Genomic DNA, 56,126 nt, shown 5'->3' with positions numbered 1-56,126 from the left:
GATTTTCAGTGGCTCAGCATTTCGAGAGCCAGTGGCACGCACAGAAAACCAGTTGAATAGGATTATCCGGTGAGTTCGTTCTTTTTTATTTTCTTTTATGTGCATTCTGTTTTCATTATTCTATAACTTTAATATTTTAGAGCCATGTAGCATTCACCCAACGAGGGTGATCGATTGTTTGCTTCCCGTGTGAAGCGATCAAGAGTTAGCCAGTTTTTTATGTTGTGTCGCGTCTTTTGTAGCAACACTGAACGATCACCTGACGTGGGTGATCAGTTGTTTGCTGCTCATATGAAGTGAACAATAATGCATCAGCTTGCATATTCGGTCGTGCCATATGCAGTTAAATATTCGGCGACTAGCTTCCGCGGTTCGATTGTAATAAATAGTAAGTGACCACCTGACGTGGGTGATCGATTGTTTGCTTTCCGAGTGAAGCGAATAATAGCGTGTTAGATTGCATATTTCGTCGCGTCGTTTGCAGTAAATATTAAGCGACCACCTGATGCGGGTGGTCGATTGTTTGTTTTCCGCGTAAAGCAAACAATAGCGCGGCAACCAGCATGGCACGAAGGTCATATTACTTATCAAAGTGAATCCAGACCCAACGATACCTTTCCTACTAACAAACACTCCTTCCTGCAGCCTTTGGTGGAGTCGCAGCGGTAAACGCGGTCCTTCACTTAACAAAGGTTGTTACTAATATTCCTTCCCTCTTCCAACCTGACTGCAAGAACGTGGCCGGCGCCGTTATTGTACCGTTAAAGAGAGTCTCTGAAGCGTGCACAGTGAGAATGTTGACCACTCCCAGTACATTATTCAGTTGATTCATTGTGCAACTGTCATTGGTTCGGGTCAATCACGGAATAGCAACCATAGATGTGTGCAGTCAGTCTAAGCTAAGCTAAGCTAAGCTACAAAATTTCAAAGCCATACGAAGTTAAAGATATCCGGTGCCATTTGGGGATGACTTAAGTTTATAAAAAAACATGTCAAAAAATGAATGATGTTTAGGACTAGCTACACACTCTCAATGTGCACAATTCGAGAGTACAATATTTTAAAGTCGGCGCCACGTCCTTACGGTCATCGGGAAAGAGAAGGAATGTTAGTTCGACAACCGTTGTTACTAGAAACCGTGGAATCCACAGCATTCCCACAGTTGTCTCGGGAAGGAGTATTTGTTAGTACACAGATAAAAATAATGAGGTTTACACGTCATGTAAACTTCATGTTAGTCATGTAAAGTTAGTGTTATGATGGTTTACATGATATATCATGTAAATTTGTGTTATATGTCATGTAAACTCTCAGAGTCATGCTGAATTACATGACATATAATGGAAGTTTACATGATATTTCATGAACTTTACATGATATGTCATGTAAACTTCTGCGATATCCCACGCTCCAATTATGTGCATCATATGTCACAGAATTTTACACTCTTTTTTCGATCTGTGTAGTGTAGGGCAAGATGTGGATCTTGGAGCCACCTATGGTAGGTGATATGATCCACTAGTTATATGAAAATACACGACACGGTCTTCATCCCGATTATGAATTATTTGGTCGCTATAGTAAGGGTAATGCACATACGTCAACGATCGTTCAATATTAAACGCGTCACCGCATTGATCGTTCACTTAACCGTGAAAACCGACTTTCCCACGAAAGCTATCGCGCGCTTTTGATTCCGCATTCAATATTTGCGTCCCCATCTCCATATCGAGAAAACCGACCGACTCACGAAAATAGTCGCGCATTTCTCTTAGCATTGAACTTAAAGTATACGGAGAATAAGCTTTCAAGCTTAGATAGATATTTTCGCCATGTGTTACCTGTAATCGACAGCCATTGAGGTAATTAAGCCAATTATTTTTACTTTGCTCCATGATTGTTGTGAACTGCAATTACTTTCTTCTATCATTTTTATCGGTTCAATATTAGGCCAGCACCAGAGCTTCAAGTCCAATTTGCAAACATTACCAGACTCCAGGAGTCCTCATAAAAACGCATTGGCGAAATTACCCCAATTTCTCCTAGTATGTAAAGAAAAAAACTCGGAATGATCTCACCCAGTTCGATGTCGTCGGATGACCGCAACCACTCCTTGAATCCTTCAATTTTCTGCAACACTGTTTGCTTCCAAGTGTGCATCCATTTTTATCACTTCACGGGGAAGGACAATGTGCACCTGCCCCAAACACGCGTCGCTTTTCAATTTTCCCTCGAACAATGCAACGCGACCGAGATTTTCATCGCAACTGCCCCAAACACGCGTCACTTCGTTGTTTTTCGCCGAACAATGCCACCCGATCGAGATCCCCATCGTAACCGCCCCAAACACGCGTCATTCTCCACTCCTTCCCTCGAACAACGCAATGCGACCAAAATTCCTATCGCAACCATCCCAAACAACCATCACTTCGCTTTTTCCTTCGAACAATGCCACCCGATCGCGATCCCCATCGCAACTGCCCCAAACACGCGTCATTTTTTACTTTTTCCCTCGAACAATGCCACCCGATCGAGATTCCCATCGCAACTGCCCCAAACACGCGTCATTTTTAACTCCTTCCTTCGAACAATGCAACGCGACCGAGATACCCATCGCAACTGCTCCAAACATGCGTCATTTTTCACTTCTTCTCTCGAACAATGCCACCCGATCGCGATCCCAATCGCAACTGCCCCAAACACGCGTTACTTCGTTTTTTCCGCTGAACAATGCCACTCGATCGTGATCCCCATCGCAACTGCCCCAAACACGCGTCATTTTTCGCCTTTTCCTTCGAACAATGCAACGCGACTGAGATCCCCATCGCAACTGCCCCAAACACGCGTCATTTTTCGCCTTTTCCTTCGAACAATGCAACGCGACCGAGATCCCCATCGCAACTGTCCCAAACACGCGTCGTTCCTCACCTCTTCCCTCGAACAATGCAACGCAACCGAGATCTCCATCGCAATTCCCTTTAAAAATCTCAGTAGTTTAAAAAAGATGCTCTTTCGTCTAAACGGTCGTCAAAAACGGTTACATAGTTGGATTGAAATGATGTCTTTGAAGATATTTGAGGATATTTGAAGGACTATTAGAAATACACTGAGAGTAATACTTATCGCGAATCTATGTTAGATGTCATTTAATAACAATTAATCAGTTTTTTCCAGTCCATTATTTTATTTACGTATGTTTTATCTCTCGCTTCGGCTCTAGCGATGGCTAGCTCGACTTTATTTGTGATAGAAGACGTAAATTTGTGTCAAACGGGCCGCTCCTTTTATGTGCATCCAAGTGAACTTAAATTTACATGATTTTTTCTAAGAGTGTAGATGTTCAATTATGAGATTGCACCATTTGTGTGCTTCAAATTTGCCCAAAAACCTATCAAAAAATATGTTCCCTAATATGTTTGCTGCTGTGTTCCTATTGTTGCGGTAGTGCTCCTAATTTTGCGGTATCCCATATGATTTCAATGGGATACCGCATCAATAGGAACAAATACCGCAACATTAGGAACACAATGTTCTTTCAGATAAAAACGAATAAAACGCTTATAACAACCTCAATGTGGCAATATTTCGTTTATTTTCCCGTAGATAAAGGTACATGTTATTATTTTCAATTCAATCCATGTAAAAAGTTTGTTTGGGGCGATAGAATTGTGGTTTAAACATGAACCCAGTGCTTAACTCCTCCATGATTGGATCAATTACCATATATTGCTACATATTACCTAAATTTTCTGTACGCCGTCTTGTCATTTCGATACATTATGATAGATTCCAAAATGACATCAACTTGAGATTAAATTCTTGGACCCTGTACAATAGATATCCATTTTTTATTCATCTATGATCATCGTGCCACGGTCGCCATGTTGTACCCTGGTTGGTCATCCTTAACTGGTCATGAAACCAATAGAATTAAAACTGACCCGTTGACAACTTTCTCGAACACATGGACTTAAAACTAAAATAAATATACCAATCAGTATAAGTAAGTCAAAATGTATTATTTTTAATATATATATCCTGAAAATATTGATTTGTTTGGCTTGTAACTTCAGGAGACCACTACGACAGCCACCGTCGGCTTTAACCCTTATGTGACCGGCAGGGTACCCGGGTACCCAGCACCCATTTAAAATACACGGTGTAGAAAAAAGCAAAAAGTTTGCCGGCCACATAACGGTTAAAAGAGGAGTCACGGAAAATGACCCTTCACAGCTGCAAAAGACACTCTCGATTAGACCTCACATCCCTAGGATGTGACCCTTGCCCTAGGACCCTAGGACGCTTACCCTTGCTTCTTTCGTGAATTAAGGAAAATACTTGAGTTGCCTTTTCCTGTGTATTTAGCTTTAGCGCACTATCTCTTCTATCTTTGCCGAGCTATCTACAATCAATCTAATCTACTCTTAAATAAAAAGAAAATCGGGTTAAGTACTGTTCCTTTGAATTCCACTAAGAATTTGCATCCTTTGACAGATACGTATTTCGACCTTAACTGTAAGGTCGTCTTCAGTGTTTTGTACTTGACTCGACTCGAGTCGAGTCGAGTACAAGACACTGAAGACGTCCTTACAGTTAAGGTCGAAATACGTATCTGTCAAAGGATGCAAATTCTTAGTGGAATTCAAAGGAACAGTGCTTAACCCGATTTTCTTTTTATTTACAGATATTCTCCTAACAAGCCCAGGTTAATCATCATCTACTCTTGCTGCCATCTTCTGTTGTTCCTCGGCTGAAATGAGACCTCTGCCGCCTAAATAAACCGGGAGTTCTTCGACATAAGAAAGACGGTACTCTGGTAGGGGTTCGTCCAGGTGTAGCGGATAGCCAGTAGACTTCGGCGGTAGCTCTTCAACGACAGAAGGTTACTCATTTTGGGGTTAGGATTTCCCTTGTCGAGATGAACTCGGATTTGGGGTAATCACGGTTTATAATAAATCCTTAGGTACAACCACGAGGTTGTGTGAGACAGAGAAGGGAGGGGGGGCGTTGGGTGCTGTTGGGGTTTGGGCTTTTGGGGTCCTTGAAATCCTTTTCACACACAATACTCACATTGGACATTAGGACTTCGGTGGTGTCGATTTCTTGCATGGGCAAATGACCGTTCCTACCTATTCCTGCCTAAGCGTCACGGTCGCCATGTTGGTCATCATCAACTCGAAAAATGCATTGGTCAATTGGCAATAAGCTTGGCGCAAATTTAACGAAAATATGAACCGAAAATATGTTGTTACTGATCAATTTTTAGAAAAACAATTGCATATGTATATTATTCCTCATTCTGATACCAACGCATCATATAAGGATGTCCCCCTTCAAAGATAAAGACACCAACGGCCAAGTGTGAAGGCTACTACTGCTGCACTATCGCAGGTCACTGTTGTAGTACCTATAAGTAGATAGATTCTGTTTGCAACGTAAATATCCAACCCACCGTCCAGCTTGTAGGTATTATAGGACTTTCTCCTTTTCTCACAACCACGTTAGACGCGACTCGAAACGGACGTGCTGTGCGACAGCTCTCAGTGACGGATATCGGGCGCCGTATCCGTCCACCGTGCAATAGCGATTTTATTTTTCGTTTCCAATTGACCACGTGAATATATTACTAGTTTTGGAATGATTTTAGGCAATTTTGAAAGCAAGATGCATTTTATAATAAGTTGTATGAATTTAGCAGAAGTGGTTGTTAAACACACATTTTAAGTACACAACTTCGTTATTACAAAGAGTGATTCAGAAGACAAACAGTTGACTCTATCCAAGTGCGTAGACTCCGAGCAAGGATAACAGAAAGTGAGAAAGGTAAACAAACCGTCCACCTACAGTTTGATGGATTTTCCTTTCGAAAAATATTTTGCAAAGGAAAGGGAAAAACCAGTGGAATTTACTTTCGTACGAACGTAAGGCAGGCACAACCAGCAGGCAGGCCGCAATTCGTGACGAGTGCAGAAGAAAAATATCTGTTGCTCTGGTGACCATACGAGTCACAACAGAAAATATGATTGGTGTGTATCGTGCGGTTCGGGGAGTTCGGAAAGGATAACGATTGAATGTGTATAGAAAAAGATAACAGTGCCGAGATAATAATGACCATTAGGACCATTGCTGCTGGCGCTGTTTTATTATTGATGCTCATCGCATGTCCACATGGGAGGTACAGCAGTGGACCAAATAAGCCATGCAGCACATTGTTGTTTCTAAATCTTTGACAATCCTTGTATGAATGTATTAAAAACGATTCCTGTGTATTTTTTATTGGTCAATGACCTGTCTGAGTATTTTGAAGTGATAAAATCAATCATCCCAAGTAACCACGGCGCTGAAGCCTTATTGCATGCAGATATACGGTGTATTTAGAGCAATCATTACTTTGCATGAACACTTAAGGTTGATTTAAATTATACCAGTATAATCGTAATTTGATTCTGTAATTGCCCATTTCCACTTTAAATCAACCTTATGTTTGCATGTAAAGTAATGATTGCTCTAAATACACCCTATATCAGCATGCAATAAGGCTTCAGCACCGTGGTTACTTGGGATATCATGATGAGTGTTTGCATTGGGATTAGAAGAAAAGTTATGTTTTTTTTTGTCTAACACTTTATGAGAAAAAAACTCGATAACAAAGTTTATTTCTAGAATCAACAAGAAGTTCTTCCAACTCAAGTATTTTCACACTTATTCATATTCAATTGATCGAAAAAAAAATGAAGAATGGCGTCCATGTCTCAGTCAAAATGTTCCGTGGTGATTTGCGGTTTATTCGGTACCCCACTGTATCAGAAGTTTTTCCGCCGATAGGTGGAAATCGATGTTTCACGTGCCCATGTCCCGGCCAAACATATCATCGTTCGTTATATGGATTAATGGCCATGCCGTGCACCAGCAGCTTGATCCCATAAATGGTCACAGGTCAGCGAAGCGATTTTCGCTGTAACTACTGCAGGAGGTCATGTGTGCTTAGTGAGAAATCGGTAATCAAAGAAGTGAACTACGACGCATACTGCGAAAGGAAGTGTTGCCTCAAACTTGAACTGTGTGCCTTACAACATAAGAAAATCGAAACCTTTAAACTGAGGCCATTTGTTTAAATATTTCATAAATTGTTAAATCGCGAGTGAAAACCAAATTGAACCTGCTGAAACTGGTCACGATGGTCAGTTGTGAAAATTCCCTTTAAACACGCGGAAAGACTAGCCAGCCAGTGTCAGGCTGAACCGCGTTATCCTAGTTCCTCTCAGGTGATCTCGCGTGACCGTCCAACCAACTAACCATAGTTCCCCCAAAGGGACAGTGTGGAAACCTATTACCGAGTTCGTTTAGCGCGGGAAATACCCGCGACACACAACACTGGATACGACTAGTTCACTACGGTTGTACCGGTGACGGTTGCTGCCCTTTCCATTAAGTAAATAGGGAATCGTGTTGTACCCGGTCATTATGGTGTTTGGTAATGTTGATAACCAAACGGACGGGGGATGGAGAGCACGGTCCTGGAAATGACCGTGACCCATTTCGAAGCGAGTGACATTTTCCTGGTTTTGTGAATAATGCATTGTGGTGGTTATTTCCCGAGGACTGTTAGGGATGTGGGGAAGCATAGATAAATTCATTCATTCATGATAACGATAATAAAATGTGGATACCCCAGTAGGTGAAAAAATCTAACGAATAACATATTCAGTTATTGGTACTTAAATTAATGAAGACCAAAAACTGCTATCGGTATGTTTGAGATAAGAAGTAGAGGATCAGAAATAATATCAAAATTTAATATAGAGAAGTGCTCAATAATAACTGGTTAAGACATTACAATATCAGACAAGACTTGCCAACTTTTTCCATTAAAAATTTAATAAAAATGCCAACTTCAGGAGTTGAACCTTCGACCATAGAATTCGCAGGCAACGATGGTTACCACTCAACTGTAGTCTAAACCTAAATAAAGTAGAGGAAAGTTGGGGTTGAGTGTTTGTTAGTGAACTTACTCAATGAAAATACAGTTACCGTTTTTTTGTTAATTCGGCGTAACTTTTTGAATGTGTAATATTTGTCACCATTTATGCGTTAATATTGTGATAGGTTATCAAGGTAAAAGCGTTTCACGGATTAATCTTGCAAGCGCACTAAAAAGATTCACTAAACAGCGAAAATAGCTGCATATGCCACTGTTTAATGAATCTCCTTACTGTAGTTAGAACTGCTTAATTCTGAGGAACTAACTTGTTTGCTAAATTAAGAACAGTTTATATCCCCTCCAAACCGACACAACAGAAAGATGTATAATCATAACCAAATTCAGATTATCCAAACAAAGTTCAGAAACCTTTGACCTGTCAGTATGAGTAATGAGCCTTTTCACACCACTGGATGGATGGGTACTCGTTAATGATAATGTGCTCATCAAATTTCATGGTGTTCATTTCTCATGCCTTTTTACCTTTTCTACTCAATGTTCAGTTTTGTGTATTCGATAACTTACATCACGGTTTCCCAACCGGTGGTCCGTGCCCTCCTGGAGGCCGTGAAGTCCGTCCTGGGAGGCCGCGGTGTCACCAAAAAAGTTGTTAAATTTTTATTCTATTTTGTACAAATTATACCAATTTTTAATGTTGTAACATTGTTTTGTGTTTGTTTTTTTATAACGGTAATCTGTAACACGTGAAAACGAGAGATGAGTACAAACCAGTGATTCCAAGGGTGGGCGAAAATTGGGTCGAAGAGGGACGAAAGTACAGCAAAAGCGACGTTTTTTCTGTAGTTTCAAGAGACATGTTCAGATGTTTATTTATTCATGAAGATTTTATTTTTTTTTTTCAGGATTAAAATAAAACTAACATCTCAGAATTCTACATGATTATACAGAATTTCAAAGTTGGTACATGTATGAGAACAGTTATTGTAAGTGTTTCTAAAGACTAAAAACATTTTGGAACTTTTGATTTCAATTTTTTTTGTGAATACTTAAGATTTATTTATTGAATTTGTAAAAGAAGGAGATTTTTTTTCAAACTTGATAAGAAAATGTTGTTTTATATTCATAAACCGGTTTTTTTAAATTATGGTAGTATTGGCTAGAATACTCCATTTTGATAAAATTCACCATCTTAAAAAGACAAAATCATGAATTATGTTGTAGTTCGTCAAACTGTCTTTGTAGATAGTTCATAATAATTACAATAAATACAAATTTCGCTTAAATTTAGCGAGACATTCGTTAAATTCCCTTCCATTTTTTTAGGGTTAAGGACTCACTACCAAACCCCCCACCAAATCACAATTTGAGGAACAAATTTTCAGTATAAAAAGCTTTTGAAAGACAATTCACACCGTCTTCAGCCAGAGGCTGCACAGACTGAACACATTACTTACACTGGACAACGGACAATACACAGAACACCCAGTGGCCCAGTGATGAATTTTTCGTTTGACGAAAAGTTTCCACCGACTGGAGCGGGAATCGAACCCACACTCCGAGGCTTACGATACGACTAGACGACTGCCGCCGCTAACCGCACGGCCACGAAGCCCACAAGAAGAAAACTTTTTTTTCGGCTGCGCCGCTATTTTTGAGTTACGACTCAAATTAAATTTACATGGCACCATTGTTTACGAAACGTGAGTGTCAAATAAAAAAAAGGATCAGTGATCGTCGAAAATTCATCCCTTTGTTAATTTGTGGCTACGCTACTGTACCCAAATAACTTGGTTTCATTTATTTAATTCATATTTTTCTAAAAAATATCAATGGGCTCCAGATGTTTCGATAATTCTTAAAGGAGATCGCCACCTCAAAAAGGTTGGGAATCCCTGCTCTAGAGATTCCGTCAACAATTCCCTTTGAGGATTCCGTCAGGAAATTTCTTAGGAGATTCCACTGGAAATTCCCTCTGGAGTTTCGGCCTGGAACTCTCTGGAGATTCCGTCAAGATTTTCTTACGGGAATTCCTCCGGGGATTAGTTCTTGACATTCCAGCGGGTATTTCCTCTGCGGATTCCACCCAAATTCGTCTAGGGATTCCGCCGGGAATTCTGAGTGGAGATTCTGCCAGAAATTCTCTTTCACAAGGAGTCCTTTTTGTAAATTCCGCCAGGAGTTCCTATTAGGGGTTCTAAAGATGCTCTCTTTGAACGAAATTTCTTATGGAGATTTTGCCGAAAGTTCCTTTTGGGGACTCCACCAGGAATTTCCGCCAAAAATTCCTTTGCAGATTTCGTAAAAAGTTCCTTTTGGGGATTCCTCCATCTGAAGATTCCTGTGGGTATTCCCTCTGGAGATTCCTCCATAAGTTCACCTTGGGATTCCTCCGTCAGTTCGTTTCGAGGATGCCCCAGAAGATTCGTTTGGGATCCCTCCAAGACTTCCTTCAGGGGATTCATGGAAATCTTCCAGGTGTTCCCTCTTGTGATTTCTCCAAAAGCTCCCTCTGGAGATTTCTCCAGAAGTTCATTCTAGATATTCCTGCTGAAGTTTTACCTAGGATTTCCACTGGGAGTTTCTCCACATATTTTCCGGAGTTTCTTCTGGGGATTCTTCCGGAAGACGTTTCCTTCTACTTCTGGGCAGTTCCCTTGGAAATTCCTCCTGGAGTTTTTTTCTGAAGATTTCCGCAGAAATTTCGTTTGGGAATTCCCCAAGAAATCCCTCTAGAAAATCCTAGAATTCGTCTACATTTTTTCCAGGATTCTCGGAGTCCCCAGAATGAATTACAAGAGCGATCTCTGAAATGAGTTTCTGGAGAAATCTCCAGATGAAGAAACCCCCATAAACAAAACATGCAGTTATCCTCAGAAAGAACTCTGCAGAAATCCCAAGAAGGAACCTTTTGGGTATTTCCCAGAAGTTACCCTTAGAGGCAGTCCTGAAAGGAGTCCTGAAGAAAACCTCAAAGTGTAGATTCCTCCAGTAGTTCCTTCTGGAAATTCCTCCACAAGTTCCTTTTTGTAATTTCCCAAGAGTTCCTCCAGGATTCCACAGGAGATCCGTTTGAGGATCCCTACAGGACTCCCTTCAGTACTTCCATTAGCAGTAACTTCTGGGCAATACTCCAGAATGAATTACTGGTAGAATAACGGTAGAATTCTCAGAAGGGATTTCTCGAGGAATCCCCAAAAGGAGCTTATGGAGAAATCTACAGATGAAACTCCAGAAGAAACTCCCCAACCGAAATTCCTGGGAAATTCTCAAAATAAACTTCTGGAGAAACCCTCCGAAGGAACTCTTGCAAGAATCTCCAGGAAGAACTCTGGAACAACTTCGACAGATATCACTAGAACTCCTGGAGGAATCCCCAGATGCAGAGGTTCCCAAACTTTTAGCTACCGCGGTGCCTTTTGATTTGTTTTTAATTGTTGTGGCGCACCAACAACTTTTTACAAAGAATTTCAATAATTTTAACACCTTCAGTTCAAAATTTCAAATATAAATCGTAAAAACGCCTTCAATGCCATGCTTTCTTATTATTCAAAAAAAAAAAAGAAAAATTGCTTAAAGATTCGCAGAACTTTAAACAAATTTCTGGAGGATTGCATTAAACTTTTAAATTTGGTAAATAAAGTACGTAGATTACCAAATTTTAGGGAAAAGAGATATAAAAATGGATTGTTTAGTCCCGTAACGTGGGTAGATCACCTTAGAACGGTGCGTTACGGTGTAAGATCTACCACATTGCATCAAATTTTAATCTTGCTATTTTGCTATTTGCCACTTTAGGCAGTGGTATCATTTCAGATTAAAATTTGATGTATTTTTGTAATGTTTGCGTTTTATTTTATGATTTGTTTTTAACTGCTAATAAACCTTTTGTTTCAGGGGGTTTCAGGTAATTTTATTATTGAATAATACCATTTTTAAAAAATAGTAACTGTAACGAACGTATCACTTATGCCTTATTCAGTATTTATTACTTAATCCTTTATTCTCTTTTCAGTAAATCACCATCACCATGGCGCACTAATCAATCTTTTTAGCAAATCATCGTACACATCATCATATTGATATCTGCGAACATGTTTAAATATCTATATCGTTATCTGGAAGCGTTTGGTACGGGAGGTCCACGCTTCCATCCTTCCCCTCGATTTCAAGGTGTAGAATGTTTTCAAATATTGACTATGTTGAAATCGTTCTATCCCTTCAAATCTTCTCTGCGGTACATGCTGCGCAGTTGGCCTGGCCGTTAGACAAGAAAAATGATAGACTTGAGAAGTCTTCATTTTCCAGGATGCATTCAAGTAATGGCTGCGTTAGTGTGAGATTAGATTAGATTAGATTAGAAAGAGATATAAAAATGGATTGTTTAGAAGCTGTTAGGACGGCTGACGGTGACGGTGAGGGGTCATGTTTTGTATTCGGAACTCAAAAACCCCAACTCAACAAAAAGAAAAAGGCGGTTTTCAGAATCACGCATGAAATCGACACATAAATTGTCGCAGATTTTTTTACGATAAGGAGCTAAACCAACCTAGAGCTGCAAATTTCAATTATAGAGACAAACAAACAAGTTATGATCGTGATATAAGTAAAAATGTCCCAAAACGTTTGATACTGCACGAAGACCTGGAGATTGACAGTAATGATAGATAACAGTTTCTTGAAATATTTACTTGTAATTCAAAGCTATTGATAAAATCGAAAACTAAGCAGAATCATACAAAGTCCAAACAACAATTTGAGAGTTTTTAAGAAAATTTCCAAAATTCCGGTAATTTGAAAATTTTGTAAAAATCTAAATGTTTCATGAGAATATTCGAAATTCTGGAAAACATTCGTCGACTTTTGAATATTTACTTTTTCATTGAAAATTTACAAGAGGGAAAACCCATTTGAATGACTTTCTTTTGAAGTCTTTCTCAAAAAGGTAAGACATTGGTATAGAATACCAATGAGGGATTGAGGGGTTTGAGGAGACACTAGTAACAATACAAAAACAACTAAAAATATATTCTGCCTTCAATAATAAGAGTTTGTTCTTTGTGCGGCGCTCCTGAGAGATGTTCACGGCGCACCAGGGCGCTGCGGCGCACAGTTTGGGAAGCACTGCCCAGATGGAACTCCTAGAGTAATCTCCTAGAGGAATCCCCAGAGCAAAATTCAGCAAGAATTCTCAGGAGAAACATCTGAAAGAATCCCTAGAGGAAACTCTTGGAAGAATCTCCAGAGGAAACTCCAGGGGGAATTACCTAGCGAAACTTCTGGAACATCTTTAAAAGGTACTTTTATAGGAATTCCTAAAGAAACCCTCATAAGGAACTTCTGGAGGAATTGCTAGAAAGAACTCCCAGAATAACTCTCAGAAATGAACATCTAGATGAATCCCCAGAGGGAATTCCTGGAGGAATTCTCAGAGGTAAGTCCGTGAGGATCCTCTGCAGGAATTCACAGAGGAAACTGCTGCAGAAATTCCCAGAGGAAACCCATGGAAACCCAAACAGAACTCCTGGAGAAATCCTCGGAGGGCACTTCTGAAAGAAACCCCAGGAGGAACCCCTGGAAAAATTTCTAGAGGAATCCCCAGAGGTAACCCGTGGAGGAATCCCTAATGAATCCTCAGAGGGAAATGCTGCAGGAATCATCAAAGGGAACTACTGGAGGAATCCTCAGAGAGAACTTTTGAAAGAATCTCCATAGGGAACCCCCGGAGGAATACGTAGAGAAAACCCCTGGAAGAATCCCTAGTGGGAACACCTGGAGCACTCCCCAGAAGAGACTCCGAGGAAAATCTCCAGAAGAAACTCCTGAGAAATCCCCAGAAAGAAATCCTGAAGGAATCGTCAATAATTCTACCATAGTAAAAAAAGTTCAGTAGAATATGATACCCAAGTAACAGAACTAGCTGAATAGCAGTTCCTAAGCTAAAGTTTGCTTAAGAGTTATTTGTTCCACTTTTATACAGCTAAAATGTTTGTTGGGTACCCTAAAATTATTTTCCTTAAAATAACACGAAAAATATAATTTTCCTTGAAATAAAAATGAAATAACAATATTTCAACAATAATCATATTTCAATTCTAGGAAAAAATATAGGAATGTAGGGATGTCCAAAACATGTTTAAATCGATTTTAGGCGACGAAAAATGATTTTTAGATCAAAATAAAAAAAATGGCTATTACAGGGTTGAAGATGTGTGGTCCTGTTGCACCGCAGGATTAATACAATAAAGGACCTAAATCGAGTGTCACATTAAACATTGAAAATATCCTCTATCCTCGGATCGCATTACAGACCAAAGGTCGATCGCAGATCTCACATCCTACCCGACTAACAAATACCCTTCCAGCGATGGCTGCGGAAACGCAGAGTGCTCTCGGTTTCTCTCTCTCTCTTTGTTAGCAACCACCATCACACTTTAATATTCCTTTTTTGTTCAAAATGACTGTAAGGACTTGGCCGGCGCCGTTATTGAACAAAAGTATATGAACTGACCAAATGACTTAAGTGCAAAGTTTTCGTATGAATAAGTTATTGGTGATGTTAGGGAAAAAAAATCTACAGATCAAGTGAGCTTTGAACTCACGACCTTTATACGATTGGGTTAGACATGTGCTTTATTACTAACCAAACAATAGAGATATGTTTGTGGTTAACAACTCGTCGGGGGTCGTGAATTCAAATCTCACCTGAGCAGTGTGTGTATTTTCCTGATTTCACCAATAATTTATCCATCTGTACTTATGTTCATTAAATTAATTTAAAATCATAAACATTATTAATATTCAAACGGAGTTCATTGAACATTTCATTTGAACAGTTAATTGAACATCGATAAGGCATACAAGTACCAATTACTTCCACATCTATCATTTGCGTAAATATCCCATGTAAATAAGAACAGTGCCGGCCAAGAAATTCCATTAGACAAACATATCGCCGCCGGTATCAATGCTGGACATAAGTTCCTGAATAATTAATGTCACTTTCTTCCGCCAACCTTGCCCTTCCATCTGTTGCGGACCACACGGTCGCCATATCATGAACCTGACAGACAATACTGCCACTGCATCCGGTATTTTTCGCATTGGTAAATCGATGCACGAAAATAACACGTAAGTTACTATTGATTATTCCATTAAATCAATGGCAGTGGTATAAAAACTACAAAAGTTTTTGTCTTTACGTTTTCACTGAGACTTGAAACATGTTATAGAGGAAGCTTGCAAGAACTTGGAACATGTTGTAAAGAAAATGCTGTGATTCGTCACGATACTTAATATTTACTAACACCATGAGCGTCGCAATTTAAGTAACCTTTCCTCACAGACAAACAGACGTAACACTAGGGAAATTTCCATCGACCACGCTTTTAACGATCATATTAAATTTTCATAGTTGTGGCTTTCACAACCAGAGGCGCCCGCATAGTTTTTCCTTGCGTTTGACGTTTCGCACTAGCGCCTTCTATTGGCGATATTGCACAACGCAGTAGACAAGCAGTGTTTCGTGAAACATTTCCACCAGGTAATTGTAGTGTGAATGGGCGATGGATTTTCACAAAAAATGTTCTAGGTGTTACGTCTGTTTGTCCGTGCTTCCCTCTTCCCCTCAAAGCCTGCTGAATAAATTATACACCTAATTATCACGATTTTGTTTGGTTTCCTTTTTCCACGCTAGGTTTCCTCTTCTCCGATTGCCGATAAGGATTGGAGAGAAGAAAAACAGCCGTAACCAACAAGCAAGCAAACGTTATAGTTTGTAATGTTCCAATGGGACTCATCCGTCTATTTCGGACCGAGAAGCTGTGATTTCCAAGTGTTTTAGAGGCAACTACAGTCCAACACATACAACATGGCGGAAAACGTAAAGGTTGTGGTCCGTTGTAGGCCGATGAACAAGCGCGAACAATCATCTGGATGCAAGGTACGGAACGAAATGGTTTCGAATATTCTGGTGCTCATTGTCTCATTTATTACAGAACATCACTCAAATCGACAACTCGACGGTTAATTTGGACAATCCGAACGATTCGAGCGCTCCGCAAAAGTCGTTCAAGTTCGATAGCGCCTATGGTTATGCAGCGACGACAGAGAACATTTATAGCGAAATCTGTTATCCATTGATTGAGGTAAGGAACGGTACAAATGTTCTACTGTATAGTGAATTATTCTTTTCAATCCGCTTCCAGAGCGTCCTCGAGGGATACAATGCAACGATCTTCGCGTACGGTCAAACGGGATGCGGAAAGTCGCACACCATGCAGGGAACGACGTACAACGTGTCGGCCGCAGATCCGAACAACGCCAACAATATCGGCATCATTCCGCGATCGTTCGAGCACGTGTTCGAAGCGATCGCCGTGGCGAGTGATGTGCGATACCTCGTGCTGGTAAGTTACCTCGAGATCTACAACGAAACCATTCGCGATCTGTTGGCACTGAATTCCGGGGGTGGTGCCAATCTTGCCATCAAGGAAGTTCCCGGTGAAGGCGTCACAGTGCAAGGCCTGTCGATGCACACTGTTCACGGGATGAAGGAGTGTATTGAACTGTTGGAGATGGGAGCGAAGAATCGAATAGTTGGCGCAACTCTAATGAATATCGAGAGTTCGCGATCGCACTCGATTTTCACGATAAGCTTGGAACAGATGGCGACCGGTGCTGGACAAGAAGCTGCGATAAAGCGGGGGAAGCTGAACTTGGTGGATCTGGCCGGGTCCGAGCGGCAAAGCAAAACAGGAGCAACTGGCGACAGGCTAAAGGAGGCGACTAAGATCAACCTCTCCCTCTCGGCACTGGGGAACGTTATCTCGGCTTTGGTAGACGGCAAGACCAAACATGTACCTTACAGGGATTCCAAACTGACGCGATTACTGCAGGATTCGTTGGGTGGGAACACAAAAACGCTGATGATTGCTTGTATTTCACCAGCGGACTTCAACTATGATGAGACGCTTTCGACACTGCGTTATGCGAGCAGGGCGAAGAACATAGCCAACAAACCGAAGATCAATGAAGATCCAAAAGACACGATGCTCAGAGAGTATCAAGAGGAAATTCAACGGCTGAAGCAATTGCTTGCAATGGAAGGAAAACTGTCGGTCGAGAATGGGATTTCCGCAGGTGATATGCTCGAGACGGCTGTCTTGTCCGGCGCGGTCCAATCTACGTTCGAGGACGAGAAACGTAGGCTGAAGAACCAGTATGATACGGATGTGGCGAATTTTAGGAAGGAGTATGAACAACAGAAGATCGCTAAACAAGAACTTGTAAAGGATATTGAAAAAATCAAATCGTACTACGAAGGACAGATGCAGAAGTTGGTTGCGAAGAGGAATGCAGAGAAGGAACAGGACGTTGCAGTGAGTGTAGAGTTAGTGGATAAGGTGCCAGTAGATAAGCAAGAAATCTATAACCGAATTAAGCAAATCAAGGATGCGTTGATTGGTGGCGAACGAGCCAACGACATTCAGTTGAAGGAGAAGCGCTATCGAAACAAGTTGGCATCCGAGAAACGATTGAATGCGTTGGCACAGGTGATAAGTAGGGTGGAGCAAAGCGAGGATCGGGACTTACTACAGGGTCACTATACGGATATACAGCAGGAATTGAAGGTACGATACGAGCAGATCAGGCAACAACGGAAGAAGATTAAATCACTGGAGCGGGACATCTCTGATATTCAGGGAGAGTTCCAGACGGATCGGGCTGATTATTTGGCCACAATCAGACTGCTGGAGAAGAAGATACTGTTTTACGAAGCGGTGTTCCAGAAGGCTTTACCGGTGCTGCGGAAAGATGGCCGCTACTGGAATCTGGAGGGTCTAGAGCAGGATTCGGAATGGAGTGATGAGCTGAAGAAGTGGAAACTACCGGACGATACGCTGCTCAGGGTACGGTTTCCTCCAGGTAAGTTAGTTCCGCACATGTTTGGTTTTTGTCAGGAACCACTGAATTGCAACATCCGCTTCGTTGTGTTTGTAGCACCACCACACGCTTCACACACTCGAACAATAGTGGTTTCTGCTTTTAGTGGTGTTGCGTGTACGTACGCTTCGCATTTTACGAACACTACCTGAGTTACTGGTGGAAAATAGTAAACAAAAATCAGCTGTTCCTGGCAAAATCAAATGGGCATATTTTCAACCAGTAGATTTGAAATAGTGTTCGTGACACCGCGCTGCGAAACCAGTATTTGTTTCCTCTCACTGTTTTTATGCCAAGTGATGCCACCTACTTTTTGATTACTCTTGATTACTCCTGGCTGCCAATGTGAGTATTGAGTAACTCACCGGAACAATCCGTTCCCTGCTATCTTAGCAAACTACACTAGAATCACCTAGAATCCCTTGGCATGATACGGGACCTCGCGATGTAGGCGACTTGCTCCGCCAAAGCTCCACTTCTCAATGAGGTAGCATCACACTGCCCATCTCGTCATGATGCAGGCTGTCACTGACGCTTGCTAGGGGAAGGACACCAAGGGGAATGGCACTAATCTTTATTCACATCCCACAGAGATGTAGATCGCTAGCCTTTTTTTTTGTTGATTATTTTCTCATTCATCTTGTTTTAGCGGATTCCACACAGCCCCAGCAATTGACGAAATCCCCGTCAAAAACCGGTCGCGATAGTCAAACTTCCCTCACGGCACCGGGCCGGCTGGAACGGAGTTCCACTGTGATCCTTACCAAGTTGCCCAACTGTGAGAGCAACTCGTTGCTAGCCGCCGATCAACCCCGGCGGAAAGAGTTTCTCAGCAAAAGCACCAACTGCAGTCCATTTCCGAAGATTGAAGACGTGGCGGTAACGTATTTCCGGCCTCGGCGGGCAGCCGAGCTGGTGTACCGGAGCGGGTGGGGAGGTTTGCAGAAATAGTTTAGAGTTTGTTTAGAGCTGTTGTTGCGTTTTCGGATATTTTTCATATTGCAAGCAGACTTTATTTTTGACAAGAACGATTTATTCAGATTATAACAAAAAATTTCAATGTTCCGAAATCACCTTGAAAATGTGAAGACTTTCTTAACTATTCATGCAAGTTTAACGAACAAGTTGTTCCCCTCGTACGGTGGCAGTTCCATCGCATATTTTTCCTGCAGTTTTGGCGGAACGAATCGTCCCCCGAGGTAGTGTTTGGCATTTGTCAACTTCTTGGCGCACAGTTTAGGCGCCGTCAATGAGATCAAACAGTCCGGCTTCAGGCTACATTCATCTTGAGGACCTTCTTCCACGTGCCATCCGCTGGGTATGTCGACACTAAAATTAACATGGAATGAGCTCACCAAAATCCAAACATTATTTGCAGCCACATTACCTCACAATCGGTACCTTGGTGTGCTTCAAAACCTCCATAATCGGTGCAAACGATTCCCGAACCGGAGGTTTGAAACTGAACCCGAACAGGGCATCGACAATCAATCCAAACTCCTGATCAACCCATTCCGCGGCCGGACAATCCTTGCTCACCGTGATACCCATTTGTTCACACTGGTGCTGCAGATTAACGAACAAATCCTTCTCGGTACGTTTCGGGTAGTACACGTAGGCATCGAAGTTCATCAGCTTGAGGTGTCTTGCTGCCACCAGACCATCGCCTCCGTTATTGCCGGGGCCGCAACAAACCAGAACCTTGCGTTTGATGGTGGTGCTCTGTGGGGATCCGTAGCAATCGTTGATGGCATGGGCGCAGCTAAGACCGGCCAGTTCCATCAGTTGATCTACGCTGAATTTGTACTCGTTGAAGAGTTCCTCGTCCACGCTGATGGCCTCCTGTTGGTTGAGGTATTTCATCTTTCGGGCACTTGCGGCGACAGCTCTGACTAGTGTCGTTTGTGTGTTAGACTGTTGAAAGATTACTGATGAGTAAACTTGGTCTGTTCTAAAATTCAAAAAGTCAGGTAACATTCCTGATATTTTCCAGGTTTTAGTAAAATTGAATAAGGTGAAGATATAACCACACCAACGGTAGGTTAGCTCAAACCGTCATTTGAATTGTCAGATTTGTGCTCTTGAATACTCGAGGTCCAGCTTCGTTATATCTTCACCATGATCTTCACCTTATGTTAATGTAAACTTGACTGTAAAATTTATTCATCAAATTTGGTTCGGCATGTAATCTCTCAAATCAGAAATTATCTATTTTCAGACGTTTCGGCGCAGTGTGTTTTGCCTTCTATTTGGGATCATAGAGGTTTGTTTTTTGTCATTGTGTGTTTAATTCCAACATTAAATTGTCCAAATTTTATTCGTCGAATCACGATAAAGTTAGGTTCACTAACTACTTCGGTATACTGTTTGGTAACCCAACACAACATATAGGGAAACTGTTCCATAAGCACAGCAGGGTACTCCTAAATTCATCCTACTCAAAACAAACGTTTGTTATGTTTCTCATTTTTGTATTTTTGTTACAAGTGAACACGTATGGAAACAATAAGAACGGGATCAATCGGTGCCGTAATCGTTGTGTTTTCGAAAAGGATAAATTTGAGAACTCCTGCTTCATGACCCTAACTCCTAAATACATTCCCAAAATAGACGATTTCCCTCATAAATAAAAGGTTTATCACTTACGCGTTGTTTCAAAAACGTTTTTGTTGCAACGATATTTCTGAGAAAATTTTGAAAAATCATCACTTTCGAGCCGGTAGATTTGTTTTGTTTTTAACAATATTTGTTGTAATTGTTGTGATGATTGGGCCCGTTTGACAAACAAAGAAAAAAGGGCTGCGTACTGTGTTTGCTTTGACCTAAACACAATTTTTGCGTTTGTAGATGCGGTCGAAGGTATCGCTACCCAGCTGGACTAGTCAACCAGCGATCGTATACGATGTTGTGTAAGATGTTAAAGTAGAGGCGATATGCGTACATTTTACATGCGCCTAAATGGAGGCATGCACGCAGATTGTCCCCTTAATGCTAGAACTAGGTAACTGGTTTTGCGAAATCGCGAGCAATTTGTTTACATCTGAACGTTCACCACAATAAACAAAAGTTTGTCGATTGAAACAACAAAAACACAGATTCTTCATTTAATACCAACAAAGTGTTGGTTTTATAGCAGGATAAGTTTTACCAGCCATTTTCACCCATACTTTTTAAAACGAGTTACCTAGTTCTAGGGCGAAATGGCCTCCACTTTATCATCTTATAAAACATCGTATACGATCACTGGTTGACTGGGTAGCTACAGTAAGCGATATTGATAGATTGTATAACATTTCGCGGTAAACCATTTGGCGGTATTACATTTCGCGGTTTGTACCATTTTGCGGTACGTCATTTCGCCGCTTTTCCCCACAAAGGACGTATATTTCAGAATGCATAACGAATCTAAACCCATATAGAAATATAGGAATAAAAACTCATATCCCTCTTAATATTTATCATTACAAGTGAATCAACAAGCATGGAATATAGAACGTGTACTGTTCCCAAACAATACGTACCAATAACACTAGTTTACAGCATTTTTGAACTCGGTAAGCTGATGATCATTTTTGGTGTACAATCATGCCCTGAGTTCGAAAACGCGAAAGAAAAAAATTACAGTAGAGTGGAAATTTTTTCGACTTTCCATACAAGGTTGATGATTTGAAATCGATTTTTGTTCTATTTTTAAGCAAAGTCGCTCACTTCAAACATCTCATTCTCATCTCATCTCATGCTCCGATTGAGCTGAAATTTTTACTGTAACTCGCCTACATATGATATGTCAAATAAACGTCGAGAGAGAATTTTTAAGTTGGTTTTTTCTTATTGAAAAAAATACATTTCTTCAAAAAATTTTGGGAATTTTGCTAAAATTTAAGGAGAACGTCCCTAAAACTAGCCAATATCTTGAATTTCATCAATCTGACGCAAAACCTGTTTAATTTCAAGGCAAATAAGGATATTTCCAGTGAGGAAATGATTGCAGCCCGTGCAGAGCAATCTTATTTAGCGAATGATTCTAAAATTTTCCGTCATCTCATCATTAAACCTGTGTAAGTTGTGATAATACGACCCAGGGGGTCCAAAATATATGGGGGTCCAAATTATATTGGTTACCCTATTCGGATGATCGAATGGTATTGTATTCAGCTTTTAATTTATGGAAAAAGATTTAAAATTGGTTGAACAAAACGCAATATATTTGAATTTTAGTAAATTATATATTTTCAAAAGTTGCAATACTCGATATTGAGCTAAAACTCAAAAACTGTTCTACTTAAAAATTTTTGAAGGTCGGTTTCGAAATCAGCACTTAATTGTGCTTCAAAAATTTTGATCATTGACAGAAGTTCACGACTTTCGTTTTATTTTGTAAACTTGTGTAATAGAATTTCTGATTTTAAAAACAACCAAACTCACCCATTTATTTCAAACGACATTTTTTGGTTTATTGCAACACAATTTTTTTTACTTAATCATTTATTTAAGGCTCATGCGCCAACAGGCATAACGGAGCCGAATTCAGTTAAAACTTTTTACAATTTCATGTTTTTGACTTATAAACTATGTTAGTTTTGGGGAACCGTAAAACTCGCGGTTTGGTCGAGGTTAGGGGGAACAAAAATATTTGAGGAAAGGATAGGATGATGGGGGCTTTACGTTGACACGTGGCAGCATGGTGTGGTGTATTGCTGCTGGTCGAACGTAGAGTGGACATACAACCTGTAACGATACAAACAAACGATTTTCGAAGGGACACGAGGTGGACAAGTGGAACAACAGGTTTGGGTATCAAACGAAGACACGAGGTGGACAAGTGGATCAACAAGACGGGGGTATCAAACGAAAACTTCAGCTTGTTTCAGGAAGTCGTACACAAGCTTCATGTACACAAGATCAAGTTCGCCCAACACATCTCTAATGTCTTCCTTTTCTGGTTTCCCTCGGGCCCTGAGGGATGCACATAAATCGGATCTGGCAATTCCGTATTCGGGGCATTCCCACACAACATGGTTGATATCTTGATAGCCTGCACCACAGCTACAGCGATTGCTGTCTGTGAGTCCTATTCGATAGAAATGCGAGCCCAGAGAGTAGTGATTGGACATAAGTCGACACATTATCTTGATAAAATCTCGACCTATGTCCAACCCCTTGAACCATGACGTCTTCGATACCTGTGGTAGAATTGAATGCAACCACCTGCCCAATTCCCCTGCATCCCATTTTTGTTGCCAACTGACCAAGGCATGCTGACGAGCAATTGAAAAAAATTCATTGAAGGCGATATGACGGTCATAAATATCGCCTTCTATAGCGCCCACCTTGGCGAGCGAGTCCGCTTTCTCATTGCCCGGGATCGAGCAATGCGAAGGGACCCAAACCAAGGTGATATTATATGCTTGATTCGATAAAGCACTCAGACTTGATCGTATTTCGCTTAGAAAATACATAGAGTGCTTCACCGGCCTCATTGAACGAATAGCCTCAATTGAACTGAGACTATCCGTAAAAATGAAATATTGATCAGAGGGAAGAGAGGGCAATTCGCTCTAATGCGTAGTGTATAGCCGCCAATTCTGCGACATATACTGAGCAAGGACTTTGAAGTTTATGGGCGGCGCTATGAAGCTCATTAAATACACCGAATCCAGTGGAATCATTTGTTTTTGACCCGTCAGTGAAAAACCTTCTGTCGCTACTGACTTGACCAAACTTGCTTGCAAAAATTTTTGGAATGTGCTCCGATCGGAGCGGATCTGGAATTCCACGGATGTCTTGCAACATGGACAGATCAAAAACTATAGTGGAATTGGAGAAGTCTTGGAAGCAATCACGGTTGAGAACATTCGAAGAAGGGTTAACCTCCAGAGTCATGTACGAGTAGTACACTGTCATAAACTTTGTTTGATGAATTCGTTCGATCAGCTTTTCAAAATTTTCAATTACCAATGGATTTTGCACCTCACAGCGAATGAGGAACCTTAACGACAATTCCACGAAACGATCTGATAAAGGGAGTACTGCTGCTAGTACCTCCAAGCTCATTGTGTGCGTCGAGTTCATGCAGCCTAACGCGATTCGAAGACAACGATACTGGATGCGCTCAAGCTTCAGGATGTGTGTTTTCGCGGCGGACTGAAAGCAAAAGCTACCGTATTCGAGAACCGACAGTATCGTTACGATAAAGCTTTATCAGATCTTCCGGGTGGGCTCCCCACCATGTTCCGGTGAGTGTACGCATGAAGTTGATTCGTTGTTGGCACTTCTGATACAGATAATTAATGTGCTTTCCCCAGGTGCCTTTATTGTCGAACCAGACCCCCAGATACATATGTGAAAGACCTTGAGTGAGTTCCCTACCCAAAAATTGAAGCTCTAGATCTGCTGGATCACGCTTCCTAGAAAAGACAACTAACTCAGTTTTCTCCGGAGAGAATTCGATACCCAGCTTTACAGCCCAAGCAGACAAGATCTTCCGCCTCTGGTCCGGTGATAGAAACCACGGCGTCGTCCGCAAGCTGTCGTAGCGAGCAATTTTCCACGAGACATTCGTCGATGTCTCTAACGTAAAAGTTGTAAAGAAGGGGGCTTAAGCATGAGCCCTGGGGGAGACCCATGTAACTAATTCGTGAAGTTGCCGAGGTTCCATGAGAGAAAAACATGTGCTTCTCAGACAACAAGTTGTACAAGTAGTTGTTTAAAATCGGAGAAAGCCCACAATCGTGGAGTTTGTCTGAAAGGACATCAACGCAAACTGCATCAAAAGCCCCCTTAATATCCAAAAATACTGAGCCCATTTGCTCTTTTTGAGCGTAGGCCAGTTGAATTTCTGTAGAAAGCAGCGCCAGACAATCGCTCGTTCCCTTGCCTCTGCGGAAACCGAATTGAGTATCTGAAAGAAGGCCATTCGATTCAACCCATTTGTCAAGCCGATGAAGAATCATCTTCTCTAGCAGCTTCCGTAAGCACGACAACATCGCAATAGGACGGTACGAGTTGTGATCCGACGCGGGCTTCCCAGGCTTTTGGATGGCAATAACCCTCACTCGTCTCCAGTCATCCGGAACAGTGTTGCTCTCCAAGAATAGATTGAACAAATTCAACAAGCGCCTCTTCGCGACGTCTGGGAGGCCTTTGAGCAAGTTGAACTTTATCCTATCCATTCCTGGGGCAGAGTTGTTACATGACAGAAGCGCGAGTGAGAATTCTAGCATCGAAAAAGGTGAATCCATCGCATTCCTTTCAGGTGGATTACGACGAATATTCGCTTGTACTTGGACCGAATCCGGACAGACTTTCTTTGCGAAATCGAAAATCCATCGAGGCGAGCTTTCTCGATCCTCATTTACCGATACCGCGTTGCGCATTCTCCTTCCGACCGTCCAGAGGGTCCGCATTGACGTCTCCCGCGATAAACCGTTGACGAAATTCCTCCAATAACCACGTTTCTTCGCCTTCACGAGGTTCGTGAATTTGTTGTGAAGAGAGGAATACCACTCATAATTCTCCCGTGTACCGCGCTTCCGGTAGGTTTTAAACGCGGCGGATCTTTCGCGATAGGCTCCGGAACATTCTTCATCCCACCACAGTGTGGGGGGTCTTCGCCGTATCGAAGTTCCCGGAACCGGCCTACGCTGTGCTTGAAGAGCACTTTCGACGATTAACCCGGACAAGAAATGGTATTCTTCCTGCGGTGGAAGAACATCAACCGACTGCTCGCCCTCTGAGACCAATTCAGCATATTTACCCCAGTCGATATGCTTCGTGAGGTCATACGCGACGTCGATCTGGCGAGCCTGACACGAATCATTGGTAACTGAAATTTTGATTGGCAGATGATCACTACCATGGGGATCCTGAATTACATTCCACGTGCAATCCAATGATAGTGAATTCGAACATATTGAGAGGTCTAACATGCTTGGAGGATCTGGAGGTTTAATTCGCGTTGCTTCCCCGGAGTTCAAAATTGTCAAATTGAAATAGTCACAGAGGTCATATATCAGGGTTGCGCGATTGTCGTCCTTCGGAGACCCCCAGGCTGTTCCGTGTGCATTAAAATCTCCTAGGATCAACCAAGGCGCAGGCATAGCACAGCATATTTCCGCAAGATCTCTTCGAGATACCCTAGCGCTGGGCGGTATGTACACACTGGCTACACTGAAACTTTTACCCTGTATGGTAACATGACATGCAACTATTTCAGTGTCGTTCATCGGAGGGAAATCAATTCTATAAAAGGAATGAAGCTTTTTGATCCCCAAGATCACCCCTCCATATCCATCCCCTCGATCACAACGAATAATATTAAAATCGTGGAAGGAGACATCTTTATCGGAAGTTAGCCATGTTTCACTAAGAGCAAATATGTCACAGCGTGTGTTGTGGACTAAAAATTTGAACGCATCTATATTTCTAATTAGGCTTCTACAATTCCACTGTAGGATATCAATCATATCTCCGACCTCACTGGACAAGTTAGCCATCGAAAGATATGAAAGATTCAAGAATCGGCCATTTTGAAGCCAGTTGCTTCAGAAGAGGTCTCACAAAAGGAAGTGCCATGTTTATCAAACTTCTTATAGTGGGGGAGACATTAAACGTTTCGAAGATGATATCCACTATCCCAGAAAGAGTCAATTTTCCGGAAAGGTCGACTGAATTCTGTCGACGTTCCTGTTGACTAGTTTGTTGGTTTTCTGGGCGAAAAACTGGGGCAACTGGGGTTTTAGATGCTCCCGGAAGCGACGGAAAGTCTCCAGATGAAAATTTAAAGCCTGGAGGTGAAACCTTTTTGGTACTTCCGCTGCTTCTTGATTTTGCCAGAGGGTTTCGCTGAGCTGGTTGAGTAACAGGAGCGTTTTGAGAAACTTGCTGTTGCATGTGCCGTTTTGCAACAGCTCGCTTCCTTTTCGTTCCTGTCTCAATTATAGTGTACTCCTCGCCTCCCTCAGAGTCAGAGCCTTGATCATCCGGCAGGGATGCGAAGATATTGTTGCTGGTAATAGGATGGGCTGATGAGACAGCAACCGGGGCGATCTTTTTCAGCCTTTCTGCATAAGATCGCCTCGATCGCTGTTTAAGTGAGTTTATGTCGCGTTTCTCCCGCTCTACGTACTTCTGGCATGCACTGAGCTCGTGGGGAGGAGATTCGCCACAAGTGGCACATTTTGGCTCCATATTGCAGGAGCCCTCCGCATGTTGATCACCGCACATACTGCAACGTGGTTTGTTGCTACAGTAAAGTGCGGTGTGGCCCAACTGCTGGCATTTAGCGCAGTGCATTACCTTCGGTTCGTAGAGACGAACAGGTAGTCGAAGGAGCCCAATCACGAGAACGCTCGGTAGAGCGGAGCCGGAAAAGGTCACCCGGTATGAGTTGGACGACGTTTTTGTGCCGTCAGGATGTACCTTGTTCATTTGTACGGCATCAAGTACCGGAACTAGCGGGACGGCACGATTTTTAAACCCGCCAGCTCCAGACATGATGGCGCCACGAGTTAAATTATCTTCGGTGACCACTCCGTAACACTCTATCTCGTGACTAGGAAGATAAGTTTTGTACTCCCGCAAAAAAAGCTCAAAGGCAACAATCCTGTTCGCTTCTTCGCGATCACTAACAGTGACACGCAATTTATCGCGGCTGGGTGAGTCTATCTCAAGGATGCTTCGAAACGATTTTGCCAGATCTTTTTCGATTTGCAATTTATTTAACTTTTTTCCATTCGGTTTGGGCCGAAAGAAAACCAGAAAGGGACCCTTAGATCCGGGTGGGTAAACTTTTGGGCGGGGGCTCGCCAAGTTAGGAGAAGATCCAGGGATAGATGAGAATACAGGGGGTTGAGATGAATTGCCAGGCGGACAAAAATTTGTAACCAAGAGATTTTTCACCATAGGCTGGGACCGTGTTTCATTCACCAAAGAACTAATTGGAACAATTCCGGAAGAAACAGCACAATGGAGTACTTGAGAAACCCCTGGATCATTTTGATTATCGCCAGTCTCCATGGTATCAGAGTTCTGAGTTTGCACTATTGAGTTAGTGGACAAACCAGGGACCGTCTCGTCATCGGATGAAATTACGAGATCCGACGAACCCCCATCGGTGTCATTTGTTTCCATGCGGGCCTACTTTATTCTACCGCAGGGAAACCAGTAATGATATCAACTAAGCTGAAAATGGACTACAACTTATACCACACAATGGTGGTAAAAAAAACAAAAACAGAACAAAATTAACCAAAACCAGATGTTCAAATACAATATAAAGTTGAACCGGGAAAACCGAGAAAAAAATGATGGATAGAGATAGCAACTAAAAAAACAATTCAAATACGTATACCTACTTAAGTACTAATATAGTATAGGAAAATATAAAAAAAAGAAAAAAAATCAAAGAAAGAGAAGGATAGCAACTAAAAAAAAAACAACTAATTCGAAGACGTGGTCCTACCTGAATGCAATCAGTAGCCGTACGTCGAGAAAAACAGCCAAGCCGAAAAAAGCGAAAATAAATCCAGAGCAGACCGAAAGGGAGTCAAACCAAAAAAAAAAATTACTCAAAATGTTGAGAAAAAGAGCAAGAAAAAGAAAAAAAAAGAGAATAAGAGCGAAAGGATAGCAACTTAAAAAAAAAAAAACAATTCAACTGTGTGCACCTACTTAAATACTAATATAGTTTGAGAAAATATTAGAAAAAAAAATCAAAGAAAAAGAAGGATAGCAACTCAAAAAAAAAAAAATAGTGCTAAAAATAATGCGATGAAAATGATCCGTGAACCGGGAGGAACTACTGTACCATCAAAAATAAAGTTATCACTGCCAGCTAGACGGTGGACTGGGGAACAATAGAGCGGCAAAATTCAATTTGTAATTAATGAAATAATCATAAAAAAGATCAACTCCAAAACAACAATTTGTACCACTGTGTATGAGAGTGCGGCAGAAAAGACTGAAGCGGAATATTTACCCACAGCTAGCACAACACGATGAGCTTGCAGAAAGTCGAAACAATACCCGTCTCGTAGACACACGGTTGTGTGAATGTACGCTGGCGGGTATTCGATACGGGTTGCTATTGTCGTCCGTCCGTCCGTACCTACTCGCTCGGTGTATGGGGTGACTGCTTGGCCTGTCGATTTGGGTTCGGCTGAACCTTTTGGAGATTTATGACGACGCTGATGCTGATGCAGTTTTTGCGTCGCGGAACCAGTGATGCATAGTCTGGAACTAGCGTTGCTAGAACCAGCTACTCTCTGCACACGCGATCTATGCGAATCTTTCGCTTCTAGTGGGATGCGAAAAAGATATAAAAAAACTTCACGGCGGTGAAGAAAAAAACTCCACTTAAATAACTTGATACACAGCGAAAGCGCGACACGTCCGATTGCGACGAGCGATCGGGGAGAGATGATGCAACAAAATTCAATAACAACTTGTTATTTATAAATAGTTTGCTAGTACTATAGTTTGCAATTCAACAAACGTGTTAGTTGTTTCAAACTAAACCGTGGTGTGTTTGAAAGGGTTGTGCTACTTTTCCCCGAATGTCGGTTCCCCAAATGTCGTTTCCCCCGAATAACCCGTTACCCCGGAAACCATTCTTCATTCAGCAGTGTTTCAGTAGGTCTGAGGAGCGATAGAACTTGAAAGAACCGCCAATAAAATAAAGAAGGGTGTGACTCGGGGAAATTGGTAATATGGGGAAAAGTGCCATTCGGGGAAACGGCATTCGTGGAAAAGCAGCACGACCGTTTGAAAGAAGGTAAATTATTGTTCGATGAAAAAGTTAACAGCTTGATGTCAATTAGCTTTTGTTAAATGTAATAGGACAGATCGGTAAAGTACTAGATTTGTAGTAATGAGCTAAATTTTAGTATGGTGAGAAGGGCAATTCTCCGTTTTTGCAGTGAAATGATGCAAAAAGCGTGGGTATTATGATTCCTTGCTCAATTTGATGCTGTTTGAGCAAAACTTTGGGCAACAATGTTGTTGTTTTCTCCATTTCTTGCAACATAAACAACACAGTTATCCAAAGTTTTGCTCAAACAGCATCAAATTAGGCAAGGAATCGTGATACCCACGCTTTTTGCATTATTTCATTGCAGAAACGGAGAATTGACTTTCTCACCATACAAAAATTCAGCTCATTACTACAAATCTAGTACTACACCGAACGTGCCCCATTCGAAAGAACGGCCTATGCGTTAAAGAAGGGAAAATATACCATGAAAATATTAACAGCCAAATGCCAACAACTATTTGACCAGTATAACTAGAAAGAATAGCCTATATATGTTTGAAAGAAGGGAAAATACCTAATGAAAACATCAGATTGATTGTGCCACCAATTGTTTCGAAAAGATAACTCGAAAGAATAACCTATTTATTAAGAAGGAAGAATATACTATGTATTTGTCAAAAAATCCTTACATTGAAAAAATCCAATAATGTCATTTAAATTTAAAATTCAGTCAAATATGTATTACATACATATATAGATATAATTATCTATCATTATGCTATTGCCACACATGAATGATGGATTGAAAACTGTAAGGTATCTTTCGAGATATGATGTATTCTGGGAAGTGAATTTCCCTGAAATTCGGCATTTTGGGAATTGGTTTTCCCGGAAATGACGGGACAACCGTAAATATTTGATAAAATAAATAATTCCTTCTGCTGCCTTATTGTTTGTGCATCCATTTGTTTAAAAGAGCAACTATGAAAAGTGCTGGTAAATAGTGTATGAGTGTATAAGAAAGCTTCAGAAATAATCAAGTTGTTAAAAGACAAAATGACACAGCCGAAAGTAAAACCGCAAAACGACAAACCGCGAAATGTCATACCGCGAAACAATTCACCATTGGCGTAGCTAGGGGGGGTTCCAGGGGTGCCTGGCACCCCCTAGACCAAATTTGGCACCCCCTAGAATTTTTCCTTGACAAGCACCTTAAATTTAAAACTTCACACAAAAATTCCAATATTTATTAATGTCACATTTGAACAAAACTTAAGCACACCTGGAATTACTTATATACCTGTTATATGCGTTTTGGATATTGATAAGAACAATGAACAGACTTCTCCATGGATTCCTCCAAAAATACCTCTATCTATTTATACAGTGATTTCTCTAGGCCTCCTTTCTGGATTCCTCCCGATATTTCTTCAATAAACTTCCCTTAGGTTCGGCCTTGATGGGGTTGTACATACAAGAAATTTCTGCAGAGAGATCCAGCAATTTCTCCGGTTATTCTTCCAGGAATTCCTTCAGAGATTTTATTCAGAGTTTCTTCCAGAACTTTCTCATGGAATTCCTCCAAGAGGTTATATTGGTCTTCCTTCAGGAATTGTGGCTAGGACTTCCCAAGCAACTCTTGCTGAGATTCTTCCAGCAATTTCTCTTAGAACGCTTCCAACAATTCTCACTCTGGTACCTTTAGGAATTCTACTAGGGAAGTTCTTCTGGAAATTCTTCCGGAAAATCTTCCTAGGATTTATCTAGAGATCCCTTCGATGATTCTTCCCGAGATTTCTTCAAAGATTGATCCTTTAGAAATTCCACAAGGGATTTCTCCAAAAACTTCTATTAATTTCTCCATGAATTCCAGCTGGAATTCTTCAAGCAATTCTTTTTAGAACTCCTTCAGAAATACTTCTAGGGGTTTCTTCTGGCATTCCTCCTGTAATTCCTCCAGAAATTCCTTCTGCGATTCCATTAGGGATTCCTCCAGTAAACTTCTACCGATTATTGCAAGGAGAGCTGTAGGTATTCCTCCAGGCATTTGTTAGAGGAACTTAGGATACCCCCGACATTCCGGATTCAAGAATTTCTCTAGAAATTACTTCTATGACACCTTCCGAAATTCTAGGAATTCCTCCAGATATTCCAGCTGGGATTCCTCAAGCAATTCCTGGGGTTCTTCCTAGGGGCAAGACACTGTGCAAACGAGAGCAACTTTGAGAATTTCTGAGTAACTCTTTTTAGCAATGATCGACGAAATTTATCGAAAGACATCCCCAAAACTGCAATTTTCATTTAGCACATGCAACACTTTGCAGTTTGACATTGGTCCCGAGCAAGGTCTGACAGCAAATTGAAAACTAATTTTGATGTTGTGATATTGCAAATTATGATAACTCAGGTTGTTGTCGCTTTGGTCGTTTTAACGGTTAAAATATCAAAAATGAGAGCAGAAAAATGTTCCCGTAACAGCTAGTTGAAAACAATTCCTGCTATCAGTTTTGAAATAACTTAAAATTATTTTTTTTTTCTATAATTGTTTGAAGTGACAGCAAAACGAAATCTAAGTTTGAAATCAAATTTAGTCAAGACCAACTGATATCAAAATATGATATCAATTTGCTGCTGAATACAAATCGAGTTTTCAATTTGCTATCATTTTTTTGTTAGACTCTGCTCGATCACACTTTGGCATAAATGGGAGAAATTCTGAGGAACTGTGAGGAATTCTGAGCAACATCTGGAACACAGATTTGCTCTCGTTAGATCTGTCCTGCCCCTAGGGTTCTTCCAGCTATTCTTCCTCCAGAAATTCTAATTGTGGTATGTACTTCAGAAATTATGCTACGGATTCTTCTAAAGCTTTCTCCTGGCTTTTTTGCTGAGATCTTACCAGGTAATCTCCCTGAAATTCTTGCAGAAATTCATTTGATGGTTCTACCAGGGATTTCTCCAAGGACTCATCCAGTTATTCCTTTAGAGATTTTATCCAAAGATTCCTCTAGAAATTCCTCATGGAATTCCTTCAGAAACTTTTTTTGGCCTTCCTCCAAGAATTTTTCAAACAACTCCTCCTGCGGTTCTTCCAGCAATTCCTTCGGAATTTCTTACTATGATATGTCCAGAAATTCTTCTAGTGTTTCCTGTATGAATTTATCCTAGCATTACGGCTGAAATACTTTTGGGAAATGTTCCTGAGATTCTTTCAGGAACTCCTCCTGTGATTCCTTCAGGGCCTTCATTACATATTTTTCCAGAATACCTCTACCGGTTCTTGCAGGGGCTTCTCTAGTTTTCGAAGGATTTTTTCTTTAGTTTCCCCCAGGCATTCCTGATGGGGTTTCTCTAGAAATTCCTGTATATTTTACTCCAGCAACTCCTCCTAGGATTTCTGTGTGAGATATCTACAATCATACATCCCAGAATCCTTCTAAGAATACCTCCTGAGGTTTTTCTGTGATGTCTTCAGAAGCTCTCCGGTGATTCCTCCAGTTTTTTTTTATTCAAGTTATTTTATCCAAGGATTCTCTCATAATTTTCTCATGGATTTTCTCCAGGAAACTCCTCTTGGCCTTCCTCCAGAAATTTCAGCTGGATTTCTCAAGCTATTTCTGCTGTAATTCTTGCAGCAATTTCTCCTAGGACTGCTCCAGAAATTCTTACTATAATACATTTCCGAAATCATCTAGGGATTCTTCTAAGAATTTCTACAGGGATTCCTACAAAAACTTACTGGAATTATTCAAGGAAATCTTCCTAGGATCCTTGCAGAAGAACCTTCGGTGTTTCTTCCTAGAAATCCTAAAGAGTTTTTTTACCTGGGATTTCTCCAAATATTTCTCATTGGATTCCTCCAGGAACTCCTCTTGACTTTCATCCAGGAACTCCTTCTGGGATTCCATAAGCTATTCCTGCTGCTTCTGTTTCAGGCATGCCTCCTAGGTCTCCTCCAGAATTTCTTACTGAACTACCTGCAGGAATCCTTCTAGGGATTTCTCCAGGCATTCTTGCTGAAATTCTTCTAGGAAATTTTCTTATGATACTTCCAGAAATGCCTTTGATTTTTTCATGGATTTTTCTGAAGACTCAACCAAGAATTTCTTTAGAGTTTTTAACCATGGATTACTCTAGAAATTAATCGTGGTTTTACTCCTGGAGCTCCTTTTGGCCTTCTTCAAAGAATTCTACTGAAGGAATCCCAATAGAAATCTCTGTAGGAATTTCTTAACGAATTTCAAGAGTAGTTGGAATTTCCAGAGAAATCCTAGGAGGTATTACTAGACAAATCTCTAGTGAAATCCTATAGGAATGAACGGGAAAAACTAATTGGTTAGAAGGCACCGAATGTTGCTCATTGACAACAGATGAATTTGTGAAAAAAAATCGCGTTCTGGTGGGATTCGAACCCACGACTCCGTATTCGCTAGACTTAGAGTGTTCCTTCGTCATGGTTGTTTTTTTTTTGAGAGTTTCTGTGGTAGTCTTTAATCAGCAATTTCTTTGGATTTTTATTTCTATAATTTCAATGGCTATTCCTCTGAAATTATTTCATCAATTTATTTTTCAATTTTTTTGCGATTTTCTTAGGCAATTTTAACGTGATTACTTTTGCCATTCTCTATGATTTAATTGTATTCATATATATTGCTTCCGTGAATTGCTGAACTGGAAATTCAGAAATTCTCAACTGGACTTGCTCAAAGAAAATCCTATGAAATTCACGAAAACGTTCCTGACAAATTCCCAAAGCAATAGGCTCCTAAAATGGAAAATATTTTTCCGATTTTGTTGTATAACACGAAAAAGCATGCTATTCTGATCTTAATAGATTTTTTCCGAACTTAAACAATAACAGAATTGCTAATAAACTCGAAAATAGAGCCTACTGATGTTTATTCACCTCTCTCTTTCAAGCATGCAGGCGGGACAGGATTTGTTTTCATCGGGAAACCTTTCCCGATGACAACAAATCCTATTCCGCCAGCATTTTTGAAAGAGAGAGGTGATTAAACGTCAGTAAGCTCTATAAAATAATGGTAAACAGTTCTTGTTTGACTTTTGAGGTCAACCTTGACGTATAACGAAAGTGGACCGACGGGTTGCAAAAGAAATCACATTGGCTCATTTTTGACAACAAATGTTCCTGTTTGACATACACGGTAAACAAAATTTATTCAAAATTGAGTGCTAAACAAGAAGAGTTTTAAAAAATATTAAATTTTTCAAATAGTTTTTTTATGGGCTTTACCTGACAGGAATACATGAAAAATGAGTAAATATGTCATATTAACCAATACTTGATCGATTTATGCAAAAATTGAGATAGGCCTTTAGGAGCCTATTGCCGGAAAAAATTCCATCAAAATTACCTTAAAACTTTCAAAGTAGTTGCCAAAATCATTTATATAAGAATTACCAGAGGAATTTCGGAAGAAAATATTGGAACTTTTCAATAAAATTGGCCAAATCCAATCTCAAAATAAATTGCCGAAATATATTCTAAAACAAAATCCACAAACAGTCACAAAAAAATCGAAGAAATTCTCAAAGAATTTTCCGGAATCATCAAAGGCATTTCTGAAGAAACTTTAATGTAATGCCAAAAGTAATCGCCGTAGAATCACCTTGGCAGAATTTTTAAAGAACTGGCAAAGATTTTTTTTAAAATAAATTCCCGAAGGAAGGCTCTAAGAAATTTCGCGAATGGATTTCCAAAGGAATTATCCAAGAAGTTCTCAAAGTAATAATCGAAGTTTCCTAAATTTCCAATAGAATTGCTGATGAAATTCCCAAATAACTTTATCAATGCAAGTAACATCGGATTGCCGAAGATAGTCCAAAATCATCTGCTGCAGGAATCCCTTACATAATAACTGCAGAAATTGTATAAAGAATTAACATTAAAATTATAGAAGCAATTTATAAAAAAGAGTTTCCGAAGGGGTTCTCGAAGAAATTGGCGAAGGAACACTGAGTAGCATAGATAATGAAAGTCCAAAAAATTGACGAAAATACCAAAAAAAAGTAGAATGACTTGCCGAAGACATTTCCATATAAAATGTGAGGAAGTTACCAGAGTTATTGTCGGGTGAATTACTAAAGACTTCACTAAAAGAATTCCCAAAGGAATTACCTGAAGAGTAATTTGAGAATTTTAAAGAAGCAAATATCAATGAAATTGCTGGCATTAACACAACAATGCTTGAAACACTACTAAAGAAATTGGCAAAGGAAATCCCGAAAAAACATTTCGAATGAAATAGAAAAAAAACGAAAATAAACTCCTAACGGAATTGCCAAAGAAATTTCCAAAATAATTGCCAATGAAATTTTCAAAGGAGGTGTGAAAGGTGCTTCATACCAAATTCAAATTCCAAACATATTACCAAATAAATTCTTAAAAAATTTGCCGAAGAGGATCCGAAGATATAACCGAATAACTTTACAAAACCCAAAGAAATTACTGAGAGATTACCAAAAGAAGTCTCGATTGAAATAAATTGCTAAACAATTTCCAAATAAATTGACGGAAATATTTCCTGAGGAATTACCAAAAGAATGTTCTGCCGAGAGCACAAATTTCTTGTGTTATACGTATAAAAACCAGAATCAATTATCCGAAATGTATGGAGCTAAAAATTTGACTGATTACCACAATGTTGGTTTAACGTAAGTCAATATTTTAGCTTTATACACCATTCCCTTCACCAGATATAATATCAATCCAGTCGAAATTGGAATTTGGTGTGAACATCAAAACCCCGAAGAGAAAAATCGAAGGTTGCTCGCACCAAATTCCAGGTTTCAATTGGGTTGATAATATGTTCGTGAAGCTTCAGCACGGAACTATAATACAAGTTACACGCAAATTTGTGGATATTTTATAATAGTTTCCGAGATATACACTTCTAATAATTGCTCTGAAAATATTTTTTACGGACCTGAATGTTTTCTATCCTCAAAGCAAAGAGGTTATCGCGATAATTGTTAAGTTCAAACTGAAAATGCAAATTCCATGTATTATACGCAATCAAGTTTTCAAACCTCACATGGCGGAGAAAGTGTTAAACCAGTACAATGGTTTGGATTTTCAAAAAAAAAAGTTCTTTATAAAACAGCGCGTTTAAATTTACGGGCTAATTTTTCCCGTGACGCAGTATATCATTAAACTAAGAAATTGAGAGTGGATCGGTATTTCCCTTTAAAAAAAAAACAAAACAACCTGGAATCCACTGAAACTGGCACCCCTTGGGCACCCCCTAGGAAAAAATCCTAGATACGCCAATGCAATTCACACCGCGAAACCATAAACCGCGAAATAGTACACACCGCGAAATGGTTTACCGCGAAATGTCGGACTACCATATTGATATATTTAGGTAAGTATGGCATATGCCGAGATTTAATCATGTTATATTTTTAGACATAATTGCATTGCAGTATGAAGCTTTTAGTGATTGTTCAAAAACAATCAACACTGGAGCACACTAGAAAACGTGCTATGGAAAGCTACTTCTAGAGATACTTGTAATAAATATTATTAAGTACAACAGAGGCTATCGTGAAAAAATTACACCGATAGAATAAAGAGAAACAAGAGTAGAGCGTGTAAACCTTGAAGGTCTAAACTCCAGAATAGTTTGTATGATCTAGATTATCAAGTGAATGCCGCAAAGTTATCATGAACTTCGAGGCTCAAAGAGTAGCTTAGATTATGTTTCACGAGCATTCCTTACAATAGGAATACACTAAGATCTTGACTAAGATATACACCAATATACAGATATTGTGACCAATACTTTATCATACATTGGAGCCCATTTGGATGCCAGTGGACACCTAAATAACAACACATAAAAATACTCTCATTTTTATGAGGTAAAATAGAGCCAATCGTGAAAGAATAACACCGATGGAATGAGCATGAGCATGAGCATAGATGACCATACAATTCGTAGTTGCTACTCCGTGGTTGACCAGAACAATCGAAATTGCACAAGGAACCAACAAACAGAGCTTGGCAGTAGCTACCGCTCTCAATGTGCACAGTTCGAGAATTCCAAACTTTTTTAGTCAATAACGGCGCCGGCCACGTCCTTTCGGTCATCGAGGAAGGAAAGGAATGTTAGTGTGACGTACGTTGCTACTAGAGATCGAGATTACCTCATCTTCTCCACGACTGTCACGGGAAGGAGTTTTTGTTAGTGGGGAGGGGGAGAGTCACATGATTTGGATTCACTTTGGTGAGTGATGTGATTCATGCAACCTTTATTTGAGTCAAAACATTTATTCATTTTGACTAATATATTACAAATGTCGACACTGAAGATGACGATCCATTCAAATTATTGTGTACATGTGAAAAATGAAAGAAAAATGTGTATTATCAACTAAATGTGCATTGCGAATTAGCGCCGACACATGACGTGACGAACTTTCCAATATTTGTTAGATAAATACACAAAAACCAGAGCCAAATTTTATAAATCTTTTAGAATTAATTATTATGATAAAATGGGACGAGCTCACCGATAAACATCCTTTGAAGTGTCCAAGGCGTATGTGCTGCAGCATCTTCCACTGATAAAAAAACGGCACTTCCACTTTGCCTCCAAAAACACACTAAACCGTCCCGTACGAAGATGAGCACAGTCAAATAGACGATGACGACGTGCACGCGGACGTTCCGAATGAAAAAAAGCGGCATTTTCACTTTGCCTCCAAAAACACACTCCGTGAAAGAATAACACCGATGGAATGAAGATAAACAAGAGTAGGACTGGTAGACCTTGAAGGTCCTGATTCCACAATAGTTTGGATAGTGTAGAATGTCCCATGAATGTATTTTACCATAAGCATTACAGGGGATACTCAAAATAACTGGGATAGGTAAAATTTTCACTTTTCAAAAAATGTTCAACTCGCTGTAACTTTTCGAAAAGGGCATCAAATATGCTCAAACTTTTACTGTAAGTTCATCATTTAGTTGTGTATCAGTAGTCAAAATTTGGAAAAGATCGAGCCATTCTACACGAAGTTATAAAGGTTCTAGAAAAAGGTATAATTATCCGATAGCCAACTTTGAGCTTCAATGAACCGAATGCAATGAAATTTTGATCATTTATGACTAATATAATGAGCTATCAAAAACTTTTGACCAAACTTAATAGTTATTTATGCAACGAGTTGCAAAAAGTTGATTTTTTCAACACGAGTCGTACGACACTTGCCGAGTTGGATAAATACGAAGAGTGCTGAAAAAATCGAGTTTTGCAACGAGTTCCATTCAAAATTTTATGTAATGATTTTTTCATTATACAACTCATTTGAGTTGCATAATGTTCATAATGCAACCCAAATGAGTTGCATTATGAACATTACGCAACTATTTTTCATTATGCAACTCGTTTCAGTTGCATAATGAACCAGCTCGGAAAAATTTGCCATTATGATACCAAAATGAGTCCTATAAAATGGATATTATGATACTGAATTGCATAAAATTCTTTACGCGAAAGAAAATTATTACGATTGGATTATTTTTCTAATATACCACCAATTTATCCAAAACTTCATCATCGTTTCAAAATTCGAGATAGTAATTATAGTAATTATAGTTCATTTAGAGGGAATCTAATTGACTTCAATATGAATATGTTTTGAAAGGAAGTACCAAAATAACCGGCATTAAATTGAAAAAGTAATGGGATGCATATGAAAAATAGATAAATTTACTAAAAAAGCATAGAATAAATTAAACCGCCATAACTTTTTTTCTTATTAATAATTTCAAATTAAGTAAACTGTTTTTCAAAGTTCATTATAAATAATCAAAATTTCATTGCATTCGGTTCATTGAATCTGGAGATATATCAGCTCAAAGTTGGATCGGATAATTATACCTTTTTCTGGAATCATTATAACTTCGTGTATAATGGCCCGATCTTTTCCAAATTTGAACCACTGATACACAACTAGTTGATGAACTTACAGTAAAAATTTGAGCTTATTGATGGCCTTTTCGAAAAGCTACAGCGAGTTGAACATTTTTTGAAAAGTGAAAATTTTACCTGTCCCAGTTATTTTGAATATCCCCTGTATATTTAGTTGTGCACTGTGGCTCCATCAGTGGCACAGACTACATTCCACAAACATTTGTTACAAATAAAGCATGATGCAGTATGTAGATATTGTAGCCTAAACTACCCAAACTTTTGTATTTTATGGTATGTCCAACTAGCGCACTAACGAGATCTAACGGGTATGAATTTCTTAGACAGAGTGAACGGAAATCATGGTAGATCCTGTAGTAGAATCATTCAATTCTAGAGTAGTTTGGATGACCTAGATCACCTAATTCACGTACCAAGAAGTTTCTAGCAGTGCTTTGAAATTGAAACTATAATTTCTTCTTTATACTGGCCGTTTCAATACCGAAATGGCCTTCCTTTTCCACACTATATCAAACATTTGCGTTATGGTTCAAAATGCAGCTCATTTCGGTTGGGGTCCCAATGGGTTTCTGGGGAGATACCAGGAGATCTCATGGGTGTTTCAGGCGGTCCCAGCGGGTTTCAGAGGGTGTTGGCCTAGCCCATTAGGCCAGCACGCATGTCTGTCACCATTAGATCTCTACAGTATTAGCAGCCTGACAGTGCGAGTGACAGAGGAGTGACAGGTATTCACCTGTCACCGGGTGAGTGATAAGGCAAAAGAAATTAGAAAGCATGCAAAGTATAGTAGTGAATTCCTTAATTACATTTGTTTAAATCTAAATGAAATAATACATCAAATGAACTTAAACCACAGACAAACAGACATACTACTCAAATCGGAATCATCGCACGATTTAACGGTCATTTAGAAAATATAGTGTGGTTCGAACTGTGCTCGCATGTGTCATGGTGGCGCTGCTGTGCCTCAATTTTGCAGAGAAATGAACGCGACGCCGATCAATGTTTACATAAAATGACTCAATCATGAACCTTCATTCATGTTTTATGAATGGATGACGCCTCGGGGGAGTCGTCACCTGCAATATTGTTACATCGAGCCGAGGGAAACAACACCTGCAAATGAATGTTTCGGATTGAGCATTATAGAGGGTGCTAGTGAGATGCCAAACGATGTTTTTGAAGCAATTTTCTTCTAAGTAGTATGTCTGTTTGTCTGTGCTTAAACCTAGTGAATTAAAATATTAAAGTTATTCTTAATATATACAAGCTGACTAGGTGAGGATTATTGACTTAAAATTATGAATATTAGCTAACGTAAATTTGTGAATAATCCTGGTCAGATTTACATTGAACCGGACTAAGATCAATGAATCGGTCCATATTGTAATAGCATCTGTTTTAGAACAATAGCTACTGAAATCGGTAAGAGATGCCATTCGATGTATTATGAGCAGAATATCAATATTACCTTGTGACTAACTGTAGGACTTCCGACTAAATCGACAATTAGGCGGACACTTGACTGACACAAGATCGACATTTGAACAGAAAAAGGGACTAAACGTAAGTAAAACCAATTTATAAAAAAACCTATTCATCCTCAGGGCATATACTCTGACCTCATGAACACAGGAGTTCCCCCTACAGTATCCACGTAGCATGTGCTCAATCCGCAAATATGTATAAACTTAAATATAAAAATGAACCTAAATGTCCTCCAATAGGAAAATTATATCCTTCCCAAACACAACGGATCACGTGTTTTCATTTCCGTTCCGGAGATTATATTTTTGGAAATTCCCGTTGAATCAAATCCAACAGAGGGGTACCTGGAGCAATGATTAAAATTGCCCCTTACTGGCTTCTTACCAGATTTGCTGGTATATATGTCTGAAACACACTGGAAAAACTTGTAGGTAATTAGTATACTAATTATAGGCACGAAATGTTGCTAATTGAAAAGTTCGTGGGAAAATGGTGGAATTCGAACCCACGACTCCGTATTCGCTAGACCGGCGCTTTACCCAACTAAGCCACAGAACAGGTAATGATTCTACGGAATAGAGAGCCAAACTAACTACGAAGCCACACCGTGAACACTCCTTTTTCACAAATCCATCCCTCTTTCGGCTTAGATGCCAATGCACAACACACTCGTGTTTGTGTCCACTAACTACAAGTGAGAGCGAGTTTTTTTTATATGAAGCCGAGACTTACTCTCGCACTCCGCATACCTAGGTACCGAGCAGTTTGTTTTGCTGGTGTCTGATTAGTATGCGTCGAGAGCAAGGCACGGTCAATTTAGCAACATTTCGTGCCTGCACTGCAAAAATGCCACACATTTTTATTGACAGAAATTCATGGATTTGATTCATAAATTTTATTTGTGCACACATACTTGTTTTCCTCGTTATCTATGTATCGATACGCATATTAAATATAGCTTTGACAAATTGCAAAAAAAAAACTATGTGTTAATTACAAGTTTTTCCAGTATGGATACCTGGAGGTCTCAGGGGCGTTTCGGAGATTTTCAGCAGCTTTCAAGGGAATCCGATGGGATTCAGGGGTGTTTCAAGGCGTTTCAGTGGGGTTCCATGTGGCCTCCGGGGCGCTTCAAGGGGTCTCTGAGACGTTTTAAGGAGTTTTAGACGGTATCATGAGATCTCAGGGGCATTTTGAAGGAGTTCGAATGGGTTTCAGTATACTATAGATAGCATGAGATCTCATGGTATTTCAGTGGTCTCGGGGTTGTCTCAGGGGGTTGTAGGGGACCTTGATGACGCTTCGAAAGGTCTCAGGGGGTCCCAAGGAAAATCCCAGACGGCCTCATGGGTGTTAAAGGGTGTCTTAGGGAAGTTTCACCAGACCTCTGGGATGCTTTAGAGGGTCTTAGAGGGTTCCGGGAAAGTTCCAAGAAGTCTCACGGGGGTTCCATGGGACCTTAAGGACGCTTCGAAATGTTTTAGGGGGTTCCAGGGCCTCAGATGTGTTTCAAGAGGACTCAGGGAAGTTCCAGGAGACATTTGGGACGCTTCAAAGGGTCTCTGAGGGTTCCGGGAATGTTGCAGGGGGCACCAGTAGATCCTGACAACCCTTCGGACCTTCTTGAAACGCTCCTGAGATCACCTAGCATGCCCCTGAAACTCCTTGCGTCCCCCTGAGACGAACCTGAGACCCCTTCAACGCCCCTGAGACCTCGTGGTACCCCCTAAATCCCCCAAGGCTCCCTTGAAACGCGCCTGAGGTCTCCTGGTACCTCCTTTTTTTTTTTTTTTCCAAATCATTTATTTAAGGCTCATATGTTTAACAAAAAACTTTACGGAGCCGATATTCTTTTAAATTAATTTCTTATTCTTAAATTAATTAAAAAATCAATAAAGAGCTCTGCGCGCGCATTTCTTCTTCACGCGAGGGCCGGAACTTGAGCTGGAACCGGATGCTGCAAATTGCGCCCTGCGTTGATCGGCTGTCGGGTTCCCCATCACTCCTTTTATCGCTTTTGCCACTTCTTCAAGTTTTTCCATCTGGGTCATCGGACGCCATTCATCTTCAGAACCAGCTCCAGATTCACAAACGACAGATTCTTCCTCAACTACCTCTTCGAACGGCTGGTCCGTGTCTTCCAGCACTTCGATTATTTCAACCTCCGATGATTTACGATTCGATGAAATCGCACCTTCCTCTGAAACAACAGCAGCATACGAACGAGGTTCCTGGCCCTTCTGCTGTTGTTTCCCCGGTTGCTTGCGTTGAGGGCAGGAGTCCTTGCGGTGACCTACCGCTCGACACAGAAAGCAGACATCCTTTAGTCCGTCGTAAAATACTCGCCCTTTCCAGTTTCCGACATCTATCGCTGGTGGTATATCGCTCTCCACATCAATGTACACGCCACGCACGCCATTGAAAATATGTCCAAGTCCAGAGTCCGGGGGGAATTTTTCGTGGACTATTTGTTCAATTTTTCCGTACTTTCCGAGTTCCGACGACAAACAGTCATCGCTCAGCTCCGGAGGTAAGTCGAAAATTCGTACGTACTTTATATTGCTTCCAGCGATACACATACGCACTTCCACCGTCAAACCGTGAGTATATGCGAACTTCCTTGGGGCCGCGTTAGTGTTCAAGCATTCCTTCATCGCTTCCATAGATGCGAACTTTATAAACAGCGATCGGTCCTTGGCTGTTTTATAAACTGATTCAATCAGTAATAAGTCCGCATTCAACGATTTTATGAAAATCGCTATCTCCGCCCATGACGGTCGAGGGCTACCCGGAGGGAAACGAAACTGTGCGGTATTAATTATCTCGCACATTTCGATTGCACCGAAGAGGAGCAGACGGACGACGCAACGGTGAACGACCGGGAGACAAAGCACGATACCGTTTGCACAATCGAATGGCAAAAATAAAGCAAACTACAAAGCGCACATTTGCTGGCGACCGTATCCGACGGCAGCTGCGAGACAACTGATGGTACCTCCTTGAAACACCCTGAAACACACCTTATGGGCCCTGAAGTCCCCTAGAACCCTCTCGTACATCCTTGAAATGCCCCAGAGCCTTCTGGTCCTTTTTTGGAGCCCCCTGAGGCCACCTGGAACTCTTTGGGACCCCCTGAAACGCCCCTGTAACGCCCTCTGGCCGCAGATGCCATAGTTACCACCATTACATTTTTATGCACAACTAGCTGAACCCGGCAAACTTTGTCTTGCCTACTGCGTTTTTGGCATTCCAAGTCAAGCCCCGGTCCACAAAATGCATAAAAATCGAATTTTAGAAATTGTTAATTTCTTCATGGTCTTTGCACAGACAAACAGACGTAACACTTCGAACTGTTCTCGATTCAAATCATGGTCACGGAAGCATGTTCGCCCAATGCTAAAAAGACTGAGTTTGGCCAACCATCAACTAGATGGCGGTAGTGGGCAAATGTCAAACTCGAATAAAAACGATGCGAGCGCCACGGGTGGGAAGTTGGCCAGCTATGAAACTTTCGAACAGACCGTTATTTCGGTGTACGATGGGAATCATCAGAGTGTTACGCCTGTTTGTCTGTGGTCTTTGCCTCATAAACCTTGCTTAGATGAAACACAGACAAACAGACGTCTTACGGGGCTGTTCATAAACCACGTAGACCAAAATTTGGCCATCTCAGACCCCCCCCCCTCCCCCATCGTAGACTTTTGTCCATACAAAAATTTTGAAATTTGTATGGAGCGTAGACTTTGGTCAGACCCCCCCCCTCCCCTCAAAAAGTCTACGTGGTTTATGAACGGCCCCTACTCTACTCACTTCCCATCGTTTCCCATTTTAACGGATAATTCAAATATTCTTTAGTTCGCAAATCGCTCGCTCAAGGCGCTCGCATTGTTTTTGCTTCTGTTTGACGTTTGCTCACTACCGCCATCTACTCAGTAGATTTGCGTACCACAGCGTAATTAGCATTGGGCGATTATGTTTGCGTGACAATGATTTTTATCGCATTTTGTTCCAAGTGATACGTCTGTTTGTCTGTGGATGAAAATTAACAGAACAAAACAAAGCGGCATACGAGCTAAAGATCAGCGGCCGATCGCTGCGCGGTTGTGTGCAGTGAATCTGAACACGGTTGGATTCTCTCTGCTCCTGTCGTCTCGGCGCTCTGCTGGTGACGACGGCGATGATCACGGGCTACGGGCACACTCACTGACTGGAAGTAGTCGATAGACGAGTGCACCGATAAACTGAATTCATCGCGGTCCGAGAATTTTGACACTACAGCGGGGTCGTTCCCAATCAGAATTGTTCAATTCTGATTGGAAATCATTCACTTCTGATTGGAAGCGACCCCGCTGTAGTGTCAAAATTCTCGGACCGCGATGAATTCAGCTCATCGGTGCACTCGTCTAATAGCGTCCACGCGACGGTGTGTGGTGTGCGTGTGGTGATGCGCTGATGCGCTCGATGTTCGGCCACGCGGCGATGATCACACGGCGGGGGGGTTCGGATTGATGCGCCGCCGTTTGGGGAATAGAAAACTAAGCGATGATCAGAAACACGTGAGCAATTCCTACAGAAACCAACTAATTATGATGAAACGACAAAATCGCAAATAATGAACCGCTTCAAGTCGAGCTTGTTTCACATTTAAACAACATAGAACACTTCTAAACATTAAAAATAGTTTTGGAAATCCTGAACAGGGATAGAAATATTCACTTGCTACTATTGGCCTCCTAAAGTGAGGTTAAGTTTTGTGAAATCCCGTTTCGTATTTTAGTGATTGAGTCGTTTCAGATAAAATTTAATGTGGGATCGGGGTAGAAAAAATCATTTTATCGATAAATTTACCAAAAAAATAATGATTAAACTGATGGGGAACTGGTATTTCCCTTTCAAACTTCCAAATTTTCACGACATAACCTCAACTTTTAATCGCCAATTAAATAGCTATTATTAAAGCTCGCTCAGAAGCAATCTATCAAAAACAGTGTATGAAGGACTTTTACACTTAGATTTATGTATAAGTTTGTCAAATAAACGTAGTCACACTCGCTACTGAAAAATTCTATAAGTGTTCAGTCTGTAGATCACATACGTTGTTATAAATAGCAATCAGGAAAACGCATAAGCAAATCTATTTTTGTTAATCCATTACTGATAACTCCGCGGTCTAGAGATAACTTCAATTGCACCAAAAATACATTCACTGCAGAGATAGCGCACAATGCATGACACAATGCAAAATGCAAGTAGGTACGTATAAGGCTTATCTCGGTCGTGTGCAAGGAATCAAAGATTGATCGATAAAACGTGAGTTGAAGTCGAGTGGAAGCACGCTTACTGATTGATAGACATTTTTATTTAGAAAGTGCGATAAACGAGCTGTTCAAACTTGCACGTGGACTGTTCACGTGCGAGCTTGCGTGCGAGGCTGCGTACTTTATTCCCGCTCTTTTTGTGCCCGCGCGCACTAGAGATGGCGGGATTTGTGTCATGTTGACGTCAAAACTACCTGGCGGCGCCACCTGATCAGCGGAGAAGAAGCGAACTATTTTTCTCGGCGACGACGTCTCCATCATTGTGCAGAAGAATCGATTCGAGTGCGGTTTTGTGTGAAATCAACTTTTTATTTTGAGCCAGTGCCCAATCCGGACCGAATAAATCTCCGAAAATGCAGGGAATGAGCTTGGCCAGCATCAAGAAGAACCCAGCGGTAAGTGAAAGATGTGGATGAATTGTGGGTTTCAGGGTGAAAAAGGCCGAAATTTGCTCCGTGAGGATGTTACGTCACGAGGGTAGATAATTTTCTGCGTTTTTTCTCGGGTTTCGAGGCGACCGACGAACGACGATATTGCTAATGTTATTCGGTTGTTTCCAGCTGATTCCGCTGTACGTGTGCGTCGGCTTGGGTGCCGTCGCTGCTGTTTTCTACACGGCCCGTCTGGCTATCCGTAGCCCCGAAGTCAGCTGGAACCGCAAGGGCAACCCAGAGCCATGGGAGGAGTTCAGGAACAAGCAGCACAAGGTAAGGTGACACTTGTTTGGGAGGTTTATTGACTTTGCGATTCTAGGTTGGGAAGGTTATATAAAATTAGCTTAAGAGTGAGTCTTCTTTATGTTTATACTGACTGTTGCCATATGGTAGAAGCGTAGAAGCTGTTGTGATAGCACCACAACAGAGGTTTCCAACTTTGTCAGTGATGATACACTGCCGTGGATCGCATATCAGTCCCATCTTTGCTGGATTTCCTATGCAAATGGGACCAGTATGCGATTCATGGGAGTACAATTACAATCAAATCTATGGCGTAGCCAGAAATTAACTGTGGGAGGGAGTTTCTACAATCAATAATACCTTCCTTTATTTAATACTCACATTTGGTTAACAGTAATGAACAATGAGGTCATATATATTCATTTGAGTCGTAGTTTAAAAATAGCTTCGCATATTATTGGATATTATTTTCCATCAGATAGCATTTTATACTGCAAATTTGTTCCGAAACTTAAGAGCGTTTGTTCCATAAGCTGTTATCCAGCTACTTTTATTAGATGGGCTGTGCCTGATAGAGGAGTTCCTTGGCGAAGCAGTTCAAGTTACGGCTGAAAGTAAATAAGCTGAATGTGGTCGGTGTGCTTGTAGATGTAGAGCATTTACCAGAAATATTAACAAAAGCAAGCTGAAAAAAATTGAAATTGGTCAAACGGTTGAAAAGTTATCGGACTCTAAAGTTAAAAATTTTTGTAAAAAGAAGAAAAAATAAATTAGATCTTTAAAAACTCATATTTTGCGTGACTTTGGAAAAATTGAATGGTCTACGCGTTTATTTGAAATTTAATTTGTGAATCATGACAAAAGATTGAAAATCGGTTGAAAATTGAAAAAGTTATGGCACTTGAAGTGAAAACACCTTTTTATTACTCGAAAATTAAACTTTGAGGCGATTGCGCCACCTCTAAATCTAAATATTTTTGGCTCATACTTAGAGGTTTCTCTATTTATCCAGCATGTACAGGGGATGGCCAAAATATTTGGGATAGGCAATTTTTTTTCTCCCACAAAAAAATTCAACATGCTGTAACTTTTCATAGAGTGCATCAAAAAATCTCAAATTTTGACTGTTTGTCAACCTATTATATGTGCGTCATTGGTACAAATTTGGGCTCGATTGATTAATCTTTCGCAAAGTTAGAACCTTTCGGGTAAAACACTATTTTTCAGACAACTCATTTTTGAGCTGTCATATCTCGGAAACCAGTGAACCGAATTGAATGAATTTTTAAACGTTTATCAACAATATATTGATACTTAATACGACGTTATAAAATGTAATATTTTCTCACGGATAATTAAGTTATACCGGGTTGAAATTTTTACCCATATAGAGGAAAATAAGTCAAATTTACAATACCACACAAAAATTATTAAATGTGTTCTTCCTTCAATCTAAATAGGCTCTAATATATCAGATTAGAGATAATTTGAGAACAAAAGTGGAAAATCTTTGGATATCAACACTAAAATTTATTGACATTGATGTGAAAAAACTAAATTTTTTCGAGAAAAATCCAAAAAGTGTCAATCCATGATAACTTTTTTCAACGTTTAAAAAGTACCTATGTTTTAATAGTTTGTGAAGCATTTACATATTGTTAGTGTACGTTCAAAATTTCATTCAATTCGGTTCACTGGTTTCCGAGATATGAGAGCTCAAAAATGAGTTGTCTGAAAAATAGTGTTTTACCCGAACGGTTCTAACTTTGCGAAAGATTAATCAATCGAGCCCAAATTTGTACCAATGATGCACATATAATAGGTTGACAAACAGTCAAAATTTGAGATTTGTTGATGCGCTCTATGAAAAGTTATAGCATGTTGAACTTTTTTGTGAGAGAAAAAAAAGTTGCCTATCCCAAACATTTTGGCCATCCCCTGTATGTACTTAGAATTTGGTCCTCTTGGCGTGTTATTAAGGTGTCCAAAAACGGTAGTTTCTTCCTATCTAAAACAACCATCCTAGATCAAACACGGAGAGCATCAACTCTCCTGATGTTAGAGATGTGCCACATCCCAAATCAGACTAACACAGTAAACTATAGAACTGACGTAGACAACTTCAATTAGCCTGTGCACCCTTTGATGCTGTCTTGCTCTCTCCCACAGGAATTATGATGTTTACCGCACAGACAAACAGACGTAACTCTTAGAGGAAATTCATCAAAAACTTTTGCCCGGTGTCATTTTTATGAGCACACTGCCACCTGTTGGTAGAACCGCGCGCGACACTGTCGGCCATGATGGATTTCGATTTGACGTTTTGCTGACACGCACACCACTACACAAATTGCCTGTAATTTTCGTTTGCATCATTCAGCAACGTGTACACTGGCAAACGTCAAAGCGATCGAACACTAGCGAATCTGGTGGAACAATCGCACAAATAAAATGAAATTTGAATTGATCGGTAAATGCATGTGCCAAGCCGTTTTGAAGAGTGTTACGTCTGTTTGTCTGTGTTTACTGTGTCCTCCATTTTCAAATTTTTTGAAGGAGTGAGGAAGACGGCACAAAACGGTGCACAGGCTCATACCACTTACGCTGGAACAGTGTTGGGAATACTCACTTGCAAGATTGATACTCTCTTGCTTCTATCTCAGTCCAGAAGCATGCTATCAAAAATGATGTTTGAAGGACTTCTAGATTGTAGTTTAATCTAAAAGTTTGCCGAATAAAGTAAGGGTCGCAGACGCATACCAAAGTTCTGAGAGAGCTGCAAACTTTTAGATTAAACTACAATCTAAAAGCCTTACAAACATCATTTTTAATAGCATGCTTCTGGATTGAGATAGAAGCAAGTGAGTATAACTTTTCGCTAGTGAGTATTCTCAACACTGCGCTGGAATACTACACACTATTACAAAATGTTAAGAGTAGACGATCTAGACAAAACGATGAAAGTTGCAACACATAGGGTTAAGAACTAGACTAAAGATCACTCAGTTTCACAATTTGAAACATTTTAATTTAACCCTTAGAAGCCAAGATCATTACCAACCGACAATCACAAAAACAGACAATTTAGGACGAAAACGATAGACATCGTAAAACTAGTTCAAGAACTTCATAAGTGATATTGTGACCAACCAAAGCTCTCTTTTCCAAATATAGGGTTTCGCTTGAAGAAGACCACATCGCAAGGCCGAAACGTTGGACAGAATAAAATAAATCGTTTGATTTTCAAGACTGAGAGCGTCAAATTCCTCCGCGTTAGTCTGAGCTTTTTCATAGATTAGCATGAATGTCCATTTTTATTCTTGTTCGGGTTCATCACTGCGATCAGCTATTAGACCTATTATGGCATTACCCTTATCCTTAGTGTAGTGTAATGTCGCATTGTCTATATTAGAGGGCAAGAAAGTATCGATTTTAAATACAGTTTTTGTTTTGTTTTCTTAGTAGCTTCAAAAGCTATCAAATGTGATAATAAGGTCGCATTACTTGGGCATAGGAATCCCCGAAGGATTTCCAGGATGAATTCCCGGAGAAATTCCGTGATGAACCTTGAAGGATCTGAAAACAGTATGAAGCCCTGAAGGAACTTCTGCGGGTGAACCAAGTATCACTTTTATAGAGATCCCTGAAGAAACTTCTGATGAAATCCCTCATTGGAGTTTTGGAGGAATATCAGAAGGAATCAGAAGCAAAGATTTTCAGGAGGAATCTCCGAAGCAATTTAAGAAGGAATCACACAAGCAATTCCAAGATTGATTCCCGAAAGAATTCCAAGAGGAATCTCCGAAAGAATTCCAGTGGGATCCTTGAGAGAATACCAGAAGGAATTCCCAAAGGAATTCCAACAAAAATCCCCAAAGGAATTGAAGGAGGAACCTACGAATGAATTCCAGAAGAAATCTCCGAATGATTTTCATGATAAATTCCCGAAGGATTTCTAGGAGGAATTTTCGAAGGAATTCCAGGAGGAATTCCCAAAGGAATCTCCGAAAGAATTCCAGCAGAAATCCCAAAAGGAATTCGCAGAAGAATCCTTGAAGAATTTCTAGGAGAAATCCCCGAAGAAATTGCAAAAGGAAACACTCAATGATATCCAGGTGGAATCCCCGAAGGATTTCCAGGGTACCCCATAGAAATTCCAGCGGGAATCTCCAAAGGATTTACAAGAGGAATCTCCGGAAGATTTCTAGAAGGAATCCACCAAGAAATTCTAGAAGAAATCCCCAAAGAAATTCCAGGAGGAATCATCGAAGGATATCCAGGAGATATCTCCAAAAGATTTTAATAGCAATCTCCGGAGGATTTGGAAGAGGAATAACCGAAGGAGAACCCCGAATGATTTCCAGGAGAAATCTCCGAATAATTATCAGGAGGAACCTCCACAGGACTTCCAGGAGGATTTTATGAAGGATTTTTTGGAGGAATCTCCGAAAGATTTCCAGGAAAGACTCTAGAAAGAATTCCTGGAAGAATTGCTGAAGAAGATTTTGGAGGATTCCCTGAAAGTAATCCTGGAGGAATTCTCGTAGAAACTCTATGAGAGATCCTTCAACGTAATCCTGGAGATATGCCTGATTGTGATTATAGTCCTAAAGAAATCCTTGAAGGAGCTCCTAGAAGTATTTCTGAAAGAAATCCTGAAGGAATTCCTGATGGAACTTCTGAAGAAATTCCTGATGTAGTTCCTGGAAGCGATCCTGAATCCTAATTAACTCCTGCAGAAAAAGTGGAGGAATCCTGGAGAAATCTTAGAAGAAATCCCTTGAGAAACTTCTGGGGGAATGCCCGAATTCTTCTGGAGGTATCCTTGAATCCCTCTCTAAAGAAACCCCACGACAGATCTCTGAAGAAACTTCTGGAGGAATCCTTAAAGGAATTCCAGTTGGAAGCTTTAAAGAAACATCTAAACGAATCCCTGAAATTCCTGAATAAATCTCTGATGGAACTACTGGACTGATCCCTGAAGGACTTCCTGAAGGAACTTCAGCAGAAATCCCTGGAGGAACTCTTAGACTAATCTCTGAATAGCCTCCTGTGGGGTTTCTTGACGGCATCCTTGAATCCTCCTGAAAGAATCTCTGACGGAACCTCTGGACAATGTTCTGAGGGATTTCCTGTTGGAATATCTAAGGGAACTTCTCAAGAAGTCACTGATGAAATTTCTGGAGGCATCCTTGAATCCTCCTGGAACTACTGGTAAGATTCCCGAAGGAGTTTCCTGGGAGATCCTTGAAGGAAATTCTGGAGCAATCCCTCAAAAAACTACAATACTGCAGCAATCCTCGAAGGCAGAACTTCTGTATGAATACCTAAGGGAACTTCTAGAACCTAGATAAATTCTTAGATGAACTTCTGAAAAAATCTATGATAAAACTCCATGAGGCATTCAAAAGGAATTACAAAAGAATCCCCAAAAAAATTTTAGGAGGAATGCCAGAAGAAATTCTAGGAGAAATTTTTTAAGAGAATTCCTGGAGGAATCCTTGCAAGGACTCCCGCAGAAATTGCTGAAGGAACTCCTTTGGTAATTCCAGAATGAATTCCAAGAGGGATCCCAGAAGGGACTCCTACAAGAACCCTAAATGGAACTCCTGGGTCTCCAGTTAGCCTAGTGGTTAAGGCTATGGATCGCCAATCCGGAGACGGCGGGTTCGATTCCCGTTCCGGTCGGGAAAATTTTCTCGACTCCCTGGGCATAGTGTATCATTGTGCTTGCCTCACAATATACAAATTCATGCAATGGCTGGCAAAGAAAGCGCTTCAATTAATAACTGTGGAAGTGATCAAAGAACACTAAGTTGAAGCGAGGCAGGCCAAGTCCCAGTGGGGACGTCGTGCCATAAAGAAGAAGAAGAAGAAATGGAACTCCTGGAGGCATCCCTGAATTCTCCTGGAAAAAATCTCTGAAAGAACACCAGGAGAAATCGTTGATTGGAGTTCTAGAGGAATTCCTGAAAGAACTCCTGGAAAAATCTCTGATGAACGGCCTGGGCTAATCCCAGAAGAAACTCCTGTTGGAATTCCTGTATAAACTTCGGAAGGAATCCCTGAAGTAACTCCTAGACTAATCTCTGGAAGACCTCCTACAGGAATCCCTGGGAAATCTTCTACATCCTCATGAAAGAATCTCTGCAGGAACTCCTAGAGAAATCCCTGAAGAATTTCCTCTTAGAGTATTTGAGATATCTTCTGAAGGAATTCCTGATGAAACTACTAGAGGCATCCCTGAATCCTTCAGGATAAATCTCTGAAGAAATTGCTGGAAACATCTCTGAAGGAACTCCTGAAGAGATCTTCAAAGGAACTTCGGGAGAAAACTCTGATTGGAATTTTAGAAGAATCTTTGAAGAAAATTAAGGAAGAATCTTTGAAGGAACACCTATAGGAACGCCTGAAGAGTTTTCTGGAGGAATCTATGATACATCTCCTGGAGGCTTCATTGAATCTGTCTAGAAGAATCTATGAAAAAAACTTGCGGAGAGATGAGAATGACGAATGAAATCAAATGAAAAATGAAAGAGTTTCTCATTTGATTGGAAGCCCTCGAATTCGGAATTCAAAATACGATACGAGTGTTCTGCATAGTTTACCTGAAATAATAGGAAGCAAAAGTTAAATAGACCAAAGTTTCAATGACCAGACTTTAAATTGTATGAACATACTGTTTTCAAATTTAATATCTTGAGGCCATAATTGTACCTAGTAAGTGATTCCGGTGATTCCTATTAGTTGATTTTCTCATAATAGTATTATTTCTATAACTAGTCAAAACGTTGCTAATCTAAAATAACTTATTCTAATGAATATCACTCTCCCTCTTGCCATTGCAGTTCTACTCCCCCATCAGGGACTACTCCAAGGTCCAGAGCCCGGCCCCCAAATACGAAGAATAAGCTGATAAGCAAAATATGCGCGGTTCGGTACATCGGAACTCGCATTGTAGCACCATGTGTAATTACTATAAACGGCACAGTAGAAAATCTACGATTTGGTGTGAGTAAGTTATGAGCAGCAGTAAGTTTAATAAAGTTGAATAATTGAAAGTAAGCTACCAAATCGAATCATTCTCGCCTGATTCTTGGCCCGACTGGAATTCTTCGAACGACCATGACGACTTGACCATGACGAAGGTATCGTTCTTCCACTAATCTCCTCCATTTTCCACGGGAATCACATCGTTGTCTTTGAAGATTGGAGCTTTGCATTTAAGTTTGGAATAGTCGTAGTTTCCGGCCCAGAGCTGAAATTCGTTAATGAAAAATTCATAATTCAATTCTTTAATAAAGTTTTCTAAAGTCAACTACCCGATAGCGCCCCTCGCGATAGGCCTGCCACGGTTCCGGGTTATTGTTGTGGTCCAGGGTCACATCCGGATTGAAGAGCAGCGTTCGAGTAGCACTGAACGTCAGCCAGGAAAGATCCGCAATGCAGAGGCCATACAGGGGCCACAACTGGAAGGAAAGTATAGGAAAAATGAGTTTGTAAATGCTTGAATTTGCAAGTTCAAATTTTCCAAGCTCTCACCAATGGATACTTGAGCGCCTCACGGAATCCCCAGCCTCGCATTTTAAATATTGGCTGTGACAAAATCTTGCAACTTGGGAAAATTTCAGATCGACAAAATACGAAATTTCAAAGTGTCAGTTGAAGCGTTGGTTCCGAACAGATACCAGATTACTTGGATTATATTGAGGCTTTGGTTTTTGAGTAGTTTGAGACCTGAATAAATTGCTAGAGGATTTCCTCTTGAAATTCCAGAGGAATCCATGAAAATCTTCCTGAATGTATTCCTGGCACGATTCCTGATGAAATTCCTGGAAAAATCTCTGAAAAAAGTTCTGGAAGAATTTCTGAATGAACTACAGGATAAACGGAGCCTTCAAAAAAAATTCCTGAAACAACTCTTGAATGAACCCCTGAAGAAATCCAAGAAGGACTTGCTGGAAGAAAATCCCTGAAGTTTTTGGAGAAATCCCTGACTAAGTTCCTGGAGACATCCCTGAAGGAATTCCAGGTGAAATCCCTGGAGAAGTTCCTGTAGAAATCTTTTCAGCATCCAGGAATATCCAAAGAATCTCTAAAAGAATTCCTGGAAAAATCTCAGAATCCATGGAGAAATATCTGAAGTTGCTCTTGAAGAAATTCTTAAGAAAATCTTTCCAGAAATTACATGAAAAACTTTGCCAATGATTTCAGGAGAAGCTTCTTTAAGAATTTCAGGAAAAGTATATGAAGAAATTCTTGAGGCATTTCCTAGGTAAATTCTTGCAGGTACTCCTGGAGAAATTCCTGTGAGAATTCCTAAAAAAACTCCAGGAAAAACATTTCAAAACATTCCAAGATAACTGGAATTCCCGGAAAAATATTTTTCTGGAGGAATTCATAAAGGAGTTCTAGCAGAAGTCTCTGAAGGAGTTCCTACAGAAATCCATGATACAATTTCTAAACTCCAGAATCTGGAGAGATTCCTCAAAAAATTTTAGGAGAAATCCCTGAAGAAATTCAAGTATAAATCCCTAGTAGAGTTTTCAGAGAATCTTTTAAAAAATACTGAATAAATCAGTGAAGGTTCTTGAAGAAGTTTATTAAAAAAAATCTTTAAGGAATTCTAGGAAAAATTCCACAAAAATTTTTTAAACGTGTTCCTAAAAATCCTTGAAGAACTCAAGAAAAAAATCCCTGATGAAGTTTCTGAAGAGATCCCTGAAGGAATTCCAGGAGAAAACCCTGGAGGCATTCCTGCAGGAATCTTTGAAGGAATTCCTAGAGAAATCTTTCCAGCATTCTCAGGAGAAATCTACCAAAAAAAAAATCATAAAGGAATCCTCAATAAATCTCTAAAACAATTCCTGGAAAAATCTTGGAGGAATCCTTTGAGAAACATCTGAAAGTACTCTTGAAGAAATTCTTAAGAATATCTTTCCAGCAATTACATGAACAATGTTTCCAATAATTTCACTAGAGGTTTCTTTAAGAATTCCAGGAAAAGTCTCTGAAGAAATTCTGGAGGCTCTCCTTAAATGAATTCTT

General features: G+C 40.3%; 5 protein-coding genes across 7 annotated transcripts; 2 read left to right on the top strand and 3 right to left on the bottom strand.

The window, feature by feature from the left end:
* The first annotated feature begins 5,458 nt into the window (after positions 1-5,458).
* On the top strand, positions 5,459-18,947 carry LOC109623092 (kinesin-like protein KIF17). The gene is made up of 5 exons (XM_020077561.3): positions 5,459-5,823; positions 15,636-15,881; positions 15,937-16,086; positions 16,147-17,866; positions 18,534-18,947. The coding sequence occupies exons 2-5, from the start codon at positions 15,810-15,812 to the stop codon at positions 18,833-18,835; spliced, it is 2,244 nt and encodes a 747-aa protein (XP_019933120.3). The 5' UTR covers positions 5,459-5,823; positions 15,636-15,809; the 3' UTR covers positions 18,836-18,947.
* Positions 18,896-29,292, bottom strand: LOC109416867 (NAD(P)H-hydrate epimerase). Of its 3 annotated transcripts, none has more exons than XM_062846980.1 (3): positions 28,992-29,292; positions 19,272-19,798; positions 18,896-19,213 (listed from the first exon to the last, which is right to left on the bottom strand). In XM_062846980.1, the coding sequence occupies exons 2-3, from the start codon at positions 19,745-19,747 to the stop codon at positions 18,988-18,990; spliced, it is 702 nt and encodes a 233-aa protein (XP_062702964.1). In that variant the 5' UTR covers positions 19,748-19,798; positions 28,992-29,292; the 3' UTR covers positions 18,896-18,987. The 3 variants fall into 3 exon arrangements, with proteins under 3 accessions (XP_062702964.1, XP_062702965.1, XP_029719615.2); XM_062846981.1 differs by lacking the exon at positions 28,992-29,292 and adding an exon at positions 28,863-28,886; XM_029863755.2 differs by lacking the exon at positions 28,992-29,292 and adding an exon at positions 20,531-20,684.
* LOC134291949 (uncharacterized) lies at positions 26,372-27,379 on the bottom strand. The gene has a single exon (XM_062860439.1). The coding sequence runs from the start codon at positions 27,377-27,379 to the stop codon at positions 26,372-26,374; it is 1,008 nt and encodes a 335-aa protein (XP_062716423.1).
* A 17,060-nt stretch (positions 29,293-46,352) lies between the features above and the next one.
* LOC109416865 (cytochrome c oxidase subunit NDUFA4) lies at positions 46,353-54,157 on the top strand. The gene is made up of 3 exons (XM_019690963.4): positions 46,353-46,796; positions 46,962-47,108; positions 53,927-54,157. The coding sequence occupies exons 1-3, from the start codon at positions 46,755-46,757 to the stop codon at positions 53,987-53,989; spliced, it is 252 nt and encodes an 83-aa protein (XP_019546508.2). The 5' UTR covers positions 46,353-46,754; the 3' UTR covers positions 53,990-54,157.
* LOC109623091 (cytochrome c oxidase subunit NDUFA4) lies at positions 54,095-54,779 on the bottom strand. The gene is made up of 3 exons (XM_062846969.1): positions 54,621-54,779; positions 54,401-54,547; positions 54,095-54,336 (listed from the first exon to the last, which is right to left on the bottom strand). Exons 1-3 carry the CDS (start codon positions 54,660-54,662, stop codon positions 54,241-54,243), a joined length of 285 nt encoding a protein of 94 aa, XP_062702953.1. The 5' UTR covers positions 54,663-54,779; the 3' UTR covers positions 54,095-54,240.
* Between the last annotated feature and the right edge of the window lie 1,347 nt (positions 54,780-56,126).

Source organism: Aedes albopictus, chromosome 1, assembly GCF_035046485.1.
Source record: "Aedes albopictus strain Foshan chromosome 1, AalbF5, whole genome shotgun sequence".
In the NCBI taxonomy this organism is placed as follows: domain Eukaryota; kingdom Metazoa; phylum Arthropoda; class Insecta; order Diptera; family Culicidae; genus Aedes; species Aedes albopictus.
The sequence above is the reverse complement of the archived record's forward strand: the minus strand, read 5'-3'. Positions and strand labels throughout refer to the sequence as shown.

Coding starts and splice junctions, on each gene's coding strand:
- LOC109623092 (XM_020077561.3), top strand. CDS start 15,810: ATGGCGGAAAACGTAAAGGTTGTGGTCCGTTGTAGGCCGATGAACAAG. Junction 15,882..15,936: donor AACAATCATCTGGATGCAAG/GTACGGAACGAA, acceptor CATTTATTACAG/AACATCACTCAAATCGACAA. Junction 17,867..18,533: donor CAGGGTACGGTTTCCTCCAG/GTAAGTTAGTTC, acceptor ATCTTGTTTTAG/CGGATTCCACACAGCCCCAG.
- LOC109416867 (XM_029863755.2), bottom strand. CDS start 20,590: ATGATTTTTCAAAATTTTCTCAGAAATATCGTTGCAACAAAAACGTTT. Junction 19,799..20,530: donor AAACGTTTTTGAAACAACGC/GTAAGTGATAAA, acceptor ATCTTTCAACAG/TCTAACACACAAACGACACT. Junction 19,214..19,271: donor ACCAAGGTACCGATTGTGAG/GTAATGTGGCTG, acceptor TGTTAATTTTAG/TGTCGACATACCCAGCGGAT.
- LOC134291949 (XM_062860439.1), bottom strand. CDS start 27,379: ATGTCTGGAGCTGGCGGGTTTAAAAATCGTGCCGTCCCGCTAGTTCCG.
- LOC109416865 (XM_019690963.4), top strand. CDS start 46,755: ATGCAGGGAATGAGCTTGGCCAGCATCAAGAAGAACCCAGCG. Junction 46,797..46,961: donor GCATCAAGAAGAACCCAGCG/GTAAGTGAAAGA, acceptor GGTTGTTTCCAG/CTGATTCCGCTGTACGTGTG. Junction 47,109..53,926: donor TCAGGAACAAGCAGCACAAG/GTAAGGTGACAC, acceptor TTGCCATTGCAG/TTCTACTCCCCCATCAGGGA.
- LOC109623091 (XM_062846969.1), bottom strand. CDS start 54,662: ATGCGAGGCTGGGGATTCCGTGAGGCGCTCAAGTATCCATTG. Junction 54,548..54,620: donor AGGCGCTCAAGTATCCATTG/GTGAGAGCTTGG, acceptor CTTTCCTTCCAG/TTGTGGCCCCTGTATGGCCT. Junction 54,337..54,400: donor ATCGCGAGGGGCGCTATCGG/GTAGTTGACTTT, acceptor AACGAATTTCAG/CTCTGGGCCGGAAACTACGA.